Source organism: Siniperca chuatsi, linkage group LG18, assembly GCF_020085105.1.
Source record: "Siniperca chuatsi isolate FFG_IHB_CAS linkage group LG18, ASM2008510v1, whole genome shotgun sequence".
NCBI lineage: Eukaryota > Metazoa > Chordata > Actinopteri > Centrarchiformes > Sinipercidae > Siniperca > Siniperca chuatsi.
In genome coordinates, this window is record NC_058059.1 from 26,473,857 (window position 1) to 26,545,945 (window position 72,089).

General features: G+C 39.7%; 4 protein-coding genes and 1 long non-coding RNA gene across 10 annotated transcripts in view; 4 read left to right on the top strand and 1 right to left on the bottom strand.

The window, feature by feature from the left end:
- naif1 (nuclear apoptosis inducing factor 1) overlaps nt 1-2,146 on the top strand; it is a 9,038-nt gene extending 6,892 nt beyond the window's left edge. For both annotated transcript variants that reach the window (XM_044173804.1, XM_044173803.1), the window contains one exon: nt 1,162-2,146. In XM_044173804.1, the coding sequence (XP_044029739.1) occupies nt 1,162-1,712 (551 nt within the window). In that variant the 3' untranslated portion in view covers nt 1,713-2,146. The remainder of the gene's footprint in view (nt 1-1,161) is intronic.
- A 7,541-nt stretch (nt 2,147-9,687) lies between these two features.
- On the top strand, nt 9,688-48,097 carry LOC122865417 (protein FAM102A-like). 3 transcript variants are annotated; one of them, XM_044173816.1, is made up of 12 exons: nt 9,688-9,919; nt 10,387-10,573; nt 29,181-29,301; nt 29,592-29,621; nt 35,307-35,423; nt 35,579-35,625; nt 36,639-36,799; nt 37,412-37,513; nt 39,187-39,388; nt 42,348-42,469; nt 42,552-42,621; nt 42,718-48,097. In XM_044173816.1, exons 2-12 carry the CDS (start codon nt 10,401-10,403, stop codon nt 42,761-42,763), a joined length of 1,191 nt encoding a protein of 396 aa, XP_044029751.1. In that variant the 5' UTR covers nt 9,688-9,919; nt 10,387-10,400; the 3' UTR covers nt 42,764-48,097. The 3 variants fall into 3 exon arrangements, with proteins under 3 accessions (XP_044029751.1, XP_044029753.1, XP_044029752.1); XM_044173818.1 differs by having other exon boundaries at nt 10,419-10,573; XM_044173817.1 differs by having other exon boundaries at nt 9,689-9,919; nt 10,416-10,573.
- Nucleotides 30,003-48,675, bottom strand: LOC122865419. Of its 2 annotated transcripts, none has more exons than XR_006375474.1 (3): nt 48,544-48,675; nt 48,300-48,357; nt 30,003-30,511 (listed from the first exon to the last, which is right to left on the bottom strand). It is a non-coding gene; the product is annotated as an uncharacterized LOC122865419 (long non-coding RNA). The 2 variants fall into 2 exon arrangements; XR_006375475.1 differs by lacking the exon at nt 30,003-30,511 and adding an exon at nt 39,396-39,735.
- dpm2 (dolichyl-phosphate mannosyltransferase subunit 2, regulatory) lies at nt 48,606-56,250 on the top strand. Its single transcript, XM_044173819.1, has 4 exons — nt 48,606-48,702; nt 50,236-50,325; nt 50,787-50,889; nt 54,938-56,250. Exons 1-4 carry the CDS (start codon nt 48,700-48,702, stop codon nt 54,991-54,993), a joined length of 252 nt encoding a protein of 83 aa, XP_044029754.1. The 5' UTR covers nt 48,606-48,699; the 3' UTR covers nt 54,994-56,250.
- Nucleotides 56,251-64,813: 8,563 nt separating this feature from the next.
- pip5kl1 (phosphatidylinositol-4-phosphate 5-kinase-like 1) overlaps nt 64,814-72,089 on the top strand; it is a 42,009-nt gene continuing 34,733 nt past the window's right edge. For both annotated transcript variants that reach the window (XM_044174701.1, XM_044174702.1), the window contains exons 1-2: nt 64,814-64,960; nt 69,085-69,300. In XM_044174701.1, coding sequence (XP_044030636.1) covers nt 69,085-69,300 — 216 coding nt within the window. In that variant the 5' untranslated portion in view covers nt 64,814-64,960. The remainder of the gene's footprint in view (nt 64,961-69,084; nt 69,301-72,089) is intronic.

Below are 72,089 nucleotides of genomic sequence, written 5' to 3' on the forward strand. Positions count from 1 at the left end.
TGAACTACATTCTGATTGAGGTGAAAGTCAAGGATGGCAGTTTGCCATAATATTCCCCATTAAACTTAAATTAAAACTTTTTGCAAGCTGCTTTGTGTTCCAAGAAGTACAGAAAATAACCGTATAATTACTATGAACAGCTTGTGCAACATATCTGAGTATTGTGAAGCCATATTTGCACTAGTATTCACATCCATGAGTACAATTTTTACTTCATTATTTACTAGATTGTCCTCTTTTATGTTGCACTACCAGTCACTACTGTGTCTTGTCATTCTTGACTAAAAATATTTGAATATGTGATTGGATGTGTCTATTGTGAGACGCTGAAAAGATGTTTGGAATGCAGCTGTTCGGCTTTATAATATTCAGTCATACTGTACTATGCAGGATTTATTGCAGGGGCATGTCCAGACCAGTTTCTGCTCATTTTCTGTGCTTTTTTGGAACTCTAAAGAACAGTCACCAGACATTTTGGTCCTTTAGCATTGGCTTACAGGTAATGTTTGAATCCTACAGCATCAGTTTAGCAGCCGGCAGTGACCCACCATCCTCCTCAGTCACAGCACCTGCTGCCAGCTGCTTTTGTGTTTTTTAGAGGGCCAAAAAAGTCACTTATTTTTGTGTTTTCCTGATCCATCCATGAGAGATGAATGAGCCTGAGCGAATCCCCACTTGCTCTTGCTGTCATTCACAACGACAATAAATAATTTTGATTGGCTGTCTTACATCTTAAGAACCAGTTGGTAGGGCAAATTAAAACACGTTTAGACAATAATGTGATTAAAATGTGGGTAGAAAGTCAGTGTGTCCAACAAAGAGGAGGGTTGGAATGTAATATCATGATAAATTAACTTGCATATTTATGACCATCCAATTCAAACCATTCACACCTGAAATCCGTCCCCCTGGCTTCACCTTTGACCACGTCCTGACTCCAGCACCGTACTTAATGCACACACAGGAGAGTGGTATTGATCTTCTCATTTCAACCTTGGCAAGAAAGCAAATTTGCAGATTTCCCAAAATGTTGAACTACTCCTTTAACTCGTGCTTTGAGTGACATGAGGATTAGTAGATAACGACTATATATTTAGTTTTGGGGTCTGAATGGAAACAGTATCTCATAACTAAAAAACTGTTTTTCTGTCCTGTTTTCAGCTGAAACAACTTACCACACCCTGGAGGACGGAGGCGTGGTGGAGTACTGCACCACCACTGTAAGCGACTCCACTCCCACTGTGGTGGCGGCCGTTGAGGCTCCAGTGGAAATGCTGGCCTCATCCTCAGCTTCCCCGCCTCCGCCTCAGGGTCAGGCCAAACCTCAGGAGCTGAAGAGCCGCATCGCCCTCAACTCAGCCCGCCTGCTGCAGGAGCAGAGAGTCACCAACGTCCACATCCGACAGATTGCCCAGCACCTGGAGGGCCAGAATGAGCTGTTGCAGATGATGCGGCGCTCCCAGGAGGCTCAGGCATTCGCCCAGGAAAGACAGGCCTTGGCGCTGGAAGGTACCCAGGCTGCCCTGCTAGCATTAGTGCAGATGCTCAGGCCTGCTCTCAAAGACCTGCGCAAATTCTTGCAGAGTGGGACTGAGGTTGTAAACCCCAGCAGCTCAGCAGCAGGAGCGACAGCTGATGGGGCAGGAATAGAGGAGCAGAGCAGGCCCAAAACCCCTCCACCTACTCCACAGCAAGCCGAGGAGACGCAGTAGACGCTGTGTGTGTGGCACTGCCTCCTGTCTGCACAGAGAACAATGAAAAGCTTGTCAAAAGTTGCCTTAGGAAGAGCATGTACAGAATTTTACTTATGTTTTATGAATTTGGAAAACCAGTCACAGAAGCATTGAAAAAGTTATGTTGAGAACATTATTTTACCGTCTGCCATTAATTAGCAGTGAGTTTATGTTATTTAATACATTGGATTTGATGTTGAAATGATGTTTTTAATGCAAAGATGCAGGAGGTCATGATGTGGGCCGAACATTTAATTCTTAGTTTCTTCAAGTCATCCTGCAGTTGACCCTAAATGAAGAATAAGTCTTGTTTTTAAGACCAGTCAGCTGGGGTCCTCAGTTAGTGTGCACCATGTATTCAGAACTGAATAAAATTTGGAGAAAATGCCTGTTTTTTCCTACAGGGTGCATCACTATTTGGAATTGGAATAATCTTTGTGTTGTGAATTCTTTTCCAATAACCACACGGCTCACACTGTGTGTGTGCGTGTGTGTGTTAGCCAGCACATTCAGTATGTCGATACTACGTATCAAGTGACTGCAAATTCCTATTGGAATTGATAAAGTTCTTTATCAATATGTATGATTCGGGCCTAGTGAAAAAAATGGATTCTTAGAAAAAGCTCTTTTTGAGATTTCTGAGAAAACTCAGAATTTGTTTTATTTTGTCAAATGACGATCACCAACTTGAGGTCATTGTTTTTATCTTAGGGCTCTTCTCACTAAACAGACTTCTGAAAATCTAAATTCTTCAACTTCAGTCTGTGGTTTGAGCACTAACTCATTCTGATATAAACCCTGCATTAATACATTTTTGGAGGCACTTGGAGGACACTGACACATTATCCCCTTATAAAGTTGTTATGGTGAAAGTGTTGCCTATTTACACATCCAGCAGACACAGAGCAACGTTAGCATTTATTTGGAGTCGTGTTTCAGGTGACCTCATGAATATGCCCAATATTCACTCACCTTTTAGCTTTAGTTTTTGATCTCCACCAACTCCTGAGAAGGCTCTTTAGCTGCTAAATGCACCACTATGTTCAGCAGCTAGTTTCTACCTTTGTCTGTCTGCTGTGTGGTGCTGGGCAGGTGGTGTACAGTGAGTTTTTAGAGCTTTTTAACTATTGGAGCTATTTAGCACTTTCAGGAGCAGGACTGCACCTCAATCACATAACTTCCGGCATTCCCATAAATACCCGCCTAACCCATCTCCTCCTCTTTCGCTCTTGTATTCTGCGCCAGAACCGAGATCATGCAACATCGCCTCAGGCACACTCAGAAAAGTTAGCTAAAGTTACTACTACACCCTACGAGCAACTTCATCCATCCACTCACCTCATCTTGAATATGGACTTCGTCTCACTATCCCCATCGGACGATGAATTATTCGGACGAAATCAGGATGACCATTTTCCATCAACCCTCGCCAGCAGACCCAGCAACAGAAGCCGAAAATTTTTCAGCCGCCTCCGTGCCTGAGACCCTGCTTTTCGTAATCCAAAAGTCGTCCGGGAAGCGAATGAGTCCAGCAAGCCTCTACGCAGTCTGACACAGTCTCACAGAGACCCTCAGCAGAAAAGAGAGGAAAAGGCAATTCAAGGACAGTCCATCACCGCCGCTGCAGTTCTCCGACTCCATCGTCTCCAAGGACAACTCCAGTCCCCACCATTTTCTCGACCACTACGGGCTCACAACACGTAGTCGGTCACAGCGTCACCATGCTCCAGTGAGGTCCCCTGACGACCAGCCGTCGTTAATAAAATTCTGACCGGACTGTTGCCACTCTACCAAATGATAAAAGATAAAGGAATTGTTTTTCACAGAACAGACAACAAAGCAAAACTAATCAGATCAACAAACCATAACATAGACGAACTCTCACCGAAGCCAGATGGGGGAAGAGCGAAAACATCTTTCACGACCAGTGCAACATAACCACCCGTCCTTTGATCTCGTAACCATGACCTGTTTTGTTACCTACGCCCATTTCATGATAGCCATCAAAACACATACCATCAAAAGTTTACCCTAGTGGCTTTAGCTTCTCTAAACTCCTAACCGGCAGCCGGGTCTGGCCTCCAGCCATCCCCAGATAACTTCACTTCTCAGAGGACTTTTTCATCAAGAGCCAGCTCAAGTCCTCACCGCCTTCCTCTTACTGCAGACTTGCTGTCAGTCTGCATCCACATCATCCGCTCCGGATACAGTATCCCCCATGTTGCACAAACTGTAGAAGCCATGTTCTCGCTTGCTTTTTTGGTTTCCTCAGATGCTCCAGATTCACCGCCTCTACCCTTCGCTTCGACCCACGACATCACGCTTGCATTTCCGACTCATCTAATTTCTCAGACAACACCATGGTATATACTTAAAGCAAACCAAAACCAATCAATCCAGTCAGCTTACACCTGACTTTTACTTCAAAGTCCAATCACAGCTGAATCCTTTTGAGACCCTTGCGAACTTCTTGCAATTCTGGAAATCCCAGCATAACCATGACAGATCCTCTAATCATCTGAGTCGGGAAAAGCGGTTACTCGATTCTGGCTCCACCAGCACTTCCACCACGTACTCTCCTTTCTCCCATCCAGTACTCTGGTCTCTCCTTCAGAATGGTAGCTGCCACCTCGGCTCCCACAACAGTATGCCCGAGCACTTAATACAAATGATGGACCATTGTTCCTAGCATATCGCTGCAACATTCGTTCAAATCTCAGATCTCAATCTTGTCTCAAGTAATTCGAAGCTTTCCCACAACAACCCGGCAACAGATTGAAGAAGTACAAGCTTCACTCATAATCTTTTGTTTTGTTAATAAATCATTTAAATGATTCTAGCTAGTGAATTGGAGCTATTTAGCAGAGTTTCAGGAGCAGGACCGCACCTCAATCATGCCACTTTCAGCATTCCCATAAATACCCACCTAACCCATCTCCTCCTCTTTTGCTCTCGTAGTCTGCACCCCTCCCCCTACCCCTTTCTTTCTCCTATTTTTCCCCATCTTCCTACTGTCCGTTATTATTCTCTGTGGGTTTGTCACTACAAATGACCCCTTTCACATTACACCATTGTTAATATAAAGAAATTGATTAGCAGCTTTAAAGTAATTTTTTTTTGTTTCAGCATTCTGAATTTTGACTTTTTCCTATTATTATTATTATAAATAATAATAGTAGTGTTTCATATTTATTTTTTATTTTGACATGCCCCTGCCCATAGTGAGATATGTCACACATAAATATCACATGAATAAAAGTACCATATCATAAATATTGTATTTATATTTTTTAAATGTGCTTCCCCTATATGTCCACGTAATGGTGATAGACACACATGACTATGTAGCATATACATATACATATAACATGTACATATCATAAATATATACATACATTATTTATACATAGTTGTATCATATATGAAATATATACCATATATGTGGCATTTTATGTAGGTTGGTATATGTGTATATAATACATGTTCATATGTGGTTGTAACTCATAAATGCAAAACCATGAGGTGCCTTTTTATGCTAGTTCATATATGAGTCATAAATGCTGCACACATGACAAATTCATATATTTTATTGGTTACACATTACTTGGATAGTCTGCCTACAGATAGTTTATAGTTTTCAACTATAAACAACAGCTTATTAGTTGAAATTCAACAATTTCACAAATAAAGGTTTGGTTAGGTTTAGGCACAAAAAACATCTCAGTTAGGGTATGTTCATGAATTGTCACATATACTTTATTGATAATCTGTTAAACATCTACAGACAACAGCAAAACAGTTGAAATGTTACAAATACTCTATAACCCATCTGTAGGCGGACTGTCCAAGTAAAGTGTTCCCATTTTATTTTTTACAGGCTGATGTGTTTTCCATACGTGCTAATTTATATAAATAACTTTCCTTTATCAGGACAACACAAGAAGCCACTGACAGTTACTGCAATATAATAAAAATAAATAAAATGAGAGTGCTGTATTTTGTCCATGAAGAAATGGGTAGGTCAGCTGATCAAAAATAAGTTAGGGTGAATTTGTCTCATTTCAGTTTTAGCTCTAGCTAGCCCTTATGGATTGGTGGCTCTATATTTATCTGTTTACTTGTTTTTATTGTTTCTTTGTTTTTTTCCCTTTTCTTTTTGAAGTAACTACTGTAAGGGATCACAACTTAACAAATAAAGAGTATAAAAAATAGATATGAACATGATAAAATAATTTACATAATTACAATAAATCCCATCAGTTAGGAAAAAGCTATACGATAAAAGTGAGTCTTAAGAAGAAGAGGTTACTGAGTTTGTCTGCCTGAAATGTCCAGGCAGGGAGTTCCACAGCTGAGGGGCCCGGACCTTCAGTGACAAGTTGAGATTATGGAACCATTAGTAGGACCCTGCCAGAAGATCTCAAGCAGCGATCAGGCTCATAGGGAGTTAGCAGATCACAGATATAGGCAGGATCCAGACCATTCAAGGCTTTAAAATCAAATCAAATCACGTTTATTTATAAAGCACATTTTGACCAAAGTGCTGTACAATGTTACAATGTTAGGTGCCAAGGGCCCAAGGTGACTAGCTAAACCCCTGATGGAGTTGAAGGGGCCAAATATGACCAAGTCTACACATTTACAGATCTATGTACGTATTAACAGATTTGTCTACACATTTACAGACTTCTCTACACATTAACAAATCTCAATACACTTACAAATCTGAATATAGATTTGGAGGTTTTTATTTTTTACACATTTACTAATCTGATTACGCACACACAGATTCTGAATATACATTTGCAGATTCCTGTATACATTCACAAATCTCAGTACACATTTAGAGATTCTTTTTCACATTTACAAATCTAATTACACACACACGGCTTCAGATACACTTACACAACTCACTCACATTTGTAAATAGTTCTGCTACAATAATGGCCCCATAGTTTTGGCAAACCGTCGACTCAGGAAGGGAAAACAGGGCTTGGTTCATTCTGTGTTCAGCAGGGGAAGAGAACTGCTGACCCTGACTGGGAATATTGTCGAGTGGTGGAAAGAGCACTTTGAGAAACTCCTGAACCTAACCAACACCATCACCTCTGTGGATTCAGTTCAATTCATTTTTTTTTATATAGAACAGGTCTAGACCGTACTTTTTTTTTTTACAGAGACAGAGCATACAGTAGCCCAATGCAAATTCAACATAGAGATTTAAAATATAATAGTAATGGTAATGGTAGCAGTAATAATATTAATAAAAATAATAAAAGTAATAATAATAATAATAAGACTAATAATAATTGTTTTAGTGGTTGTCGAACAGGAACATGGGGGCAGTAGGTGACTTGCAATCATAGATCCAGACTCTGCAGCTCTGGAGGCAGAAATACCTGCTGAAAGCGACAGAAGGAAAGAGGAGAGAAACGAGAAAGCACAAAACTACGGGAGAGAGAAGATGTCGAGTTAGTAACATGCATTAATGGTTCAGGACTCACCCAAGCCAGCCCTAATTATAAGCTTTATCAAAGAGGAAAGTCTTAAGCCTACTCTTAAATGTGGAGATGGTGTCTGCCTCCCGAACCCAAACTGGGATCTAATTCCACAGGAGAGGAGCTTTATAGTTGAAGGCTCTGGCTCCCATTCTACTTTTGGAGACACTAGGAACCACAAGTAACCCTGCATTCTGAGGGCGCAGTGTTCTAATGGGGTAATAAGATACTATGAGCTCTTTAAGATACAATGGTGCCTGACCACTAAGGGCTTTGGAGATGAGGAGAAGGATTTTAAATTCTATTGTGGATTTTACAGGGAACCAGTGCAGAGAAGCTAATATGGAGAAATATGATCTCTCCTAGTTCTTGTCAGTACACGTGCCGCAGCATTTTAGATCAACTGGAGAGTCTTAAGAGATTTATTTTGGCAGCCGGATAATAAGGAATTGCATTAATCCAGCCTAGAAATAACAAATGCATGGACTAGTTTCTCGGCATCATTTTGAGACAGGATATACCTGATTTTTGCAATGTTATGTAATGTTATGAAAAAAGACAGTCCTTGAAGTTTGTTTTATGTGGGAGTTAACCCTCTGAGACCTGTTTTTTGCATATATTTGTGATTTGCCTTATAAAGTTGTAATTCTTTTTACAGACGGTGTAGTCCCTCATTCGTCCAGGAGTGTTCTATTGTAGAAAAGGTTTCAGTCGTAGTCATCTGGACACTGTTTTCAGAATCAAGACATTTCGGCTCCCATCCGGAAGTCATTCTCAATTGTGAAAAAAAAAAAAAAAGATTTATATTCTTAGAAAATTTCTAGTTCCCGTCCCATTTTTTCACAATTGAGAATGACTTCCGGATGGGAGCCGAAATGTCTTGATTCTGAAAACAGTGTCCAGATGACTACGACTGAAACCTTTTCTACAATTCTTTTTACAGTATCATCAAGTTTCAACATTCAGCAGTCAGCACAACCTCAGATAATGATATACTGTGGTGTGAAAAAGTTTTTGCCCCCTTCCTGATTTCTTATTTTTTTGCATGTTTGTCACACTTAAATGTTTCAGATCATCAAACAAATTTAAATATTAGTCAAAGATAACACAAGTAAACACAAAATGCAGTTTATAAATGAAGGTTGATATTATTAAGGGAAAACAAAATCCAAACCTACATGGCCCTGTGTGAAATAGTGATTGCCCCCTAAACCTAATAACTGGTTGGGCCACCCTTAGCAGCAACAACTGCAATCAAGTGTTTGCGATAACTTGCAATGAGTCTTCTACAGCGCTGTGGAGGAATTTTGGCCCACTCATCTTTGCAGAATTGTTGTAATTCAGCCACATTGGAGGGTTTTCGAGCATGAACTGCCTTTTTAAGGTCATGCCACAGCATCTCAATAGGATTCAGGTCAGGACTTTGACTAGGGTTATATGAGGCCATTTCTTCATGTCATCATCCCACTCATTAATAGTTTGAGGGTGTGGTATTGATTTTTGGAAATGCTCCCATGACATTGTTAAATAAGCTAGTTATGCCAACATTAGCTCAGGGAAACAATCAAACGAAGCACGGCACAAAAAACGGAAGTTCGACCAATTGTTTACTTCTGCATTTGAAAATAATAATAATTATTCTAATAAATAATTGCATGGCCCATCAGTAAACAAAGCTATTATTGTTCTCTTAGATATATGAAAGATAGACCTTGTGGGTCCATTTGAATGAATTTGAACAAATGACATGTTAGTTCTTGTACTCTTGAACTTTTTTGAAAAAGTCAGAGCCCTAATTCATATGCAGACCCCAATAATTTTACTCTGGTTGAGTAAAAGGGAAGCATATCTTTTCTAGATGGACGTGCCCATAAAAAATCTGTTTGTTGTATCAACTGTTAAAAATATGCAGGGAAATTGAGACTTATTTAATGGAGGTTTTGGGTTTGTGTTAAAGCATTTTAAATGTGTTTTATTTCAGATCATTGTTTTTTCTGGTCACAGTTAGGCATGCATGAAAATACGACACACTGACACAACACACTTTCATACATGTACACAAACACGTACAATACTCCTACTAATACTAACAAAAACTTTTTTTATTTTGTTACACCTACAGTATGTCTGTCTAATTTGTCACCTGTTTGTACTATGTCAAACTGAGAAAAAAAGAATGCATATATGAAAGCGAAGTTGATTAAAATCTATGCCAAATATATAAAACTGACAAATGTGAATTTATACTTTTTAAATTTACTGTAGGCTATGTGATAGATACATATTGGTATAACATATGATGTCCATATATGAAATTGTTCCAATTTTGAATATGGACACTGGCATTCTGTTATATATGTCATATATGTGATTCCAGCACATGAACATACATTACATACATGACATTTTCAGAAATGCACATATTCGATTTCCGTATGTATGATCCTCTTTCTTACACACCTCTCTACTCAGACTTTGTGGACGGTCCCTAGTTGGCCCCGTGAGATCTGAGACGTTCACGGAGCCGCTGTGACTGACTGACTGCTGTTCAACTCTACTGGAGAGGGGAAAGTTGGTGAAGATGCGCTGAAGCTGAGAAAACTGCCAAGAACCCAAACACCAGTACTCTGCAGCGGTACACAGCTGTACTGTTTTATCAAGTATGAGGAGCATCAGACCGACGGAACGGTGAGGTTTTGTGGAAGTTTAAACGACAGATAAGAGTTACAGTGAGTCGCCGAGAGGCTTCGGTGTTTGCGTGGCAGCTGTCTGCACCGGGAGAGTCTGTCAATGTTAGAGAAAAGACGAACAAGATTTTTAGAGATCGTGTCTAAAACAGAAACACCAAATTCTTCAGCCACAACTGTAATGGTGTGTCGGAGGTGTTGTCTTATATCTGCAATGTGCGGTAGAGAAAATATACGGACCACATGATTTCCACAGCTGTCACTGCTGCAGGAACCTTAACACGCAGTTGCAAATGAAACCGAGTTTATCTTGTTGTAGGCTATAACTTCAACAAGTGTGTGTTTTTTTTTCAATTCCAGGTCTAAACAATTCTTCAGAAATTATGAACCTTGAAGCTAATGATTTTCACTTTAAAGTCAAATGCAGTATATTTTATTTTAATTAATTTTTTCTGTTTTCATTTATTGGCGTTCATCATACCATGAGCACACTCCAGCAGCTGGGAACAATGTCTTTTATGATGAAAAAGAAGAAGTTCAAGTTTCAAGTGCATTTCACATTGGAGGAGCTTACAGCAGTGCCTTTCGTCAATGGAGTGCTTTTCTGCAAGATCCGGCTGATAGATGGTGGGGACTTTGCCATCTTGTCATCCAGGTATTTAGAACAACTTGTCACTTCCTTGTTGTAACTCACTAAAAGCTCTACTGCATGCAATCTGCTTCCAGTCAAAAACTCACTGGGCTTGCCTCCACATATGTTAAATGTAATTCTTTTCCATTACAATAGTTGACCCTTGATGTTTTCTACAAATAGAGCAGGACGAGATAATGTAGACGCACTCTGCTACAAAGGAGTGGATAATTGATCTCTGTTTGTTGTTAGTTTCCCACCACAGATCAGGGAGAGAGTGCACTGGATGGCTGTAAAACTGGTATGAAACTGCATGTCTAGCAGTTCAACTTTTAGTACACTATGTGTTGTTTCCTTAAGTCTCCTGGGAAATTTCCCTTTAGTGCTGTTTCTCAGCTCCACCCTGGCATAGCCTACATTCACACGGGGAGCTGCCCAGCATTACCACAGCCTTCTGCTGCTCTCTTGGAGCCTCTCGGTGGGAGTATGCTGACGGTCAGTGGTTTGCTCAAGGGCTCCTGGGCAAAGTTGTTGAGGGAGCAAAAATCATTCACTCTCCTGCTGGGATTCTGGCTAGCTTCTCTTAATGTCTAGACCTCTGCAGGGTCAGTTAACTAAAACTACAAAAACACAGGAACTATTTCTTTGGTCGAAAGTACTTACAATAAAAACTGTTCACCACGACGTCTGTGGATTATTTAGAGTAACCAGGACAATGCATCTAAAAAAGCAAGTTGCTGTTGTATTTGTAATGTCATTTTTTAAATATGGAATTTTGTTCAACTCCACAGTATTGGGCTGTGGGCAGAAATCTCAGCGACAGATATCACAACACCTGGCCTAGCTTAGCATAAAGACTGGAAGCAGGGGGAAACAGCTAGCCTGGCTCTGTCCAAAGCTAAAAAATACACCTACCAACACCTCTAAAGCTGACTAATTAACTAGGGAGTCACAGTCATGAAATTTTAGTTCAATTAATTGCCATACAAATCATTGCGATTAAGGATTTAATTGCCTTTTTCTGTTCATTTTCTGCCACACAGCGGTGCTGTTGTGTTTGGCTTTGCAACTAGGCCTATCCATGCTGTTAATGACAGATCAGCTGTTTGGTCTGATTACATTGCACAACATTTCTAAACTGGGTTTAAACATACTGAAATTAAGCAGCAAAGGACTGTCTGTAAATGATCTCCAGCATAACTTTCCCCAGAGCCGTCCAACGCACTGCTGCAGCAGGGGGGGTGGGGGGTGTGGGGTGTGGGGGCTCCACTATCAATAAGACCCGTTATCGGCGCCTCTCTGTCATCAAGAAATACGGTCTCTTATGAGCTGAAACTAAAGAGCCTACCCAATAGCAGTAAGGAACATTGTGCTCAGGCAGACAGTTTATTTGCCTCAACCCAGCTGATGGAAACGCACCTGTTGGATGCAGAACTTGGTACAGAGTGTAAACCTTAGGTCAACACGTGTTTCTTATGCTATATCTACAAAGCTCACACCGACACCTCCCCTAGATTAAAGCAAAAGGGTTTTGATTAATCCACCTTCCTTTGTACAAAAATAAACTTGGTGAAAATAAAAAGAAAAGGCAGCCGTTTATCTCGACCCAAGGTCGGAAAGCAATCCAATAGCCAGAATAATATGTAGCAAACCACGGATACTTTGAATCTCTACGTTTCAAACGCTGTGGTTAAGGTCTGGTTATATTTAGGCACAAAAACCACTTGGTTAGGCTTAGAAAAAATCATGATTTGGGTTAAAATACCGGTTTTGTCACCACAAAAACTGGCTACAAATGTCCAGTGTTGTCGGTTGAACCGGGAAGCTAACAGTAGTCTCGAACACAGGTCTCTGTCCCAGCCATCTGACTGCTGATCACTACACCGACGTCCCCTCCACCGCCACATATGAACTGTGTCACTTTCCCTATGACAGGTATTGAAGAAATGCTGATATGATATGTATTATACGTATTAAAACATAGACATTCAACGTATCTGTGGTTTGCAGAAACGTAAAATGGCTACATTTTATTTTGGCGACTGGGCTGTGGAAAGCTGTGCAGCTCCACTCTGCACTGCAGCAACTCGTGTCGTCAGTCGGCCCTGAAGGAACATGCGTGTTTTTCTTTATTTTGCATTGTAGGTAACAAACAAATAACATAAAATTGTAATTATTCAGAGTAGACCTGGACTAAACACAATATATTAAGAATAGAAGCAAATCTGAGTAAATATCAGCATGTAAATAATAATAAATAATATTCAACTGTAAAACTTCCCTTGATTGTGGAATCTAATGATTATACAAAATGATCGCAGTCAGCTCAAATGATCACGGTCAGGCGATCATGTAATAATTGTGACAGGCCTATAATTAACACATTATATCTAGTTTATTTTATTTTGTATAAAACAGAAATGTAAAAATGACATGTTTGTGGCTTTAGGGAGAGTTAAGTGTTGCAACTATTTCTTGACAAACAACAACAAAAAAGTTAAAAAAGTTTATTAATCTGCCCAGTACTCCCGTGCAGGGTCTCCAGCAATAGTGGTTGCCGGGTATGGTCAGTGAGCCCAGGTTCTGGTATAGGTCAGCCTCACTGTGATGACATGACTTCAGGAAGCCTGGCTGTTGTTCGCCTAGAAATAGATCCAGAACGTAACGCCTCCCCAAAACACAAATTGTCTCTTTTACTATTCTGTTTGTATTGATTAAATAAAAAAGATAAAGTGTTAATTGTCAAAAAGATAAACTGTTTCCCCTGCTTCCAGTCTTTATGCTAAGCTAGGCTAATTGCCACACGGCTCCACCTCTGCACAGAAATGAAATTGATATTGATCTCACCCTCGAAAATAACGTGAGAAAACATATTTACCAAAATGTTGAACTATTCCGTTAAGACAGCTTTGAACAAGGCAATTTTCACGCCAGTGAAAGTTGATTTTCATATTATAGTGAAATGAATGAAAACCTGTGGCTGTCTGGGAAATATGGTTAGCAGTAATGTAAAGTCTATGCGAATTGTAGTAAATTGGCCAAAACATCCCATCACGATCTTTATTTATAGCTGCTTACAGCACTTTGCAAAGCAAGGAAAGAAATAAGCAGTTGAAAGATAGAACGATGAATTGAAATGGTAAAAATACACCCAGTAGAGGGGGAGACAAACTGATTCAATAATAGATAAGGCAACAAGGATGAAATGGAAAAAGATTTTAGAAAGGACTTAGAATAAAACTGTCTCTGACTCTCTCCAGGCAAGCTGCAGAGTAGAAGCCTTGTCACCTTTAGCCTTTAACTTGGACACAGGATCAGTCAGGAGGTTCCTGCATGAGGATCAACAGTTCAGACAGAGAACCGGGCCAAGCAGAAGAAAACCTTAATAATAAGTAATCACTAAAATCTGTAGGTCAGTGCTAAAATGAACAGGCAACGAGCAGATCTGGCTCTGCGTCAGCACATTTGCCTGCATGCAAATAACTCAGCTACAGTCAACACCAGGTATTTATGGCAGTATGACAGTTACCTAACTCCCATGAAATGTGTCCAGTTAATAGCAGTGACTTAGTGTGTTATTATGGATTGTATGGATCATAATCCACTAATCATAATGGAAAGTGGCCAAGAATGGGACACTTTATTACATTATCTGTATATGTTTGGGGCTTGTTGGGATTTTTACATTATATAAAGGCCATTGCTTACCAAATAAAGGCTAGTTGCAGGTGCTAGAGCTAGTATACAGTGAGGAAAAGCATCATTCCACTTTATTCTGTGCAGTTTTCCTTTAATAAGGCAACTTTTTGGTCACCAGCAGTCTTCCTGTCACCAAACCTTTGTGGTTTCAATGCTTCGTGGGTTTTGATGTCTCTAAATTCATGCTCTCCTTGGCCTAACATTTATTGAGGATTATACACCAGTGTTGATTTTTCAGACTCCTTAACAATAATAGGGGCTTTTTGTATTGGACGGCCTTGAGGGATGTGTTTATTGTGCCAATAATTGCTCAAGGTGTAACCATGGAATTGAAGACATATTTCAGGCATATCAGTTTAATTCTTGTCCACTGCTAATGGATCATTTTTTAATGAATTTGTGGTTGGAAATAATCTCTGATACATACAGCTCTAATCTGCGCAATATTCATCTTTGACACAAGTTTTCTGCCAGACACCCAGCATCTAGCATTGTATTTTTAGAATGCAATGACAATGTAGCATTTAGCAGAATGCAATGAACATGGAGCCATTAGAAGAATGTAATGACAATGTTACAGTTAGCAGAGTACAAATGGTACCTATATGGACTGCAATAATAATAATAACTTTATTTATACAGCACCTATCAAAACAGAGTTACAAAGTGCTTTACAAACAGGGTATACAATAAATACAGTAAAAGAAGGTAGGGTTACACAGTGCATTTGTATAGCAATAGAGGAATAAAGAACTGTTAAAAGCAAAAAGTAGTGAAAAGGAATAGTGCAATAAGATAGAATAAAATAGAAATAGCACAAAATAACGTGTGTTCACTGTAAGAAGACTTTTACACATTACAATAGGTTGCTAGCCTGAGATCCTCAGGTAGGGAGTTCCACAGACAAGGGGCCCTTACTGCAAAAGCCCAGCCACCTTTTGTGACAAGGCGGGACTTCGGAACTGACAGGAGGGTCGCAGCTGAGGATCTCAGGTTACGTACTGGCTCATAGGGGACAAACAAGTCATTTTTGAAAAATCTTTTGGAGTTGACTAAAAGCCTAGCAGCTGCATTTTGAACAAGTTGGAGGCGAGAGATGGCTTTCTGACTCAGACCAGAGTAAAGGGTGTTGCAGTAATCTAAGCGTGATGAAATAAAATTTTGTACATTTTAAAGTTAAAATGCATCAATTTGGTGCACTTTAAGAGCAAAATGAAGAGGCTAGATCTATGAAGAACTTTGTGCTCTTGTAAACAATTTTCCCTAGGTTTAGAGAGGGCTTAGGTGCTGAGGTTGCTGTGGGGAGGATGTGTGGGTGTGGGGTTTGGGGGTCCTTCCCCAAGAAAATGTTATATTATTTGACTCAAAACTACATTTTCACATAATTTTAGACTATTATCATTACAATATTTATTTAAAAAAACACACAGGTTGTAGTTTTTCACCTTACACTCAGAAATTAGCAAGAAAAAAAAGTGAAACAAAAAGCTCACTGATGAAGTAGGCCAAAGCACGATGTCCTGAAGTAATCCTTCAAATTTTTGTGAGTGATTGCAATGTGTGCCATCTCAGCCAGTAGCTAGTAGTAACTTTACAAGAATTTGGTAAATTTTAAGATTTGTGGCAAACTAAGATAAACATTTAGGCTACATACAGACAACTTTTGTTTTATCTTGTTCATAACAATTCGCTGTGGTTGAGTAAGGTGCAAGCAGGTTGAAGCAGGTGGAAATGAAATGAAAAAACGTTACCTTCACTTCACCTGGTTCACTGTTTCCACTGCGGCCTCTCTGCTCTGCTGCCCACTCTGTCTGTGTGTGTCTGTGTGTGTGTCTGTGTGTGTGTCTGTGTGTGTGTCTGTGTGTGTCTGTGTGTGTCTGTGTGTGTGTGTAGGAGCTGCGCCCCGCCCTCAATCAAACATGCAGAGGAGAGGACAGAGAAGCTAGCGCGAACATAAGTGACAGGAAAACATGGTAGAGAACTCTGAAGGCACTCTGAAAAAACACTTAGAGGGTTAGAAGGTCCACTTGAAATAGAATGACTTAATTTTTGAAATAGTCCTTAACTGAAGAAAGCCGACTTACACAACTTTTGTAATTTGGATCTCAAATGATAAGTTAGAATAAAAAATCACACCTAAGTTACGATCAGAGGGCTTTACGTTTGAAGTTAGGTCAGCAAGATTGGACTGGATAGCAGGGCTACGGCTGGGGCAAGCAACAGGATTTCCGACTTGGATTCATTGAAGTCAATCAAGTTTTGTGACATCCAGCACTTAATGTCCGAGAGATAGGATAAAACATTCTCCAAGTTGTTTGAATCACTGCGTCTGAGGGGGACATAAAGCTGAGTATCATCTGCATAGCAGTGAAAATTAACGTTACGGTTGCAGATAATATGACCCAAGGGAAGCATGTAAATTAAGAACAGTAAGGGGCCCAGAATTGACCCACGGGGGATCCTTGATTTGCTCATCAATCCATGGCAGTGCATTTGGACTAATCATTCTGATTCTAAAAGGAGCAATAGAGTTAAGAATATTTGTGTATATAATATTAAAAGATTATAGTAAAGAGAATTGCAATGAGATAACTTCTGTTATGAATTGGCGCTCTATATAAATATAATTTTATTGAATTGAATACAGCATATAGGTTGAGAGCCCATAAAGGAACACTTCATCCTTCAGATTATCACAAACTTTGACAGTCAGAATCACCACATCTGGAGATACATGCTTTTCACTGGACAGGAAGGATATGAAAAATTGTAATCTGAAAAGTAACTAAAGCTGTCAGACAAATGTAGTGGAGTAAAAAGTACAATATTTCCCTCTGAGATAGAAGTATAAAGTTGCATAAAATGGAAATACTCAAGTAAAGCACAAGTGCCTTGAATTTGTTACAGTACTTGAGTAAATGTACTTAGTTACATTCCATGACAATGATAACCCTTACTGTATGTACATACATATACATACATATATGTGTATACAGTATATATGTGTGTATATGTATGTATGTATGTATAAGAAAACTCGACAGGGAATCTTTTAAATCTAGCTTTCGCATTCTGAACACATTGTATATTATTATATATTATTATATTAAAGTCACAGTGAAATCGCAGTTTGAGTGTCTGTCTTCTGTAATGTGACGTATTTCCGCTTTTGATATAAAAATGGCCATTTGCCATATAACCAGAGATAACTCTACACAAAGATAAAGGGTTAGAACTTGGAAAATATGTTTTTTTCACTTTGTCTTTAATGTTCAAATGCACTCATGCATCTTTACCAAAAAAAATGTAATGATCAGTTAACATGGTTTGATCATTGGTGTCTGATCGAATGTAATGGTCGAACTGAACTAGATGGCATCTGTTGTTAAAAAATAATCATTCACAATTCGTATTTATATCTAAATATTGTTGGTTTATGTATTTGGTGAGGACTTTCAGTGTGGTCTTGCTCCTATATTGTTTGACATTGAGCATTCCAACATTTTGTCAAGAAAAAAAATGTTGTCGTTGCTGTTGTTCACTTTTCCACTTTCTGTGTAATTAATATATTTTCTTTCAATCAACCCACAATGTCTACTGAAATTAAAAAGCATGTATTGGTCACTAAGCCAGACAGTGACCCTTATGAACAGTTCCTTGGAGGCTGTGACCAACTAGCCATATATGTGTAGGTTAATTGATAACTCTAAATTGCCCGTATTGCATAGCTTCATTTTTGAGAGGCTCCAGTCACCCGCGACCCCCCTACGGGGACCAAGCGGTAGAAAATGGATGTTGGTCACTAAGCTTGTGACCCTTATGAACAGTTCCTTGGAGGCTGTACTTGCCGTACTTGCCGTACAATGGTGTGATTGTGAAGGCAGGTAGGTTGGGCTGTAAGAAAAGAAGTGGCAGAACCTGTCTGGCCAATTTCTGCCAGCCGGGGAGCCTCCAGGCTTGTTGTTTTAAGAGCTGTAAACTTCAGGTCACCGTTCAGATAAGTGGAGTAGGAAAAGTTCCTCTGATAAAGTTAATGTTAAAGCTAAAGTTGGAAAAGAATACCTAAAGATACTGACTTTAGCTCTTACGATTGATTGTGCAAACAAATATGAGAAATAAAAGCGAAAGGTCTGTTACCTGTCATGATTGTCTCTTTCAATCTATTATAGCAATAATGATTGCTACTCAAAATTATGGAGAAGAATGAGATATCAAATGAGATTGGAAAAGACATGAAGAGCATGAAAAGGGTAAAAGGCCTTGAATCAGCAATGACATCCCCCGGCATGCAGCAAATCTGCCTCATGATCGCTGAGATATTAGTCTTTACATATGAGCAGTTACTCAGCTCAGCTCCATCAAAGCAACCTTTCAACAACTCTAAAACCTCTACACCTGTCACATATTCTGTATTTAACATGTGTAAAAATAGAAAACGAGACATTATGGTTTAAGCAGTCAGCCTTACAGTTTAGAGGGCTTCCACTGTCTACAGACCATTTACAGCTAGCTTCACGTTAGCCCTGGTGACTGCACTCAGCGGCCCTCACAATGAAGCTGCGGGTTTCACACCCTCCAACTCTGAACAAAACCAGCCGATGTCTGAATGCAGGCTTATCAGTAAATAACATTAGCAAGCCAGCTAAGAACACACACCATGTGAAAAGACAATTTTGGAGTTACCAGGAGTCACATTTCTCCTCTTTTGGTGGAGGTCACCCACCTCACCACACCTTTAGCTCCTGCGCCAAGCGAACATGTCCCAGACCAGTCTGTCCATTGAGAGCAAACTGATATCAGCCCTCTATCAAACTCCTGATAAGACAGCGAACATGCCGACCCCCAAATGCCAAAGTAACAGCGCGTTACTGGGATATGTAACTGTAATGTAATTACTGATTTTCAAATTGTAATTCTTTAACTATTTGTTATTGAAGAAAGTAATCACATTACTGTAATAAGTTACTAAGTAAAGCGTTCCTACTCAACACTGTATAGTGCCACTATAGAAATAAAATGTCAGTTAATGTCAGCTGACATAAAATATACTCAAATATACTCCCAGTCACTCCTATTAGGAGTCAAGATAACATTCATCAGTTAAAGAAGGTGTCAAAGAAGCCATTTTTGTGAAAAAAGAAAACCCCTCTTTGAACAGAAATGGTGGTCTGAGATTCAATCTGCCCAATGTTTACCACAGTGTATTAACACCTTGGTCACGCCAATCATATGCTAATCAGGTACTTAACAGTGATGAGGGAGGTGCAGCCAGAAAACAATAGGCCTGATTACTGATTACTGGGCCATCATGGAAACAATTAGATCAGTTTCAAGTGAAACTAGGCAGAGTAATCAGCAGATACTCAGGAAGACTCCTTCTTGAGGGCAGGGCTTAAGTAACACAGAGTAGCTTAAATTTCTGAGTTTCCAGTCCATTTTTCACAATTGAGAATGACTTCCGGGTGGGAGCCGAAACGTCTTGATTCTGAAAACAGTGTCCAGATGACTACGACTGAAACCTTTTCTACGATAGAACACTCCTGGACGAATGAGGGACTACACCGTCTTATTCATCAGTTAATGCTGTTTTATACCTTCAAGAAAACCTGCTGCTCTGCTAACGTGCTGATCATGCTACATCTCCTATGTAGATATGGTATAGGACTGCTCTAAGATTGTAGCAATTACTTTAAGCCCAATGTTATGTTAACATGTTAAGTGATGGCAAGGAAAATGGAATAGGTAAATAAAACCCAGTAACTGCAATTTTCCTTTAAAGCTGCACACATTTTTACACTAACAATGGACCAAATGACTGAGAATTAACACCTGATTCTGCAATTCCCCTCAGCTCCACTGAATGTTTCAGCTTCCATTGGCTCATTCTTTCGGTTTTCTGGCCTACAAACTCATCAACCCTGTTTGCTGACAGAGCAGATTGCTGTTTTCAGTGAAAATGCTCTGATAAACCCACAGTACACTAACTTCCCAGCACCAAACAGCAGACAGACACAGAGACTAGCTGGTGAACATAGTGGAGCATTTAGCAGCTGAAGAGCCAGATATTTCTGTCAGAAATTGGTGGAGACCACCTGAAAAAGGAGGAGAGTATTGAGAGAGGGACACTGTCCTCCTGTGCTGAGGCATTGCTGTGGAGTAAAGTTTGTCAGCCCTCGGGGGCCCCTTGATGGCCTGGGGCCCCAAGCAGTTGCCTGCCTTGCCTGTTCACAAGCCGTGCGTCCGTGTATATCTGTGAAACAAAAAGTATTTCAAATTCCACAAATGAAGAGATGAAGAGCACACTCTCTTTTTTGTTATTATTTCCTGGCTCCAACCTGCTTCACATTCATGGAACACTTTGAGGTTCAGTGCCTTGCACAAGGAAATCTCAGTAGTTGTGCTGATTGAGGAGAGAATGGTACTTTCTCTACCTAGATAACCTGTAGGCCACTGTTGGGATTTACAATGGTTAAAGGGGCACCAAATTGTGTAGGTACAATCAATTAAATTTGGTTATCAAAGGTATCGAAGATAATCATAAATAAAAACTTTAATGAATTAAATCCTCGCGGAGGCACCACCCTTAAACAAGGGGAAAGGATAGCTAATTCAGAATCAGAATCAGAAATACTTAATTGTTAATTAATTGATTCAGTCTCATAAAATACACTAAACTAACAATTTTAAACTCAGATTAATAATTAAATTAATAACTATAAACAAATTACCATTGATAGCTAGTAGGTTGAAGGACCTGGAATTCAACATAGAAGAGGTTGGCAAATTATTCACTCTTGTGCAACATTAAAGAAACCAGCATAATTATACACAAGCATTTATTAAAAGATAAACAAAGACTTCATATTGTGTGTTTTGGCTAACTCTAAATGCACTAAACTACAGAACAAAGGATGTGTGTGTGTGTGTGTGTGAGATCCAAAATGGCTGCTTGGATCCAAAATGGCGTTTAACTAAAGAAATCTAATTAAATGACGACTGAGGCCATGTATGTTAGAGTGTGGCTCTGTTAAAGGTCAAATTGAAGTGTACGTGTGAACTGTGTAGGATAAACGGTGCCAGGTTAGACAAGAGGCTAGTTAATTGCATGCAAGACCCTGTGTCTGCATCACTAAGCATATGGCTACCTAACAATGAAAAAACATTACAACAATAAAACTCAATGAACCAAATCAATACATTCACAAAAGTAACACAGTCCTGTGTTTAGCCGTGTACTCTGCTAAGCCATTCGCTCTGTTCTTTGTTCTCCTTATGGTTAGCTCGGCGCTAACTTCCTTAGTTGCTTCTTAAAGTTAGCTGGTAGACTTTGTGTAGTAGCTGTTGGTGCTAAGCTATGTTGCAGAAATCCTACGGCAGGCCACACTAAGAGGGAGACAGCAGCAGCTGTCTGCTGCTTTAGAAGAGTTCCTGGAGAAGAGAGAGAACAATGGCAGAGCTGGGGTTTTGTTGACCTGGTGACATCACAGGTTACAGGTCAGACTGACCAATGGTAGCAGGAGCCTGGGTGACCTAACACCTAGGTGTGAAGTCCTGGAGGATTGTGGGAGACTGAATTCAATGGCTCTCCTTTGTTTACAGAACAAACAAGCATGTGGTCTCATAGTAAGAAGTTCAGTTAAAGTCCCACAAAAGAATGAGTTTATCTGTGGAGTGCCAGTGGACCCAACACCACCATCACCTCTACACCCCTTCATTGCCGATATAAATAGCTGTCATCTGAGATAATATGCTAGTTACACATATTAATCACCATTCACTATTGGCTGTGATACTCCTATTGCAAGTGACAGACATTGCCTTGATATATACAGAATCTATGGTCGCTTGCACAAAACATTTCATTTAAAGATATATGTAGTTTTGTAAGTTTAGCTAATTGCTGAAGAGTTACAGGAAGCATCTATGTATCCTTCAGTATCCTTCCTCATTCAGACATGCACCTCGTAAAATACGTAAATGTAATCCCAAGTTAACATGTCAGTCTCGTGTCTGAATAAGTGCCTGAGTCACTTTTATGTAAATGTCACGATGGCAGTCTTACTAGGTCGTACCTAGTAGCAAAGGATGGGGTTTGATAGCATTTTATTTCATTCAGATCCAGTATGGATCCACTTATCAATTTACCTTTTTGAATTCTTTATTGAATCTTATTAGTTATCTTTCAACATGTGTAAGTAACTAAAGGCAAAAAATCTCCAACTCAAAGATGTCTAATCAGCTTTTGTTGGCTGAGAAGAAACACGACAGGTTTTAGTGTTCACAACCTGTAGTTCCAACCTGAAAATGAGTTGAACTGGATAGCAGAATATATGAAATGTTCATTAAATGCATCTGACACATTCAATGAACAGCTGTAGCCTCCTCTACTTCGCCAGCTACTGACTCCAAATACTGAAGCTCCTGATTCACAGCTATGAAGTTGATCTGAATCAAAGTTTAACTGAGAGATTGATCATTTCTCTGGAGGAGAGTCACCACTCTTTTAGACCCTGCTACAAAAACACAGTCCACTGGCAGTCATACAGTGGTGTTACAGAGTGATGTGTCTTCACTCACAAACAATCTTTGTCTGAATACAGACATCAGCTGCAGAGAGCACATTAACTAGAGAATAGTCAAACATTTCATTTTAGTTGTTACTGAATTACACTAATTAGCTACAGTCTGTTAAAAATAAGAAGCTACTACCTATGTTTTTTGTTGCTCTTTGCTAATAAAAACGAGTTAGGAGAGGTTTGATAAGACATTCATTAGCGTCAGAGCTCAACAAATCCACGTATTTCGCCAATTGACAAACAAAACCAAAATAGAACCCATCCCCACTTAACTCTTAACTGTAAATGCACTAAACTACAGAACAAAGGGTGTGCGTGTGTGTGTCCCCAAAATGGCTGCTTGGGTCCAAGATGATCAAACCAAAGAACTCTAACTCAAAATGGTCTGAGCAGAGCAGCAGCCGCAAAAAATATAATACACTTTAATACAGGTGTATTAAAATAAATTAAGTACTAAGTGGGTATAAGTATAAAATAAAATAAGTGTGACGTACAAAGTGGGTTTACCGGTTGATGATAATAATATGGTATAAAGTACTAGTGCATGAACTGCCAAGTTAAGTTCATGGCTGTCCTCCTCCCTCTGCTGCTGCGATTCACTGCCTGCAGGTACAGCCGGTAGAGAGAGGGGGGGCTGGTTTGTCTCAGCCAGCAGTAAGTTTTTGCCAAATTTTAAGATTCATGGCAAATTAAGATAAACAGTTAGACTACATCCAGACAGCTTTCGTTTTAGCTTGTTTGTAACGATTCGCTATTAGCCAAGCTAGCGCACTGTGCTTGTGTAAAACATAGAGGCGGTGGATGAGAGACTGCAGACAGCAGATTAAAATATCGCTTTCTACATGTTTATGCTTGTGAAACAGGTGTATTGATAAAGTTTTGACCTTTTACTCGTGACGGTTTTATTGTACTTACTTACAGTAACAAGCATAGTTGTCATCAACTTGAGTAATTGCAAGTTATCTATACTTCACCTGCTTCATTTCACTGTCTCCACCGCAGCATCTCTGCTGTGCTGTCCCCTGACAGCAGAAAAAATAGGGTGCGTCCCGTGGACGCATCAATAGAGAGGTTACTGCGTCCTTTTGAATTTGAATGCGTCAGAGAAGCAGGACGCGTACCTAGCAACATCACTGCCACATACTGAAAGCAAACTACGAATTTACACACTATTAACAGTAATACAGTTGTCTCAGCAGGATTTGGAAAAACTTGTCCATGCATTTATCTTCAGTCGACTCGACTACTGTAACAGTGTCTTTACAGGTCTCTCTAAAAAACTGATTCTCACTAAGACCAAGAAAGTGGATCACATCATTCCAATTCTGAGGTCATTTACATTGGCTTCCTGTCTGTCAAAGAATTTATTTCAAAATATTACTGTTGGTTTATAAAGCACTGAATGGTTTAGGGCCAAAATACATTTCTGATCTTCTGCTACATTATGAACCATCCAGACCTCTCAGGTCATCTGGGACAGGTCTGCTTTCTGTCCCCAGAGTTAAAACTAAACATAGAGAAGCAGTGTTCAGTTTTTATGCTCCACATATAAAGCGTAAAAGACTATGCAGTGCTTCTCGTTATGTTCCACCATGTGGTGGTGAATGTACCAACTGACTAGAGAGTCTTCTGCATCATGCTTCAGTTTGATGACGTAGCCAACTTGTTCCAGCCTCTGTATCTCCGTGATGTAGGCTGTGGCCAGCTATGGGGCTTTGGAGAGCCTCCAAAGCCCCAGAGGGTTACTGGGTGATGGCTAGCAGGCTCAGAAGCTGGGACTGGCAAGTTGCTGGCAAACTCCAAGCTAAGCCTAACATCAGAGTTACTGAGAGAATCCATGCTGGGCTGCAAGCCTTGCTTGAGTTTGGCAAGCACTGTTAACTCTTCTTCCATAGCTGGAAGTTTCAGCAGTCTGGGCCTTGACAAAATAGTTCCTTCCATCAAAGAATATACAAAAATCCTGCACCTAATGTCCATGGAGCCTTCTGTCCATTAATCTCTCATTAATGGAGGTCATCTCCTTAAATTCCTCCACGAGAGATTCGATGTCTGCTGGGTTCATGTTTGGTCAGTTCTTGCTGTCGTGTTGCCAAGCAGGGAACTCAGGGGAAACGAGGGGTTGGACCCAAACGCAGACAGAGGAAGCAGAATGATGACTTGAGTGGTTTATTTAGGAGCTTACTGGCAGACACAGGAAGGTAGACAGGGAGACAGGCAGACTGGCAGGTGGCAGGTACAGGTAGACAGGCAGGCACGTACACAGGTTGGCAGGCAGGCAGGTAGACAAGCAGCAAACAGGTAACAGGCAGGGAGACTGATAGCAAGCCGGTAACAAGTAGGCAGATAATCCAAAAGTCCAAGGTACACAGTAAATATTCAAGGAAACACTGGCGAAGAGCTGGAACACTTGACACACAACTGACGAAGACGAACTGACACCGAACAAAGGAAAAACCCCGGAATAAATACACTTAGGTAGGGGAGACAATGAGACACAGGTGCAACCACTCAAGGAGGAGCCAACAATCCAAACTGGCGGGAAAGCAAACAAAGACAGGAAGTAAAACCACAAGACACAGGAGGAGAGGAGAACACTACAAAATAAAACAGGAAACAGGACAAAACCCCAAACTATGACAGTTCCGGTCTCTCTAATAGGATGTGATGGTCAGTGGTGTCGAATGCAGCACTAAGACCTAACAAGACAAGTACAGAAACAAATCCATTGTCTGATCCAATTAAAAGGTCATTTGTAATTTTAACCAGTGCTGTCTCTGTGCTATGATGCACTCTAAATCCTGACTGAAAATCCTCAAATAAATAAATTGTTATTTAGAAAGTCACACTGATTGACGACTGCTTTCTCAAGGATATTAGAGAGAAAGGGAAGGTTAGATATAGGTCTATAGTTGGCTAAAACCCCTAGATCAAGAGTGGGCTTTTTAAGAAGCAGTTTAATTACAGCTACTTTAAAGGACTGTGGTACATAGCCTGTTAATAAAGATAGATTGATCATATCCAGTAACGAAGTGCTAACTAAGGGTAAAACGTCTTTAAGCAGCCTAGTTGGAATGGGGTCTAAGAGACAGGTTGATGGCTTAGATGAATTAATCGTCAAAGTTAGTTGAAGAAGGTCGATAGGAGCAAAGCAGTCAAAATATAAACTGTATCAGGTTTTACAGTTGTTTCTAAGATTCCTATGTTTGAAGATAAATCGGTACCAGTTGAAGGCAGGACGTGGTGAATTTTTTCTCTAATAATAGTTACAATTTTATTATTAAAGAAGCTGGCTACAGTGCTGAAAAGAAACCTGGGGTTGTTTTTATTTTCCTCTATTAATGATGAGTAAGCTGCTCTGGCATTACGGAGGGCTTTCCTGTATGTTTTAAGACTATCTTGCCAGATTAAACGAGATTCTTCCAAGTTGTTAGAACGCCATTTCCTTTCAAGTTTTCGCAATGTTTGCTTTGTGGGTTTAGGGGTTATACCATGGAGCTAACCTTCTTTGTTTTATTATCTTTTTTTTTAGAGGAGCGATAGAATTGAGTGTCATTCGCAGTGAGCCTGCAGCACTATCAACTAGATGGTCAATTTGGGAGGGGCTGAGATTTGCATAGGAGTCCTTTGTAATATTGAGACATAACATAAGATTAAATGCAGATTGGATCGCTTCCTTTAATTTAGCTACAGCACCAGATCAGATTTTTGCCTAATGGCATTTAGTGCAGTAATAGGAGCTCAAAAGTTATTAAATAATGGTCCGATAAAGAAGGATTCTGTGGAAAGACTATTAAATGTTCAATTTCAATGCCATATACCAGAACAAGGTTGAGGGTGAGGTTAAAACAGTGAGTGGGTTTATGTACACTCTGAGAAAAGCCAAACGAATCTAATAATGAGATAAAGTTAAAGCAGTACTAAGGCATCATTTTCAACGTCCACATGAATATTGAAATCACCTACAATGATTACTGTCTTTTATCTGTTTTAAGGACTAAACTTGGTTTAAAAACTCAGATAAAATTTCAGAAGTGCGGTACACTATAACAAATAGAATTGGCTGTCGTGTTTCATGTGAAAGACTAAGAACAAGGCTTTCGAATGATTTAGTTTAGGTTTAGGGTTGATTAATAGGCTTGAGTTGGAAATGGCTGCAACTCCACCTCCTCAGCCGGTGTCTTGAGGAATGTGAGTATTAATATGACTGGGCAGAGTGGATTAATTTAGGCTAACATATTCTTCATGACCCAGCCAGGTTTCAGTAAGACAAAATAAGTCAATATGATACTCTGATATTAACTCGTTCACCAGTACAGCTTTAGATAACAGAGATCTGATGTTTAAGAGTCCACATTTAATTCTCCTATTTTGTTGTGCTATTTCAGCGTTTTTGTTTAGGTTTTTATGTATAACTCCCCTTCTTTTACCTTTTGGTTTTATTAATTTAAGTGGTCGGGGGGCAGACACCGTCACTAAGGAGTTTTGGGTGGGTAACTGCTCTGGAAGCGTAGAGAAGCGTGTAGGACTGCAACTCTGCCTCCTGGTCTGAACTCTGAGTTGTCATGGTTTTGGTCCACTAATAAACTTTCTAGATATGAGAGCCGCTCCATCCAAAGTGGGATGAATGCCGTCTCTCCTAATCAGACCAGGTCTTCCCCAAAAAGTCAGCCAATTAACTACAAAGCCCACATTGTTTGCTGGACACCACCTCGACAGCCATCAACGGTGCAATGAAGACATGCGGCTAAACATGTCATCACTGGTCAGGTTTGCAGGGGCCCAGAGAGATCAGAAACTCCCAAACTTTGTTGAAAGAAAATAATGCCTTGTATGCAGTGATTATCAATCAATATATGTATTTTGATGCAGATCTGGATAAAAATTTCAAAACGTTCTCTCTTATGAAAATAAGAAACAATTAAGGATTGTACAGCGTTGGCTTCTTTGGTTTTTATGTGTGAAACCGTATGACTGCCAATTATTATTCAAGTTTACTAAAGCAACCCAAACTGAACTTTTCATGATCAATTTGATAAATCTAGCACGTTTTAAACTACACCTGATCCTTAAATTCAACCAGGTTTTTGTTATTAAGGATGTTTGTGCAGTGGTTGATTGAGTATAAGCAATTCACTGGGATAAAATGAAAAGTCATGAGTATTTCAAAATGTATAAGAATGAGAATTACTCAAGTAATTTTGTGCAAATCAGGTTTCTTCCATTTTTAAGGTAAATCTTAACTTACTGTGCTTCATGCAGCATCCACTGCTTCTCGACACAGTGGATGCTATGCGTCACTCTGTTACATCAGAGCCAAAGAGTTCATTGAGGGATGCATTCCAAATATATCCTCGTCATGTTTGCACTGTTGAACCTGTCACCAAATAAAGAATCTCAAACTGCTGATACAATTTGTCTGGCTCTGTTTAAATTACTCTGCCTTGGAACAATATTTTTAAATGATTGGATCTACACTGCTAAAATCATTTGATCATAGAGTGTGAGTGTTAGACACAGAGACTGATAGGAAGAGGAAGAAATGTCCTACACCAAACTACATGCAGATAAACAGGGAATGTTATCTGGCCCTAAAAAGAGATTATGAATTGGCAGAATATCTCTCTACTGTCAGAGACAGAAAGCAGAGACAGATCCTGACCAAGGACAGGCTCAGTGACCACAAACAATCCTGGCCACCAAGAGAAAACAGAATATGTGGTCAGTGTTCGACAGGCGAGGCTGAAACAGAGCTGCACTTCCTCCTACAGTGTACAACATTCAGTGAAATAAGGAACGTTTACTTTAACAAGTTCAACTCTGTGATCTCAGATTTCAAAGAGCTAAATGAGCTCTCAAAATTAAAAATACTCCGAGGAGAAGGAGACAGGCCATATCTTGCCACCCATTATATATCAACATGCCACAACCAGAGGGACAGTGAATCACCTACACACACACACACACACACACACACACACACACACACACAAACAAATGTTGCAGTGTTTATATAGATTTCACTTATTTGTATTTTTTATCTGCACGTCTACTTTTTTATTATTATCGTATCTTACCTAGGTCTTTCGGTATATATTTTAATAGCACATTTCTTCTGTTTATGTATATGTTTTTGTTTCACACAGGCAATGTTAACGTCTGTTTCCCATGCCAATAAAGCCCCACTGAATTTATTATAGTGTTTTATTGTGTCAGAGGTGTTGTTGAGCTATCTGTTTACACCTATATACAGTACATGTAGTTTTACTTTAAACTGTATGCTTGTCAAATATTTGTCTCCCAGACAGTCTAACCTCATCTGTGTGTGTGTGTGTGTGTGTGTGTGTGTGTGTGTGCAGGGAGGAGGTGCAGCAGAACTGTGTATGCTGGAGGAAGAAGTTCTCTTTCGTGTGTAAAATGAGTGTTAATCCAATCACTGGAGTGTTGGACCCGTGCATCTGCAGGGTCTCTGTACGCAAGGTAAACTACAATTCCCAGCATCCACCTCTCCTTGCTTCTCAGGGTAATATGCATTTAAAGGCAATGCCATTTTCCCCCACGCTACGCTATAATGCAGGAATGATCACGCTGCATGATGAAAGTAATGTACAGTATACCTGATTTGTCCCAGGGTTGAACTCCAGGTTACATATTGAATCCATATGATATGATGTAATATGTTTATGGATATGACTGTAGAGATGGTGTTAGCAGTAGACATAGAGAGTCAGCAGTGTTTGGTCCTTAACTGTTTTGTTCTATCTTTGCAGGAGCTCAAAGGAGGAAAGTCCTTCTCAAAGGTAAGTTTATTTTCTGATTATGTGATTAGCAACTAGTAAAATACAAAGATATGAAAACATCTTTGATCCAGCTCAGCTCAGTTTAGCTAACCTGTTTGACCTGTGAACTCATAAAGTTGAGAGTGCCCTGCTTCCTTTATAACTTTTACAGTGAACCAGGATTCCCTGTGCATCTTCCAGTAATATGCAACTGAATCAGGTGCTTTTCAGTTTGAGGACAGCAAACTTCCAAGGGAAAAAAGGGGACTGGTGCACACTGATTGATTTGTGCAAACAGACTAATGTTTCAACACTACTGTGTCTTCATCAGAGTCAGACGTAAGGGCAAACATATACGGTATAGGGTCAACCTAGAATAGGTGTACAATTGTCATTGGATAATTGGTTGAACAGGATTTCAAATCTATTGTATAATGGATCCAAGGGTGGGAGTTGCCATTGTCAATGTCCGCACAAGTGCCACACCCCATGCACCGTCATCACAAAGCCATATTAAGCCATATCTTAAAGCTACAAAGATACAAGTACAGAAAGTACAAATACTGCATCCATCAAATGTAATCAATTAGAGGGAACATGACAAATTCAGTTCTTCATTTTAGACCAAAAGGCTCCACTGTGTTAAGAGTGTGAATGTCAGACACCATGGAGACGACTCAGAAGCAGACAACACGGATGTTTAGAGAGTTTTAATGACAAAAAAGTCAAGCAAACAATGGACAAGGCAGTAGCAGAAACAGTGGGCAGGCCAAGATCAAAAATCCTCAGGCAGAGAGCAGCTCCTGAAAGACACACCCACACACAGCAAAACCACTAGAGAGCAGGAGTACCAGGTCAGGCTGTGACAGTGAATCCAATATGCCTCTCACAGTGGCCACAGCGGAAAAAACCTGTAGGTTGATTAGAAAGCCAATGACAGTGTTAGGTGGTTTTCTAGTGTCAGAACGCACCAATCTGTCTCTGATTGCGAGAACATTTAAACGGGATCAAGGGAGGCACAGAGCTGATAGTATTTCGAGATGGATCATTTTTGAGGACATTCCAATGTTTAAGGATAATGTTTTTGGAAGAATAGCTCTAGTATTCTACACCCCTGTGCTGGAAACGCTCTTTCATTTCAACAGCTTTAGACTGGAACTCTGTAACACTACTGCAGTTTCTGTGCAGTCTCAAGAATTGGCCAACTAGAATATTGTGGATGAGCTGTTTTGGGTGATTACTCTCAGCTTTTAGAAGTTTTTTTTTTTTTTTAAATTACAACACTTGAAATAATGAAGGCACTTGCAAATGACGAAGTAATACAAAATGTAAACCATGCTTTGGTGTTTCATTTTTACCTCATTACTTAAGATTTTATTAAACTATTTTTTTCTTTTTACAAACACAGTGTGCTCCAGCCCCCCTTTTTTCCTTTGACATACTTTTAAACTGTTAGTGATGGTAAAAGCTGTGTTAAATACCAACCATGTCAACATCACATAGCTTTTTTACAGGGGCATGTGACAGGGCACAGTCAGAGGGTAATGACATGTGAAGTGGCCAGTTACAGATAACACTGTGTTTACAACTGTGTGTGTGTGGGTATGACTTAAGTTACCTTCGAGGACACATTTCAAACTCAAGACCAGTTTATTGGGGGTGGCTTGTCCAATTGGGGACAAAAGCCGTGTCCCCAATTTGGAAAAAGCTGATTTTTAGGTCAGTGGTTAAAGTTAGGGCTAGGTTAAGGTTAGGGGTAGGGGTAGGACCAAGTAGTGGTTACGTCTCCAGGAAATGAAAGTAAGTAAGTCTATGTAATGTCCCCAAGAATGAAATAGGTAAACGTGTGTGTGTGTGTGTAGTAACAGCCGAACTTGAAGCACTAGTATCAGCTGTTTGAGCTACATTAGGGTACATACGGTTTGGAATATTGTCATATCACAACCTGATTATAGAGATCATTTTATCTTACTAGGGTGCCTCCATGCTGAGCAATGTGTCTACAATGTGTTTGTCACAGGAGGGCTTTGATATTGTCTGCACTGTCTTCTGTTAAAACATCGTGAAAAGGGGGGCTGGGCGCTCTCCCTTACCTTGTTAAGTTAAGCTAGGTAAGCCTTCTTATACAGACTTTCAGATTCGTAGGATTTTTCCCCTTGAGAAATGTTTCACATATTTTATCACCTTCCACTACTACAAGGCACTTACTTTTATCTGTGACACAGTTGTATTCAAAGTAATCTCAAATGGGACTCTGGTGCTTTCTCCTGACTTTCACCGCCAAGGTACGGACAGCTGGTGTAAAACTGGCACAGCTAAAAAAGTGGAAAATAGATTTCATATCCACCTGAAATACTAGGCTTGTATGATAACAATTGACAAAGATGAAAACTAAGGACATTTCCTCTATAATTTTAATTTGTTTTAGTTAGTTTTGTAAACACACAATACAGTTTCAGTTAGTTATCGTTTTTTGGTAAAGCCTCGTTTTTATTTTTATTTCAGTTAACGAAAATGTTTTTTCACATTTAGTTTTCATTATTTTGTTAACGATAATAACCTTGGAACAAACAACATACTGATGATTTTGCTTTTCTCCCCACATCTCTTTTCATTAACTGAAATAGATCTGGTGTTGTGCTCAATGGCAGCTGTTTCCCTGGTTGGAAAAATGGCCGAGCCAATCAGAGCTTTGTAGGTGGGATTGAAAATGGGGGCGTCAACATCCTGTGCCAGAGCGAGAAAAAATTTGTTTGTTATTTTGTTTATTGACTTAAATATCACAAAACAAATAATAATAATAATAATCATAATAATAACAAAATATATAATAATTTTACATGATCAAATAAAAACATCAGGTCCAAAAATATAACATATACAATACAAAACACTCTCCAACATTTTCAGGCAAGTCTGCAACATAACTCTCTTGTCTGTGTCTATAAATAATGAGCTAAGATCATTTGAATTATGGCTTAATTTTGCTCGGATCTCATGAGTTTGTTGCCATAACTGTTCATGTTTGTCATTCTGTATCTCAGTGCCACATGAGCACAGGTGTTGTTCAGGTGGTGTACAACTGCATCTTCCTAGTTCAATACACCACCTGTGTGATGAAGATGGAACCTTGTCAATGTATTTCTTCAGTATAAGGACTGTTTATTCAGGGTTTAGCTCACAATATGTCTTGTATTTGTTTCAGTACTGATATAATCTGTCACCTCCATTACTTGGACCAGGTGCCAGTTCATGACATGGTTCTCATATCGAGTCAGTCTGATTTACATAACCTGGTGCCTCTAATAATTGTAAGCACAGCTTTCATCAGTACAGAGACTCTAATGGAGTGAGAGTGTGGAGGGCCTCACTCCAAGCAAAGTCAAAGCCAAAATGATAGTCATCCCTATGCTACATACATGAAAACTAATGACTGGCAACAAAAATGGCAGTTCAGTCTGATAAGCAGGTTAAGCCTAGCCTAATCAGGCTAAAAATACAAAAATTGTCCTGAGGGATGCACTAGAGAAGTTGGATCCCCACAAGTGGTCACAAGCTAAATCTACGGGGTCGCAATATGATTAGCAGGACAGGAAGCAGAAAAAACACTGCTGTCACCACCACACTGACTTTGGAAACAGTAGTTTGACAAAGAAAATCTTAACTCAAGGTCCATGCATTAATTATATTATTTACAATTCAATTTTATTTATATAGCGCCAATTCATAACAGAAGTTATACACATTGCACTTTTCATATATAGCAGGTCTAGACTGTACTCTTTATAATATTATTTACAGAGACCCAACAATTCCCACCGTGAGCAAGCACTTGACGATGGAGGCAAGGGAAAACTTGCTTTTAGTGGCCCTATCTAGAGCCATTGTTTGATTTGTCCGCTCTGGGCTACTGTAGAAACATGGCGGTGCAACATTGTGACTTCTGTGGAAGGGGATGTAGATAAAAATGGCTTATTCTATGGTAATGACACAACAATTCTTATTTTCAGGTGATTATACACTAATTTAAACATGCTAATAAATATTATATATTTCATTTCTGCCAATATCTCCTTCTAAATGTTATACACTGGACCTTTAAAGGACATATCCTGATCAAAGATAATTCTGAGATTCCTTACGGTGGTGCTGGAGGCCAGGGCAATGCCATCTAGAGTAACTATATCTTTAGATAATGTGTCTCAGAGGTGTTTGTGGCCAAGTACAATAACTTCAGTTTTGTCAGAGTTTAACATCAGAAAATTGCAGGTCATCCAGGTTTTTATGTCCTTAAGGCATTCTTGAAGTTTAGCTGATTAGTTTAATCTAGCTTGATCGATAGATATAATTGGGTGTCATCTGCATAACAATGAAAGTCTATGGAGTATGTCCTAAATATATCCTAACGGAGGCATATATAAGCTGAAAATGATTGGTCCAAGCACAAAACCTTGTGGAACTCTGTGACAAACTTTGCCGTGCATGGAGGATTCATCGTTAAAATGTACAAACTGAGATCAATATAAGACTTTAATGCCAATTAAATGTTCCAGTCTCCAGTCAGGATTTGATGGTCAGTGGTGTCGATTGCAGCACTAAGATTTAACAAGACCTTTGTCTGATGCAATTAGAAGGTCATTAAGGGTAAAAAGGTAAAACTAAAGGTAAAACTTCTTAAAGCAGCCTAGTTAGAATGGGGTCCAATAGATAGGTTGATGGCTTAGATGAAGAAATCGATGAAGTTAGTTGGTGAAGGTCGATCGGAAAAAAGCAGTCTAAATATATATTAGGTTTTACAGCTGTTTCTAAGGTTCCTGTGTTTAAGGATAAATCGTTACCGGTTGATGGCAGGACGTGATGAATTTTGCCTCTAATAATTAGAAATTTATCATTAAAGAAGCTCATGAAGTCGTTACTACTGAGGGCTATAGGAATACATGGCTCAAGAGCAATGAACAGAAACCTACAGTTGTTCTTATTTTCCTCTATTAGTGATGAGTAATAGGCTGCTCTGGCATTACGGAGGGCTTTCCTATATGTTTTAAGACTTTCCTGACTAAATGGCATTTTCTTTCGAGTTTACGCAATGTTTCCTTAAATTTGTGGGTTTGGGGGTCATACCATGGAGCTCACCTTCTTTGTTTTATTAACTTCTTTTTTTAGAGGGGCTATAGAGTCGAGTGTCATTCGCAGGGAGCCTGCAGCACTATCAACAAGATGATCAATTTGGGAGGGGCTGAAATTAACATAGGAGTTCTCTGTTATATTGAGACATGGCATTGAATTAAATGCCGATAGAATCACTTCCTTAAATTTAACTACAGCACTATCAGATAGACATCTTCACATTTTGTCCTGAGAATAATGCTGAGGAAAGCTCATGGAATGTCCAGAATCAAAAAGGTTTAGGCTCTGAGGAGCGTGAATGGGCTCAGGAAATGTCATGGAAATCTGTCCGATAACCACGCATGGGTGGTTGACAGAACAAATAAGATCTTAACCAAAAGGATGTTAAAACATCTCTTAGGAAGAAGAACCATTCCTGCTGATTCAGATCTGTGAAGGGAACAAAATAAAAAGAAGTGGACCAGACTTGACTTAGACTTCATTCTAAATCTGTATATGACTTTCCACTTTCCACCTTAAATGGTTTCACTTTCTGTTGTTTTCTCATGTCTGTTTGTCTGTCTCTCTGTCTGTCTCCAGCTAGGTTTTGCTGATCTCAACATTGCAGAGTTTGCTGGTTCAGGCTCCACAGTTCGCTGCTGCATCCTGGAGGGTTACGACACCAAAAACACTCGACAGGACAACTCTATCCTCAAGGCAGAGCAAATACACACACACACACACACACACACACACACACACACACACACACACACACACACACACACACACACACACACACACACACACACACACACACACACTGAACTGATCGGCACTGAGGTTTAGTAACACATCTGTTTTTTTTATAGGTAACAATTGGGATGACTCTTCTGTCTGGGGATCCCTGCTTTAAAACGTGAGTTCCTCTTTGTCAGGGGTTTTTAATGTCTGACAACCCTCAGAAAAAATTGAGACAACTGCACCCTCTCCAAAACCCTCCATCTACCCCCTGTCACCCCCCAGGCGTTGTCTGTGTCCACAGGTTTTCAACACAGCGCAAATATCTGTATATGAATTTATAGAGTGTCAGTGTTTCAGGAATATAAGAACCATGTGGTAGGACTTTCTGAGCCTTAGTAAAATCAACAAAAATATTAATAGTACAGCACGAAAAACGTTAATATAAATTGAGTTTTTACTCCTATTATTGTTCTTTGTCTTACTGTGATTTGGAGGATAATCATGCTCTTTGTTTCAAGTTTTGAAACTAGAGTTCCCATAATTTGGGGAATTTGGGGCTGTAAAGAGGAAATGTAATGTTGCCATGGAGTTAGCTGTGGGCTACAACTTGAGCCCCATTTTGGCGAATTGACACCATTAAAAGTATGCCACATTAGCTTTTAGCAGTTCTTGTTTGCAGTGTACCATGGATGTACAGACAACTATCTCTGGATTACTTTGATACTGAAGAAAACTTAAAAACATGATGATTGTCAGACAAGTGTAAGTTACACTGAATATAAAAATATGTATATCACGCCTATGTGTTTAGATTTGACTGCGTTATGACTCAGAGAAGGAGTGTGATGCAAATTGTGCCAATTGGTTACTGAGGGTTTTACGTACCTTAACTGCCTCCAGCCACTGCTGCTGCAACGTGTTGATGAGCGGCCAATCAGCAGCCAAACTTCAATATCTCACTTTATGTTGTTTTTCAAACACCAGCATGCACTTGTCCCTTTCACCTCACACAGTATCTTTACCTCATGTCTCTCTCTTCGTTGCCCCCAACTCTCCGCGTCCCCTGGGGAGGCACACCTCACAGTTTGAAAACCTCTGCTCTTTGTTTTCTCAGACTGACCCACACACAAAAAAGTGAATGTGGCTTTTTGTAAAACTCATTTTTTGTGCCTGTGTTTTCACCATCAGGCCTGCCAGCACGGCCAAATCTGTATCTATTGGGGACAAGGACCCCACTCTGCAGCTGGACTGTAAGGGTGAGAGTACTGATTCCACCGTTCAGCCACTAGGAGGCATCATGGAGGGTCCTCGTGCCTTTAAACAAAGACAGTCGTCAGTACGTAGCTCAGGTAACTGCTCAGCAAAGTCAGATGGGGCAAGACACACTAGCAGTCAAACCATTAGACAGGTTGTAAACAAGCCAACAGTTTATCAAACTGAAAGTGACTGTACCTGAATTGTTGTTAAAAATCTCACACAACTATGGTAATGACAGTAGGTTCAAAATAACCTTACCTTACCATTACATTTACAACCTGTTCCCAGATTTCAGCAATTAACATTGTGAGGGCAATGTTATTATTACTGGTAAGAATGAAAATAAAGTCTAGTAAAATGGGATTATATTTTAATGTAAGCTTGATAATGGTATTATAGGTAAATAGGTAAATTTAACATACACATATCTGAATGTTATCCAGAAATGATTAAAGGGTAAGGATGTCATTATTCTATGTTTTTCTGATTGACAACAAATCCCATGAAAAGACCAAAACCAACAATGTGTTAGTCTGTCACAGGGACACTGTTTCTGGAAAGGGGAAAGTTCTTGGTTCGTGTCTGGCCGGAGACCTTTGTTGCATGTCGTTCCCCATCTCTCTTTCCTCTCATTTCCTGTCATCTCTACTGTCCCTTATCCTGCAGTCAGGTGTCAGTGTGTGTTTGCTGTGTGTGTTCTGCAGGGCTGCCTGAGGAGGGAGAGAGTGTGTACAGCCCAGACGAGGTCTTTCACACTGGTCATTTTCGCAGCTCCAGCTATGCCAGCCAGCACAGCAAGATATCAGGTCAGAGAGCTTTCCTTCCTCATGCTACAACCATCACCCTTCCACCAGGGTGATGCTCTGATAGAACAACCTCTTCAACCTGAGAGTGTTGTTACCAACACAATTTAGAAAAATATTTGACCTGGGCCCTAGAAATTGAGATTGGGTGGACTAATAGAGGGGGGAAATAATCAGTTTGTTGTACTGTGCACCTGTACGCAAGGCTGGATTACAAACTGGGAAAAGTCGGCAACTGGCCCAGGACACCAGGAGCCCAGAAAGATCTAGTGTTACTGTGTCACCTGGTGTGTGCTTATTAAATTAAAGCATTAAAGCACAAAATCATCTGACATGATAAGTGTGGGTCCTGCTTGAAAACCTGATTGACGCCCTGTCTTAAAGATGGGCCCTGTGTCAAAATCTAGTTTTAAGACCTTTTTAGTTCAGTTTTGTGCTGTAATAATGTGCCAATAAAAAACAGTTTTCACAAGCCGCTGGCCGGCACGAACAATGTCGAATATAAAAAATGATTGACAGGCATGGTATTACCTGTACTATAATTGTTCATTTGTTTTCTAATTTTAAATATTTGTATATATGTTCTGTGTGTGTAGCATGAAGGGGGCTACAAGCTTAATTTGATTGTGCAGCCTTGTGTTGTAGAATGACAAATGAATGAACCTTGAACATGAAATTCATTATAATAACAATTCCACTACTAATTTACTAATTGAGAATTTATGTTATATGTTGCGTATTCCTATATTAATTTGTTCAGTCACATTACCACATGGCAAATCAGGTAGTATTTCAGTATAGAAAAACTGTACACATAGAGTGGGAGGAATGGGGGTTAATTGGGCCCCAGGAGCTAATTTTTGCCTCGTGGCCCACTAGCATGTCAATCTAGCCATGCCTGTACATAGTACTGTAAAATTATGACAAATGTCCATTACTCCATTTTATCCTTTTTTTATTTACAAATTTGGGCCAAAACTATACAACTGCTTCTGCTGCACATTATAAAATATACTAATGTGAAGGTATACTGTATACTCCTTTGCTAACCTTCTTTTCTCCTCTCCTCTCCTCTCCTCTCCTCTTTACTCCTCTCCTCTTTTCTCCTCTCCTCCCCTCTCCTCTCCTCTTTTCTCCTCTCCTCTCCTCATTTCTCCTCTACTCTCCTCTTTTCTCCTCTCCTCTCCTCTCCTCTTTTCTCCTCTCCTCATTTCTCCTCTCCTCTCCTCATTTCTCCTCTCCTCTCCTCTTTTCTCCTCTCCTCTCCTCCCCTCTCCTCTCCTCTTTTCCTCTCCTCTCCTCTCCTCTCTCTCCTCTCCTCTCTCTCTCTCTCTCCTCTCCTCTCCTCTCCTCTCTCTCTCTCCTCTCTCTCTCTCTCTCCCTCTCCTCTCCTCTCTCTCTCCTCCTCCCTCTCCTCATTTCTCCTCTCCTCTCCTCTTTTCTCCTCTCCTCTCCCTCTCCTCTCTCCTCTCCTCTCCTCTCTCCTCTCCTCTCCTCCCTCTCTCTCCTCCTCTCCTCTCCTCTCCTCTCCTCTCCTCTCTCTCTCCTCTTCTCCTCTCCTCTCCTCTTTTCTCCTCTCCTCTCCTCCCCTCTCCTCTCCTCTCCTCTTTTCTCCTCTCCTCTCCTCATTTCTCCTCTCCTCTCCTCTTTTCTCCTCTCCTCTCTTGTTCGCACAGCTCACTCTCGCTGCTCCAGCCTGGGTGACCTCAGTCACCATAGGAACGCCTCCTCCAGCAGCAGCGGCTCCTCTGTGTTTGTCCACCCCTCCCAGCCGCCTCCGTCCACCCCCACCGAGCTGCACCGACAAGCAACTCCCACCAAACCAGAGAGACCTCCTCCACCCTCTGCAGCAGCCCTCATGACCAACAGATCCTCCAGGTAGATACACACACACCTACGCTTTTGACAAAACATTCCTGCTCCTGCATGTTTTCCACAAGACTGTCTCACAGGTGAGAAAGTCAAGGATTGTAATGAGTTGATCTCACTGTGAGGCATGTCTGGACTCCATCGCACTGATACAAGTCCAGGGCTGAATCTCAGGCATGTGTGAACTTACATGCCAGAAATGATCCAGGAATTCATCCCACTCTGAGAGGAGGAGTGTGTGTGATGTGCTCTGTTGGTCACGTGGAAGGACCTCCGACTGAATGTGAACCAGTACAAAAACAGGAATGGAACAACTTCATTCCCTCACCACTTCATCTGCTGTTGTCACGGAGCTCCTATCAAAATAAAAGTGTGTCAGTGTATGTCAACACCTGGACTAAAATACGCTCACAGTAAAGACTTCAAATTGTAGAAAGTTTGTGTTTATTCCTATTTACATTCAAAATAACATTTAAGAATCAATACTGTTTTATTCCTTTAAAGGATAATTCTGTTTTATTAGAACATGGGTTTTATTTTTTATTGGATGTGTTAACAATCAATGGTCATGTTCCCGAGAGGATGAATCTTACTGACTTTGGTGACTTTTCATCTTGTGCCACCATCAGGTTGACATGTGTGGTTCAATATCAAATGTCTTGAAAAGTATCGGATGGATTGCCATGAAATACAGGCTACAAATATTCATAGCACCTTGAGGATTAGTTCCAATGACTTTAGTGATCCCCTAATTTTTCCACTAGCACCATCAAGGTTGACATTAAAAATAAAAAATCTCAACAATATCAAGGTATCTCAATAATATCTATCTTGATGGTTTGTTGTGAAATTTTGGTTCCCAGAGAAGTGTGTCCAGCACTTTGGTTTATGACAAATACCAGCAAAATTAATGACATTGTTGTTAGCCTCAACTGTAGTTTGTGTTTAGTGCTAATTAGCAAATGTTAGCATGCTAACACGCTAAACTAGTATGGTAAACATTATACCTACTAAACCTCAACATGCTAGTATTGTCCAGGGCTGCCAACTCTCACGCATTGACCGTGAGACTCACGCAATTGACACTTTTCACACGCTCTCGTGTCACACGTCCATTTTCTCACGAAGTGAAAAAGAAATGTATAACGTTGCGGTACAAAAAGACGGCAATATACAGGATCAGTCATAGGCAGATATTGGGGTGTCTCCAGCTTGGACCAGTATAGTCCAGGTCTGCCATTTTTGTTGGGGTGATTGCGGCCCTATGCCGGCAATGCCGGTTCTGTTTCAGCAGCTGGACCTGGTCCAGTGTACTTGGGCCGATTCTGGGGCGTCGTTCAAACTGGGTTTGGCAAGAGTCTGGCAACCGTACTTGTGGTGGGTAATGTCACAGAAGTTCTACTCCTAAAATGCACTGACTTACCCGATACCGAATCGCACTGCAAACTAAATTGAAAAGTTGGCGGCCCTGGTATTGTCAGTGTGAGCATGTTAACATGCTAATGTTAGCATTTAGCTTAAAGCACCACTGTGCCTATAGCCTCTCAGAGGCTAGCAATGGTGGTTGATTTTTAGTTTTGTTGAGCAATACATACATCATATATATTTAAATTATAACAACAAAATAATACATTAACTTAAAAGTGTGGTGCATGCTATTGCAGTAAACAAATGGTCAGATGAATTTGAAATTCATATAGCAAATAACACTGCACAACTTCATTAGAGGACGTAAATTAAATGAGACTGAACATGCCTGGCAGATCAAAGACTTAAAACAAAGTCTAAACCATTTTTCTTGGATCAACAACTGCTTTCGACTTTGTTCACTGTAGCTCTTCCAGCTGTTGAAAACCTGCTCAGGCGGGACAGATATCCTTACACATTTTACTTCCACCAGTAAAACTGGATTTACACCTGAAGAAGAGGGAACGTCGTTTAGACTTTCGATATTGTTTGAAAGTGCTGCTTGTCCGCATTGTTAGCACATGTAGACATCACTAGAAAGAAGTCCAAAGGGGCCAGAAACTTAAGACAGAAGGTTTGAGTTTTGTTACACTGCTCAGAATACAATATGAGCAAAAGCCTACTGAAAGTCTGAATCAAAATGAAGTCATGTCTATTAAAAATGTTATCAAGCCTCACACACGCTGCAGCAAGTAAAATGGAAAAGGTAACTTGAATAATACGGTGTAGTCCCTCATTCGTCCAGGAGTGTTCTATCGTAGAAAAGTTCAGTTCAGTCGTAGTCATCTGGACACTGTTTTCAGAATCAAGATGTTTCGGCTCCCATCCGGAAGTCATTCTCAATTGTGAAAAAATGGGACGGGAACTAGAAATTTAAGCTACTCTGAGTAACATAAGCCCCGCCCTCAGGAAGGAGTCTGCCTGAGTATCTGTTAATAGCTAGTTTCACCTGAAACTGACCTTATAGTTTCCAAGATGGCCCAGTAATCAGTAATCAGGCCTATTGTAATGTATGTAACTCAGAGTAGCTTAAATTTCTAGTTCCCGTCCCATTTTTTCACAATTGAGAATGACTTCCGGATGGGAGCCGAAACGTCTTGATTCTGAAAACAGTGTCCAGATGACTACGACTGAAACCTTTTCTACCATAACTTGAATAATGTTTGTCTCTCAAACCTGTCAGTTCCTACGAAAAACGTAAATTTTTAAAAACACTTCACACATATTTTTTCATTTAAAGAAAAGGCTCAGTAATTTGCTAGAACAGGTGGGCACTGTAGTTTTAAGCAAACTTTACTCAAACAGGAGGAAGTAGTGCATTTGTTGAGGACTATTTTCACCCGTGGATACACAAAATATAAAATGTCAGCAAACTTATCCTTTAATAGGATGATTTGCTGTGTGAAGCAGAGCCTTTATGCACCTTGACTTCTTGCAGAGTGCAGCGTGGGTGTCAGATATGAAGCTTCTCTCTGTCGGTGTTTGTCTTGCCCATCAACAGGAGAAAGAAGGACACTGTTGAGAGGCAGCCCAGCTGTGTGGACGACACCCGCATTGATGCAGATGACATTGTGGAGAAGATTGTCCAGAGTCAGAACTTTTCTGACAGCAGCAACAATGAAGGTAGGACAGAGTCTCAGTTTTTGGGATTTAGTTTTCGGACACTTGTGGTAACTTCTCTTCCGGATTCCTTGTTTTCCTTCAGACAGCAACTTGAGACTGTTTGTCAGCAAAGATGGGACCACTGCCCTTAGTGGCACACAGCTAGCCAACAGGTACACTGTTTAACATCAGGTACACTCATTTACTGTATCTTTTTACCAACCCACTTTCTTTCTTCTAAAAGATCATGTGATTCTGTGTTTCCGCAGAGGAACGCATGGTATTTTTGAGCCGGTGGTCATCGAGACTCACTGAGAGACACATCAGCACGTCTCCAGCCTCATCAGCTGGTTAATGACTCTGGGACATCTGATTGTCTCTGACTGTGTATGTGCAAGTATGTGTATACTTGTCTTGAAATAAGACTACTATGATATTTATAGTATATTTAATGAGGTGGTGGGAGGTGTGTAACACACGATTACCGTATTTTCTCAAATAGTGGACGGGCCTTTTGTTTTTTACCTTTTAATGAATAAACCAGGCTTTTATTTCATGTAATGTTATAAGTAGGGGTGTCACGATTTCAATTCTAAATTGAAAATCAATAGAAATGAGCTTTCGATGTGGACCTTCGAAATCAAAAGCAGGATTAGCGATTCTCCCAGTATTTCTTTTCCTCTCCTCCCCCGCCTACTTGCGCGTCCCAAGAAAACAACCCAGCAACCCTTCGGAGAGCGTCGCCTACCTGCAGCCTCTGCTGGAGTCAGGGATGACGGAGAAGTCACTGGTGTGGCAACATTGTGCCTTCCCCGTGACTCTGTCAACCACAGAAACACTACAGTGGCGATTAGAAAGTCTCATCCCGGTGGCTTTTTGCAGGTGAGGAAACTCAAGCTGTTGTTGTAAAGTACCCTTCTGCCATCTAGTGACTTTTTTTGTTTTTCTATTTAACAGTTTGTTCCCAATTGACTGGTGAAATAAGTTACTGTTATTACATTTTAAATGAAACCATATGGCCTTAGTGAGGTACATTCAAAAAAATATGTATCACACTTACCATGTAGCCTATCTTTTTAAAGATTTGAAAATGGAAATGGAAAGTTGGCTGGGCATAAAACCAATGATCTGTACAAATCAAGACTCGATAGTTGAACAATGGCAGAGCACTCACTGCTGAAATTTTTTTTTAATCGAAGCGTGGATTTGGAGAATCGTGACACCCCTAGTTATAAGTACATTTGAAAATATTCGGATCTGCTTCCGTTTGCCATGTTAATTCGCAGTTCCCGTTGTTTGCTTTTAATGCAGATTCAACATGTCCTCTGCATATCTGTTTTACATTAAAACCCTTCCAGCAGTCATGGGGGAACAAATCCTCCCCTCTCCTGAGAAGCTTTTATTGTAGAATAGTGAGTGACAACTACAGAGCCTGCCAAGTATCAGGAGTACTCATTTTTTTACATTCATGCACAGGAATTAGTCATTTATCCTCTGAATGACTTAATTTATGTCCACAAATTAGCAATTCGTACTTTGGAATTAATGTCAAGTTACTTTGACAGCAGGAACTGAAGTTACGTGTTGTTACTCTGGTCAGTTGGGGGCGACCCAGAGTGTTAGCATCAGGCTAGCTGCTGTGTTTTGGTGTTGAAGTGACTAAAAATACTGAATTAATTCCTTCGTATTGATTAGAAACACTAATAAGTTGTCAGACCACAGATAGACTTCAGATTTTGCTTGTTAAACAGTATTGTCATCTATAAAACATTTGAAATGTTACCTATTGCTTAACGTTATGTTCTGTTGATTCATGTGCATACATTTTTAGTTTGAGAGAATTACTTTTTTTTAAGTCTGTTAATTCCCTCCTGAGACTTAGACATAGAGATGAATTTTTCTGTTAAGACAGACATGACTGTTTTTATGCTTGTACTATCTGTATAGTACAGATACCAGTCATTTCATTTCCCCCCTCTTTTTTCTTGGCTGTAATTTACGTGCCGGGTTCTATTTGAGAATTTACAGTAATACAATAATAATTTCCTTTACGTTGGGTGTGTGTCAAACCAGTCTCTGGTTCAGTAGGTTCGTGGAGTAAGTAATCTCCTACAGTGGCCCCTGGAAAATTTGCGGAATGATTTGTAAAAAGTAGTGAGCATCTCTGCTCACTGTCCTCACTGACTTACTACACCTGCAGCAGACCCCTTAAACAGTGTCATCAAGCATAATAGGTCTTTTTCACAGAGGACATTTTGACATGTGCCAGTGAGAACATCACAGGTGTGAATACTAAAATAAATGATGGCTGAATTCCATGCAGCTGCTTCAGTTTCAGGGTCCTGGTGTTGTTCATGCTGGCCCACTGTCACACTGTTTAACTTTATTTATAACAGGTGTACAGTGTATTATTTTTAAACTTTTTAAGGAGATATGTTGCTGGTGTGACATTATCCTGCCTTGCCTTGGAACTGTGACAGGTCACTGACTCATCAGTGTCCTAAATTTCAATAAATTACTGATTTATTCAGTAATCCTATTCACTGTACAGGGATTTACTATGTCCATTACTGAACAAGGGACCAGTCTGAAACACACACAGTGAAACTTTGACCAGTGCTAAGTGCACAAATTACTTGAACAATACCCTGTACTATGTTGTGGGAATTGTAGTGCAACACTGAAATAATGGTTCGTTCGGGAGGGCCCTTGCAACTCGTAAAATTGAACATTTCTGAGTTTACCACCAGGAGGTAGTACCTGATCAGCTAACAAAATACAGTGGTACAATCAGACGATGAAACCCAGTGTTTCACTTAAACACATGATGGACTGGAAACAGAGTATTATGTTAATATTCATATAACTTGGATTTCTCTATCATACATATAACAGCCTACATCATGTCCAGGCCACTAACAGGAACAAACAGAAGAGTTTATGTCTGGTGTCCATTAGTTACATCCCACAGAGGCTTTTTCACTGGTCCAGTTCATGTGATGGATTTACCACTGACTGATAACCACAAGTCAAATATGATTTTATCATCCATAATTTTCTGACTTTACGAGTTGACGTGGACTCACCGAATGGAGCACAAGAGCCATCAAAGGCTCTTACTGAGGGCAGGCGTCCTCTAGAAAGACTGAGTCAAAATCAGCCTGGAACTGGAACTAAAGCTTTTATCCTTTTTATTAGATTTTGATGCTATTTGATCACTGTGTATACATACTTATTATACTATTTTGCACACATGTACTCTCTGAGGAGGATTGTTAGAAACCACTAAAACGACATTGTCTAAAATGACAAATGACATGTTCTGTTTTTAAATTTCTTTATTCTTTTTTATTACATTTTATTTCAATGCTATTGTTATAGGACACAATGTCCTACAAATTTGGTGAATCTGTCAAAGGCTGCTCTTATGAGACAGCACAAAGCCTGCATTCATATGGCTGGCCATATGTAACCGCCCATTGTCTGCACTTACCAAGTACTTATTCACTCTTTGAATTTGAATGCTCTTGTAAACTAATCATGAATGTAAGATTTTGTGTTGATGTACTTGCTTGCTCACCTAGGAGTTTTTTCAAACTTTGGCCAGATTGACTCATATCTTTGTCGCAACCAAAGCTACACATTATGTACACTAAGCTGAAACCCATAATGCAAGTATTTTATGAGCAGGAGAGGCTTAAAAACATGTTACATTGCAACAGGCTGCATAGAAAAGTTACTTAGATCTGCATTCATTGATTTCAGCAGCGTAACAAGCTGTAAACACAGCGTCGACATATCACATTATGAGGTTGCCATGTTAGCAAACAGTTGCATATTTACGCAGAGAGCAACATTAGCATTCAGACTGCAGGTGCTGGAGATGGTGTTGAGGAGAGCAGGGTCTGTGTTGGTGATAATTCTGTGTGTGTTTGTCACTACAAGTGACCAGTTAACATTACACATAGTCGTTTGAGCCATTGTTAATATTTAAAAATAGATGAGTGCAGCTTTAAGGTACAATGTTTTACTGTTGATTCACCTCAGAACCACAGCTTGTGCCATTTTGGAGGATCTGATGTGCAGATGATTGTCTGTTGACTACTGCTAGACCAAATAGTTAAAAGATATTTTTTTAAGTCAGTCAGCCAATTTAATTTAGCCAACTATCATTGAGAGAAGAGGAATACTGGCCTCCTACTTGCTGCTGCCCTGCCTGTATTCAGGCGTCACACTGACTGCACAGTATTTACCAAAAAAGACTACAGCCAGAGCTCACTGCACTTTGTATTTTAGGCAGATTTTCTTTTGTGAGGGTGCTGCAATACACTGTGGGACTGTAACTCGTAGTAGATTAACAAGAAATTCCTTTTTTCCATACCATTGTTGAATAGCTCCTGTAAACTCTGTCCCTGTCACTTTGTGTATAGAGCCAACAGTACTGATACTGTCGGCCTGGTGCTGGCTGTAGTGAGGTCAGCCCCACAGCTGCAGCAGCATAAAGCCCCTGTTGTACCAGGACTGACAATATACAATAGCCCTCACCCCTAAGCACTCACTTGTGTTTGAGTTTCTGCAGTACGTGTATGTTAGCATCTTTGTTGATTCTGTACTGTATGTGCGAATGTGCCACTATATGCATGCAGGCCATGCATGTTTGACTAAAAAGCTTCCTTTTTATCTTTGCTGTGGTCCATCAAGCCCTGGTTAATACTGGGTAAATACTGCATAAATACGAGGATCAACTGTAGGCAAACCCAGGGGATACTGAGGCTAACTTTTCAACTGCTGTTTAATGTGTCACATGGGGTCCCATCCACGCCAGTCTTCCATTGCCGTCCACACTACAGCACAAAAACTAGGAATGTATATATAGTACAGTGCCTATAAAAAGTATTCATCTCCCAATCCCCCACTGTCATTTCTTTAAACGTTTTTTAACAAATGTGCTATTCTCTGTCTTTTCCAATGGCAGTCCATATTTATCACTTCAGTTATAAATATAGTTTTCTACAGTATCTATGTACATGGGGTCCATCCCTGTAGATATGGAACATGTGGGGTTCCACTCAGAGAACCATGGTTACACATGTAACCCTCCAATCTATTTTCCTTTTCCTTTCAGACCAGCAGGCTGGTCTACAGATTTGTACAGAATTGTGTGTAAAAAGCTAATATTGTATGGTGAGATGGGACTAAAGGGATAAACAGTCATTATTTACAGTGAAGGGTGTGGTCATTAGAGAATACATACAGTAAAGGGAACCATTGTGTTGGTGAATTGTCTGCTACTGTGATTTGTTTTAGGAATACTTATTCTTTCCTTTGTACTTGACCATGTGTAACCTGTGACCTTATTAATTACATTTATACATTTAAATGCTTTTTTTTGCATGCAGTGAAAGTTTTTTTTCCCATTCCTGATAATTTGAAACTAAACAGAATCGTTGCTTAATTAGATTATTATTATTTTCTCTCCTTGTATTAAAATGCTGGAAAATACATGTAAAGGTCACATGAAGAGTTGAGATTATCTGTCCCATTAATAACTGTGTGTAAACAGTGGCAGTGTTCAGGAGCAGTGAATTATGATTTGCATAAACATGCATACCAAATAAAGGGGTAAAGCCTGGAATCATCATATTTCTATATTTGGTGTCGATTTATTTATTTGTCATATACATATGCCTGGTGCCGATGCACCACACATTAACGTGTGTTATTGAAATATTAAGCCTAAACATAATCATATAAACAGCGATAACTTATGATATTGGGTTTATTAAAGAAGACATGACAGTAAAAGTGAACTTAATCTAGTTTGACAAAAAAAAACTTAAGGCCCACTTACTAGCTTTTTCTGGAGCTTTCAACGTCATCTCAAAGTCTTCCACAGCAGTCACTGAGGGCTGAGGAAGGCAGGGAGATGCAGTTGAAAAAAATGTCATGGACCCAAACATGACACAGTTTTTAATTACAAATATTATGATAATTGCATATGAAACCCAGTCGCTCAGATTTAGGTGATTAGGTAATTAAATATGCATAGTCTGGATGTCACAGAAAGACAAGATATAAATTACAAGCCTACATACTGTACATGAAGTTGCAGTAGCTTCATAATCCTTACAACGTGTGTTTTGCGGGTAAACCAGTAGGGGGCAGCAGAGACCTACAGATGCATCTTGTAACCGGCTTTATCAACAGGAAGAAGAACTGCAGGCAACGTCAGCAAACAATAGCTGTCAGAAATGGTAAGAAAAACATTAAACTTAAACCGGTCATTTAAAGGCAGCTCTTTGAAGCTATATGTCTGCTATAGCTACTTAGCTAAAACTCTAAAATGGCAGACTGGGACTTTGGACAGTTTCACCCGATAATGATGCTACGCCGGCTAACGCACTAACACGGTTACTGTAGCTAATCGTCACTGTTATGAGAAACGTGTTAGAGACATTGCTAGCTTATAGCTTGGTAGTTGGCGTAAAATCGATTATTATCAGCTTTTCGTCTACGTTTTAGTGTATAGCCAATTTAATAAAGTTACTGACTTGAAAATATGAAACACCCGTAAATAACAACTAACATTAAAGACCTTCATGATACTCTCAACTTTAATATAGGTTATCCCCAAAATGTTCCTGTGCCAACCATTCATGCAAACTAAAGTTTTATTGAAATAGTTTGAAGACTACTAGATACATTTTAAACGCCGAATTTACAAGGGGACATTGTTAATTCTTAAAGAGTTGTGCTGCCACTGCAGTTCGGTCGCCTGTCAAACCAGCTTTCTCAAACCTCCCAGTCCTTTCAGTGAACTGCATTGAACTGGAATTATGCATAGACAAAGCAGAGACCATTACATTTTTTTAACTTATTTTAATGGCACTTATTTTGGTAGATATATTAAATTTCCAGAATAATCGATGTCCTATGCTCTACATGCAGTGGTTAATTGGTGCCAGCTCTTTGGCTTCCAGGCGCATCCAAATATAGTTTTACCAAAGTGCAGATATGAAAAAGACAGCCTTATATATTTCATAAGCATAGATTCCTTCTCAATTGTTGACATGATTTTAATGGACTGGCTGTTTACCTACATTAAAGGGCATGTTTGCTGTGAACTGTTTCTCTTCTGTTTTGTCTGATCTGGCACCAGTTTAGGACATCATGGTGAAGGTAGATAAAGACGTTTCAGTCCGTCAGCCAAAAATTTTACCCTGAAATTACTAAGCAAGGTTTGTTTATTTAATGGGGGACTCCACCAATTTAACACATAAAGGTCAGTTTAGGAGGAGTACTACTCAGCCTGTGAAAAAGGTCTTCTGTGGCTGTGGAGGAGCTGTCTAAAGTCTGAAAAAACAGACTATCTCAGACTTTGAATTATGCTAAAACAGAAAACCTGCATTATAAACTGGGGACAGGGATGGATGGTTTGAACATACCAGCATTTGACAGGCATGGAAGGTCAAATAAAGGATGCTTTTGAGCATTATGGGAAATGTAGGATCCAGCATTTTTGGAGCTTGACTCATACTAGAAGCTAAAAGTCAGGCTATCTCATCCTCTGCTGCTTTGATTTTTAACCTCTTACAATATATCACTGCAGTATTCCTTTTAGGTCAAAAACCATATATGCTGCTAATAGCACCTGCGCTGTTATCCCCAATTCATTCAAGTTTGTCAGGAGAAAATTTCAAATTATTTCGTTTTTCATTTTGGTCATGCATGCAACATGAAACACCCCCCACGTGCCTGCTGCTCATTAGGTGTTTCTTTGTTTTCAGGCTACAGGAGTGGATCAAGCAGTTGGCATGAGTCTTGTTGTCTTCAGCCTGCTGCTGTTTACATACTACTCTGTCTGGGTCATAGTTCTGGTAGGTTCTGTTTGTCTCCCTAAAACCCAAATTAGAGACCCTAATTTCAACACAAGGCTTGTGTAAGCCAAAGGAGATTAACTTCATGTCAATCACATGCAGGTATTTCAGACCTTAACAGCCTTTGTGCTGTATCCACACAGTAGTTTATAAAACAACCAAAAGGAGAAGGCTGTTGCTTAGCGTTTGCATCACTCCTATCTGTCCCCTTGCATACTGTATATTGTTCTGTCAAAATAAATGTTAAACTCACCTAAGTAAACAAATCTTTACCCCTGCAGTGATATCTCATTTTCTAAAATGTATAATTTGAACCTGAATGCCTCTACTGTCTTGCAAAATGTCATTATTACATGCAACGTTACATGTTTTTACATAATTATATGGTAATGTCTTTTAAAAACATGTTTAAGAAAACGTTTAAAATTAAATATATGATGTGGTATTTTGTCCTTTTCCAGCCTTTCGTGGACAGTGATCATATACTGCACAAGTATTTTCTTCCTCGGGAGTACTCAGTCATTCTGCCTGGCATTGCAGCAGTAATACTGCTCCTTTGTATAGGTGAGTAGAGTATATCTGCATTCTGAAACATAGCAAACACTTAAGTATTCTCATTGAAATATGAACTCCGCAGACAACCCCTCTAAATTCTCTACATAAAAGGTTAAATGAGGTGTGAGAATGTGTGTCATGTTCAGTGTTTCCTCTAGGTTTTTTTTTTCAGCAGCCGGGGAAAGGGTTTTGTTAGTGTTACAACGAACCCCGTAAAGACAACTAAACCCATCAGATGAGGTGAGGCAGGGAAAGACAGTAGGTCTGTCGCCAAAGAATACTCTTATCTGCCATGTGACATTGAGCAGATACTGCAAGAAATTACAAAACCTTTACAAAAAGTACAACTTTACAGCAGTGGTGAGGAAATAGCAGCCTGTGGGCCAAATCTGGCGGAAGCTGACGTTTTCCCTTGCATTGTTCAAAACATTTACATGATTTTCCATGAATCTATTATCGATAAGAATATAAATAAAAGGCTTGTATAAATCCCGATAAATATGACCTCATACAGTAACATCTAATACTGCCCCAATGTGCAGAGAGGCAGCAGGCTTTCTGAAGAGTGCATGGTGCTGAAATTAAGTACAGTATTGTTCAAAATAATAGCAGTACAATGTGACTAACCAGAATAATCAAGGTTTTTAGTATATTTTTTATTGCTACGTGGCAAACAAGTTACCAGTAGGTTCAGTAGATTCTCAGAAAACAAATGAGACCCAGCATTCATGATATGCACGCTCTTAAGGCTGTGCAATTGGGGTATTAGTTGAATTAGTTGAAAGGGGTGTGTTCAAAAAAATAGCAGTGTGGCATTCAATCACTGAGGTCATCAATTTTGTGAAGAAACAGGTGTGAATCAGGTGGCCCCTATTTAAGGATGAAGCCAACACTTGTTGAACATGCATTTGAAAGCTGAGGAAAATGGGTCGTTCAAGACATTGTTCAGAAGAACAGCGTACTTTGATTAAAAAGTTGATTGGAGAGGGGAAAACCTATAAAGAGGTGCAAAAAATGATAGGCTGTTCAGCTAAAATGATCTCCAATGCCTTAAAATGGAGAGCAAAACCAGAGAGACGTGGAAGAAAAACGGAAGACAACCATCAAAATGGATAGAAGAATAACCAGAATGGCAAAGGCTCAGCCAATGATCACCTCCAGGATGATCAAAGACAGTCTGGAGTTACCTGTAAGTACTGTGACAGTTAGAAGACGTCTGTGTGAAGCTAATCTATTTTCAAGAATCCCCATAAAGTCCCTCTGTTAAAAAAAGGCATGTGCAGAAGAGGTTACAATTTGCCAAAGAACACATCAACTGGCCTAAAGAGAAATGGAGGAACATTTTGTGGACTGATGAGAGGTCCAATAGTTCTTTTTGGGTCCAAGGGCCACAGGCAGTTTGTGAGACGACCCCCAAACTCTGAATTCAAGCCACAGTACACAGTGAAGACAGTGAAGCATGGAGGTGCAAGCATCATGATATGGGCATGTTTCTCCTACTATGGTGTTGGGCCTATTTATCGCATACCAGGGATCATGGATCAGTTTGCATATGTTAAAATACTTGAAGAGGTCATGTTGCCCTATGCTGAAGAGGACATGCCCTTGAAATGGTTGTTTCAACAAGACAATGACCCAAAACACACTAGTAAACGGGCAAAGTCTTGGTTCCAAACCAACAAAATTAATGTTATGGAGTGGCCAGCCCAATCTCCAGACCTTAATCCAATTGAGAACTTGTGGGGTGATATCAAAAATGCTGTTTCTGAAGCAAAACCAAGAAATGTGAATGAATTGTGGAATGTTGTTAAAGAATCATGGAGTGGAATAACAGCTGAGAGGTGCCACAAGTTGGTTGACTCCATGCCACACAGATGTCAAGCAGTTTTAAAAAACTGTGGTCATACAACTAAATATTAGTTTAGTGATTCACAGGATTGCTAAATCCCAGAAAAAAATTTTTTTTGTACAAAATAGTTTTGAGTTTGTACAGTCAAAGGTAGACACTGCTATTTTTTTGAACACACCCCTTTCAACTAATACCCCAATTGCACAGCCTTAAGAGCGTGCATATCATGAATGCTGGGTCTTGTTTGTTTTCTGAGAATCTACTGAACCTACTGGTAACTTGTTTGCCACGTAGCAATAAAAAATATACTAAAAACCTTGATTATTCTGGTTAGTCACATTGTACTGCTATTATTTTGAACAATACTGTATAAGTTAAGTATTAAGTCGCCCCTATTTTAGAACTAGAAGACATTTCTTTCCCTTCAGAACTTCGGGGCATAGCCCCTCCCTAGCTAAAGTAACGTTACTTGACTATCTTCCTCATCGATATCAGACATCTTTCTCTTCTTGGAGAAATATTTTAATAAACTCATCTGAAAATGCAATCAGGAATATTTTAATACATAGCTTATATAAACATCATTGGCAGTTATTTTACCGTCGTTTATTGAAGTAATGTTACCGGTATTATGATTCACTCAGTTCGCTAACATTAACGTTACCTAGCTAATGTTAGCTGGAACATTATTTCACGATATAGTATTAATATTAATAATAATCTTGGTGTGACAGGTTATTTAGATCAACTTTAGGCTATTGTGAATTATTAAACGAAAATTATATTAAATAATAATTTCAATAATAATAATGTCCTGAGTTGGACATGAACCGTGGTGTTGCTCACTCGGTGGGTGTGTGTATATCAGTGCGAGGGAGAGCGAGGAAAAGAGGGAGAGATGCATGACAAATCTTACTGAGTGAAGCCACGATCAATAACGACACTGAATGACCAGTCCGATCAGTCAAACAAAATCCAGGTTCACAAAATGAAACTCTCAGAGCATTTAGCATCAAAAAAATATGGAATACAGTATCAAAGCAATCAGCAATTCAGAATCAAAATAGCACATGATTTAGGTTTTACAAAAACACTGTTTTTTAACTAAATCTGCCCAGATATCAAGCCTTACTTGGGGAATCACTCCCGTGTGATTCAGAGTAGGTGTGTCCAGCAGAATTCCTACGCCGTTGAGCAGTCAGGAAAAGCGGTGTGGGCTGGTCCCCTGTCTTACGCTCATCAGCCAAAAGACACGTTTCTGCTTTACTCCTCGGGCGTAGCGATGGAGATGAAAGCAGGGGTCTGTCAACGTTGAAGAAGCAAAAGAGAAAAAGAGATCCGGTCGCCTCATTTCCGTTCTTCAAAATAAAAGTCCACTGTTGTCTTCAGTGAAAAATCAACTGGTTATTCTAGTGTCTGCTAGAGTGCTGGAAACAAAGCTAAGTTAATCTTACTCTACCGTGGCCAAATGGTGAGATCAGAAAAACGGCGTCTCTTTGTTCTTTGTCTAGAAAAAAGGAGGGAAAACTCCTTCAGTATATGAGCAATAACGGAGATCTCTTAACAGCAATCCGGGGGATCGCACAGAGGGACCGACTTGAATCAGTCTGCTGTCTTTATTGACAAGATGACGTCATCGGTCGTAGGCCTCACTTGACCAGTAATAGTTGAAACTGGGTCCATAGGTGGGCTTCACACACATGTGTGAAAACGTGAAGGATCCTGGGAAACTGAGTTCAGTGGCTCTCCTTTTGTTTACAGAACAAAAGAGCATGTGGTTTCATTTGAGTGGCTGAGGCCAGTTAGCCATTAGTAGGCCATGAACATTAATAGAGAATACATTGCGAGAAATTATTTAAACTGTAAAATCTACTAAGTTAATGTTAGATAGTTAAATCTACCTTTTTTCTCATTAATCCTCTCCTCTGCCCTGTTTGGCACTCTGCCTGAGGAGAAAATGCTGTGCTCGTGATGTTGTTAATTTGGTTGTCATGACTTCGCGAGGGATTGACGTCCTGTCACTGTTCCTCAAAGTGAAGAGAGAGCGGACCGCCGTTCGTTTGAGTTCAGTGGTGTGGACAGCTCCGGCGAGTCGTGCAATTGCTATTTCATGACATTTCATAAAATTCTGAAGCAGCGGTGACAATGATTTTGCAGCGGTATATAACAGAAACACTAATGTTAATACCATTCTTATCTTCTCCACAGGGGCTTTCACTGCAGTTGTCATGTGGAAGAATCGCAAGCCAAAGAAAGTGGACTAAGGATGTTAGAGTGACTGCTGTGGATTGAAATATGTGGAAATAGCCTTGATGCTAAACCCTCTCTGGTGGCCCTACAAACAACATCATACTTCCATTCTCTAATAATGGCTCCTGAACATCAGACGTTCACAATTGCAAAGTTATATTTGTTAAAAAGAACGTTTCCTGAGATTTACCTGAGATTTTGGTTTCATTTTAAGTTCAGTTAGAGTTGATAAATAGAAATTAGCTACTGTGTTTCTAAGCCACTATGTGTCGAATTGGAAAACCTTCAACTTCAGTGCCCTCGAGTGGCAGTATAAAAAAAGATAATGAGAATGTATGTGCTGAAATCAAAACATAGACTTCACCAATTTTCATCAGGATTGTCTAATTTTTCTACAAAATAAAACTTATGTCATAAGAACTAAATAAATTGACACGTAGTGGCTTTAAATTTGTCCAAAGGTTTTGAGATTGCTCAGTGAATTGCTGTTACCATGACTGTTGTGTAGTGTTGAGATCAGTCGCTGTGCTCTCTCCTCTTATAGGCAGTAGACAGTGTTAAAAGGAATTAATTTAGCTGAAGGGTTTATAGCATGTCAATGTCATATTTAACAGACCAACATACTTCAAATTACCCTCCACTCTATATGAATTCATTGGGATCCAGTAAATAATCCCTCAGACCAACTACTGCAAAGGTTAAACTTCTGTCAGTATCTTGAATTTCACAGGCATCTCAATGGACTGATGTCACTTTTATGTGTTCAGATACCTTGGCCCAAATTTAAGAGGACCCTGATTATAAGACACACTATAAACTGACTTGAGGAAACTTGCTAGCCTAGCAATATTAAGGCTACAAACAACCTATAATGCATCACTCTCTGTAGGAGCTGGTGTTACACCAGCGCTCCCTCCATTCTAAAAGAATATCTGATGTGAATATGTAAATGTCTTGTCCTAAAAATAATACGACCTACACTATTTCAAACATAATTTACAGGGGGACAAAGTCTTACATTTGTTTCAATACAGTAATTGGCAGTAATATGGCAGGATGGAAGGACGTGAATTCCAACTTTATTGAAAGCAGCATTAAATTATGTAAATACTGTGACAATGTGTACATTTTTGTAGTGTGTGAAAGTGATGTTAATTGTAAATTGTTTTGGATGCAAACTAGCATTTTGTCTGGTGCAAACCTACAGTAAGGCTGGAAATGGGGCCAACAGTCCTTTTTCTCTGTTCAATAAAATGTTGATGACAGGAAAAGTGTTGTTTTTTGAATGACAAAAGTTATGTTTATCTTCACATTTGCAGCTCTACAGTAGAACCTTTGCCATGTGTTTGCCAAGTAAGAGGTGACTTTGGAAGATCGTCAAACCAGTTGGTACACCTCCACCTTCTCACCGATACTCCTTATCTGCTACTACAAAAAGGTCACCTCTTCATCCTGTTTCCTTGTTTGTTCTCTTCTCCCAACAAGGAGATGAGATGAAGAGTAAACAAGTTCAGGAGTGTATGACAGAAAGGTCTCTTCAACAGGTTGATGTGAAGTGACAAGGCGTTTTGTCACCAACACTGTTTTGTGTTTCTGTTGATGATCTAGCTTCTAATGAAATCCTCTAAGTTGGGGGTTAAATGGTTTGATTGTTGGCATACTTTTTTATGCAGATGATATGATCTTACTAGCTGAACATGAAATAGATCTGCAGTAGATGCTCAGTGTTGTGGCTGGGTGGTGCTGGGAGTGGAGACTAGTGTTAAACCAGGACAAAACACAAACGGTACATTACAGAAAGCAATTATTTGCAAGAAGTACATTTAGTTTTGGTTTAACAGTGCTATACGGACCAATGTTAATAGGCTTTATTTTGGATGCATATCTGACTTTTTGAGAAGGGAGAATAATATGGTTAAATTCTATTTCAAACCACCCAAAATATATCATTCAGACTCTTCTATATGTTAACAGCAAATACAATAGTTGGGAATTATGAGAATTTAATTTGACATCAATTTCACCTGGGTAAGAATAGCATAAAGGGTTACAAGAGAAGCAAGGGGAAAATTTACACATTATAAAAACTCCATCAATATTAATTTACACATGTCAGACTTCACAAAATGGGTTTACAATAGAATGGTATTTGCAGGAAATGTAGAAGAGATGAAGATACCCTTATTCATGTAATTTGAGCCTGTTGCTTTGGCCATTCTAGAAGGAGGTAATTAAAACAACTCTCGTTTCAGAGTATGTTTACCTAAGTTGACAGCATTTGCCTTAGCACTAATGGGTTTTATGTCAGCTACCTGGGATCATATTTCACAAATGGAAAAATCAGGTTGGACCTGAATATACAGAATGAATTATTTCAATGTCAGAGAATGCAATAAATACTTTTGAATAATTTTTTTGGGCTCTATTTTCATGAACCCTGCAGCGCAGTGCTGATTGCAGGTGTGCCCTGCCCAGTGCATCGGGGGCGTGCCAAGTGCACACTTGGATATGGGGTGGGAGCAGAAAGAATACATTAGCATAAATAAATTATAGATGGCCATCTTAGAGGTTGTCACCATCATGAAGAATCACATTCACTACTTTCATCCCCTTTAAACACAGTCCTCTCCCCGTCATGACCAGGCGGCAACCTCCGGGGCTGAAAAATTAAGCCAATGTGGAAGTGCCAAAAACTGCAGTTCATCAAATGACCACTCTAGATCATTTGTGTGATTAATGTAGATCCGATGAGTTTGAAGACAGAGTCACGGGGAACCATGCCTTCTGAATTGTCAAAAAAAAGTATAAAAGAATAAGCTCCTGGCTTCTGTTCTTGGCACACCTGAGAAGAGTGAAAACTGAAGTTTTTGACTGCCTGCATGCCTTAAGAAGCTCTTAGAGTAGCGTTATGATAATCTGAATTGGCTTATATGACGATATGTCAAGCTTGGGACTGTTAATTAGCCTGACACGGTTGAGTTGTTTTGATTTAGCTAGCCATCACAATTTGGATGTAACGGTAAGTGTTAACGTTATTTGGAGTCTAACGTTAGCTAGCATACTTGTTTTTCCAAATTCCACTTGTATAACATTACTGACGTTAAGGCTCTGGGACTACTTGTTTAATGTTACTAATGTTACCATTTTGCAGACGATTACATCATAAGTTGAGCTCCTCAGCCAAAGTGCCATTAATGTTAGCATTAATGTTAGCCCCTGATGGTTCCATTTTCTTTATGCTACGATAATATTAGCAAAGCTTATACTGTCATAACCACAATGTAATTGAACAATTTGCTTTTGGATTGGTTCTGGAACATGAGACTAATTCATGAGACAACGGTGTAGACATCTAACCTAGCAAAACAGAACGCTTGTTACAGTAGCCTAATTATGTTGCTTGACAAAGGGGCAAATGCTAAATTCACTTAAAAACGACATAAGCTGAATTGAAATTACCTTGTGACAGTTTTTCTTTTAGTTGTAGTGGTTGTGAAATCAATTTCTAAAGGTCATATCTAAGCCCTGTCTTGACCAAACAGCGGTTGCTCAGCGGTGAGTTTTTCCCTATATCGTCATGCTAAAAACCCTACTTGGACCCCATTAGGGTATTCGCATCTTTGTCACCTTTTTCACCCCGTATGAGTTTGGATACCTGCTTTTGAGTTTATGTCTCATCTGTTGTGCTTCTGTTGTTGTGTTCTTCTTTCTCTTTAAAAGAAAAGAATTAATAAAAAGGGAAGAGGGAAAAAAGGCTGTCAGTGCTTTAACCGACTCAGCAGATAGAGAGGTGGGATCAGAACTGAACAAAGTCCCATTATTATTATTTGGGATTCCATACTTGCACAACCGCATGTGTCCTGTTTCAGATGAGACTCCTGGTATTTGGAGTTTCCCTGAACGTGTAAATTGTATCATTGTTACAGAGCTGTTTGATTGTTACTGGGAATTCAAGTTTAAATCACTTTTCGTCATTGGTGACGGGAAACTCCTAACGTCGGACATAAATGTGAGATGATTTGACTTTGAAACAGATTTGTATGAACATGTGTCTGAACGGCAGCTTACGATTAAGATCTGTAAGTGGGACATTTTGCATGGACATCCACGTGTGAGGTGAAATCTTTATTTTGTATGATTTATTTACTTTTAGTTTTCAAAACAGGTTCAGTGTAATATCAATGATATACACTGCATATTCTTCCTTCTATATAATGAAAGATGGTCTGTTAATGTTTGGTACAAACCTAAATTACAAAGATATTGTCTCATAAAAAAATTTCAGTGACGGAAGAAGTAGGCAACTATTTTAGCGCTTGCATGGTGCATTTTACTAAACAAAATTTTGCTCACTCCAGTTACCACAAGCTAATTATTAACTAAAATAGACAATGCACAGAGAGTGGGATGAAATAAACAGTAGCTTATTTACACATGCAGGCAGCAGACACAGAGCAGCGTTAGCATTCATTTGGAGTTGTCTGTCTGACCACCCAAAAACAGCTGCCTGTGTAAAAGTACTTTTGCATCTTTATTATGCAGTCAAACAGAATAGGTTTGAGAGCAAAACTTTCCACACTGCAATCAAAAATTTTTATTGCATGTAAAATTGATTTGTGATTAAAAATGTATTACTGTGAATCCAAACGTTTTGTTTTCGAATCTAAACGTTTTGCTTGCTGTTGAACTGACTCTTGTGGGCGGGACCTACACCGAAAGATGTAAGACAAGTCACTATTGGCCAGCCTTGATCAGAGTGACAGCTTGACAACATCCACTGTTAGCAGACAGGAGAGTCCATGGAGAAGACGGAGCGGGAGTGGAGGAGACAGAAAATCAGTGCAGTTATGTTTACACATAACTTCCGTCTTAGTGATAGCAAGAATGTTGTTTGAACTGGTGCATGCAGATTTAACGATCTGTGATATTGTAATGGGCTCAAAATACATATTTTTTCAGCCTGTAGCTGCTAGCTTAGCTCATTGAGATAGTCACTACTGTTACGTGTCCAGGCTGCCTATTAGCCTACGTTGTGCATGCAGCTAACGTTACTAGTTAACAGAACTATTTGTGTTCACTTATCTAACGTTATATTTGTGATGTGCTGTTTTATTTTATCAACCTGTAGCCAGTGTAGTTAACGTCACTTTCTCGTCTTAGGTGTCACGCTAGCTGAGCTGTCGGAGTTTGCATCCACCTATAGACCATCCAGGTCTATTTTGGTATATTGGTGCATAAATAAGCATAGTAGAGAAAAATTAAAATTCTATAAAATCAAAGCAAATAAAAAGCAAGTACTGTAACCACAACTGTGCACTAAAAATGGAATGTCTATTTATAATAAAAAAGCCACGACAGTCCCCTTTCATACTGCTTCTGTTGTTTATTTCTTTTTTTTTCAAAGTGCTTTTGAAGTTTCATGAGCCAAGACATTTCTGTACATCACGAGCCAACGGCGGGAAAACCCCCAGTAAGGCAATTTGCAGTTCACATTTCATTTAAAGAAGAATAAAGAATTAAGGTAGGCTAAAAGAACTATTACAATCAAAGATGGACCGGGCAATGCTAGCAGCTACCGTCGGTAACTTATACTTTGCAAAGAAGCAGAAGAGGAGGCTGCTGAGCTGAGGAGGCGACTTCAAGTGAGAAGAGCCAGGATGAGGATGGAACGGCTTTCTGCCATCTTAGCGTTCATCTCTGGTCATGTACGTTATCTTATAAAGTTTATCTAAAGCAGCGCTTAACTTTAATAATAATGCAAAATAAACAGAATACATACGATACAGTAGATAGAAATGTTAAAGGTATAAAACATTCATAACAGGGTTCTTCCCCAACAGTGAAACAGTGACTCTGTACGCCTACCCCCTTGTTAATATCCAGCATATTTCCAACCACTCAGTCTTACAATTGATCACATCAGTCAAAACTACCATTTGATGCTGTTCATGGTGCCTCAGCACCACCGTGTCACACATGAATAGGATAAATTACTATAGATTTCTTGTGGAATCAATGGAGAGCAAGTAAATAGAATAGCATAGAATTGATTTATTTGAGTAAATTAAATTCCTAAACACTCTGCACACTCACCTTATATTAAAAGAGGTTCACACTCATATTTGCAGATAAAACAAGTCTGATAAGCCTTGTAAAATTAATCAAGTAAAGTTTATCTGTATAGCCCCATTATTCGTCTTAATGGGCTTTCCAGGCCCACATTACAACATCCCCTGACCTTAACCTTCACGGAGATAAGGAACAACTTTGGTAGGGAAAAAAAGTGCCAGTGAACACTGTGAAATTAGATAAAGTCAGAGAGGCCAGATCGAGGTGGTTTGGACATGTTCAGAGGAGAGACTGTGAATATATTGGTAGAAGGATGCTGAGGTTGGAGCTGCCAGGCAGGAGGTCTAGAGGAAGACCAAAGAGGAGATTTATGGATGTAGTGAGAGAGGACATGAAGTTAATTGGTGTGAGTGAAGAGGACGCAGAGGACAGGGTTAGATGGAGGCACATGATTCGCTGTGGCGACCCCTGAAAGGGAACAGCCGAAAGGAAAAGAAGAAGAACACTGTGAAATTAAAATGTTATTGCAATCGTTATTATTTTCATTATTATTTTCATTATATTTGTTCGATGTAAATTTGTTATCAATATTGCTTTGTTGATTAATAATTAAAAATGATTGTGTATATGGTTATTAACTGTTTTGTTTTTTTAAATACTCACCTCATAGAAAGGCAGGAAAAACTCCTCTTTCGAATCGCCAACTATTTTAGTTAGAAACAAGCATACACAATTTGTTGGCTGTCTTCAAGTAAAGTTAAAGAAAATGTTCCAACTATGTAGCAGATGTCATTTTGAGAAGAAAGTATTGTTCTGACCACCATTATCAGCTTTGGTGGCTCACCTTAAGTCTAAATTACATATGCTTTACCTGCATGTTACCACTTTATGTACAACTGTTTATTTATCTACCATACAGACTGAAACTCAATTTCTGAAATATTTATTTATGTAAGAAAAGCAACAACAATCAATAATTATGATCTAAAATATTGAATGAATTTATATGCATGTTATAATTTATCTACAAGTCTGCCTGCCCCTTCATAAAATCCAGGAGCGCCTCACTGACCCTGGCCCTCTTCTTTGGTGGCGGGTCGGCCCGTTCTTTAGGAGGTGCAGAGGACGGGGAGGTGACTACACTACCTGCAGTGGCACTTAGATTTTCTGCAACCACCAGAGGCAGACCGATTGAGTGCTGCCCCTGGAGTGCAGCATCCATTAGGCTGTAAAACTGCCAGGTGGCAGCAGTCACCCCACCCAGCTCCACCCCTTTCCCTGTCGGAGGATCCCTATGTTCCTATCAAATAATGTATTAATGAATGAACACAGTGAAAACTGTTGAACATGGCCTATTTGCAGTCCCAAAAGGTTTCCACAGTCTGAATGGCTTAACAAATGTTGTCTAATATGTGTTTGTTGCTACGCTATCCTGCTTCAATTCACTTCATGTCAAGTTATTATACAACAGTTATTTTTAGATGTCTTGCAATAATGAGGGAAGCTGAAATACTAGCTAAAGTTAGGATATGTAGTTTAGTTTACAATTTTAGCACACCTAGTGTTTAATACGTTATTAGTCCTTGCCCATTGCATCTGTATAATAACTTCTTGCCACTAGTCAAAATAGTTGCATATCAATTTGGCTTAATTTAGTCTCAGGCATGCCCTACCACTTCATTCCTGAAAAGTAGATACAATGGTAGGTTACCTTGTGTTTTTCTTTCAGGTTATTCCATTTCTTCATGGCCTGTTTGGCTGTGATAGCCAGAAAAAGAGGACAACTTAAACACCATTGCTAATACTACAACTAACAATAACAATAACTTAGTTATAGAACTGTAACTGTAACAGTTTTGGAGGAATTCATAACATAAGCACTGCACACCCCCACGTTTACAGTTATATCTGTCTATTTTTTGTCATATAAACAGATTCTGTTTACTCATATGCCACAACGCAATGTTACATTGAATGCACATTTAATATACCTCTGATAGGGTAGTTTCATTTCTTTGACACGTGCTACGTTCGAAATCGCACTGCCTACTGCATACTATCAGTATGTACTGCATACTGCCTACTAAATGAACGAAAAAGTATGCTATCGATCACAACATTACCGGTCCCAGCTACCTTTTGAATGAAAATGCTTTATCACAAATGTAAATCAACGTTACCTCTTCCACTCAATGTAATATTTTCCAGTATTATTTTAAGGCAAATTAAATGAAAAAGGGGGGTGAGCGGTAAAGGGCAAGGCAATTGTTTGTGGTTCACATTTGATTTAAAGAAGAATAAAGAATTAAGGTAAAATAACTAACGTAACCATAAAACCTCAATTAAAAGCCGGGCCCTAGTTAAACGCTGGGTCCCTGTTGTGGCTACAGGTTTTGACAAATAACGCAGGTCTGCATTAGACGCTGGGTCTGGTTTTTATAGAAGTCCTTTCGTTGTTTAAAACCTCTTAAAGCTCACTGGGTCACCCGCTTGAGCTAGTTCAATCACACATACAAAAATAAATGTTTAAACTTTTGTCAATGCTACATGCTACACATCGTTAGATTCCCCACAATTCAGTCATTCAGTTCATTTTACGGAAACCATGAGAACCAAAGTTTAATTATATACTTTTTAATTATAAAGCTAAGTAACCATAAAGCCATATTCCCAAAGGTAATTTCAATTGGTGGCCCAAAATTCGGCAAAAGAAAATGCGAATGAATGCTTGTATCCATCCAATATGAAATTAAGACATGTTAGTTTCATGTATTAATATGAGGTTACAGTCTCCTCATCGCTCCACACAGATCTGACAGGTCACAGGTCTGCCGCTATTAACGTTATTAAAATTGAAAATGCACATAAAAACAGGTGGATGGAACCCAGACAGCTCAGCTAGCGTGACACTTAAGACGAGGAAGTGACTAACGTTAACTAAGCTGGCCACAGGCTGCTAAAATAATACAGCACATCACAAATATAACATAAACTAACGTTAGATCGTTGAACACAAATAGTCCTGTTAACTAGCTACATGCACAACGTCATGCAGGCCAATAGGCAGCCTGGGCACGTAATGGTAGTGACTCGCTTATTGAGCTAAGCTAGCAGCTACAGGTTGACAAAATATTATGTATTTTTAATCCATTACAATATCACAGATCGTTAAAACAAACATAACATTCTTCCACTTACTAAGACGGACGTTATGTGTAAACATAACTGTGCATTGATTTTCTGTCTTCTCCATGGACTCTCTCATGTTGCCAAGCTGTCACTCCGATCGAGGCTGGCCAATAGAGACGTGTCTTACATCTTTCAGCGTAGGTCCCGCCCACGAGAGTCAGCTCAACAGCAAATAAAAGAATGTTCAGTTACCATTAGATCCTTGAGTGTCAGAAGATGACTAGAAATAACTTTATATTGGGAGAATCCAGCCCTGCTCATTATATGATCCTGTTTTAGTAACATGTCTTCTGGTCATCAGATGACCCCATGAGCGAGCAGGGGTTACTCTGTGCCTGCAATGCCATCCAAACCCATATGATGACATGAATCTTTTACATTTTTGTTATTTAACCTTTTGTTTATGCATTTATTTAGTTATTGATGCATTCATATTTATTTTATTATTCATTTTAGTTTTTTCGTATTCCCATAATTCCCAGCTAATTACTGTATTTGTGAGATGCGAGCCTGTCAGAGTGAATGATGTGCAGGGTGCAGTGCGCAGCTGCTCAGTCAGTGACAGTGTATGGGTGTGACCGCAGGGTAAGCGAGGCTCCGCGCGATGTCAGTCAGTAGGCTGACATGTGACACACACACACACACACACACACGACACGGCCAGACCGAGCCCGGCGGCTGCGCACCGACCTGCTCTGCACTGCGTCCACGAGCCACGCTGAGGCAAGTAAAACGCTTTAATCTGAAGCTGGCAGCTTTCACATGCATTAGCTCATTTGGAAATTGATTAATGCTTATTTTCTTATTGACATTGGCGTATCTTTAATTTGCTCCCATCACTGCTACTGATTAGAGTTCAGCATTGAACTGCATAGTGATGCATACTTTTATAAATCCTGCTTCTTTAGCTCAGAGGATTCTCTTAATTTGCTGATATTCAATGGTCCACATGGAGCTTACTGTGTCACAGTGTGGGATGCTTTGTTATCCATATTGACTAAGCATGTTTATTACCGTCAGCTCGGAGGCAGTTCACCAGGCTCCCATTTAAAGCTGGAAATATCCCTCTATCTTTTGACTAATACATACAAGCACTGAATCATGCCACATTGTGAAATTGCTCCTACAGCACATAAATCTATAATTAAATCATGATATCCAGTCAGTCATCATAAGGCAGGAAACTCCCTCTGAAATGAACAAGTTGAATTTGTTGTGGTGGATATCTATAATAAAGATGTAGAAACTATTTCCCCACGGTATAATGGTGGGTGAAATGAGGTTAGGGGCTTGACCCTACATTACACCTGTGATCTAGGACTTGAAAAGACAGCCTCTGTGCTTGTTGTTAACGAGCTGCATACTCAGCATCACTGGTTTGACGTGCTTGCCATGTGAATGGGATGGTGTTGACAGGGCATGTTATTGGACCTAATAGCCACGGTTCCACCCAAAGTACCCGGAGCTTTTATAAATGACATGAGGGGTTAACTCAGAGAGTGCAAACAAGGGCCGGATTAACCTGTTAGCCTCCTAAGGGCAACGATTTGTTGGTGAGCCTGTAACCCCCCAACATACATCACAAATGTATTTAGGAATACCCATCTAGTGAGAACAATATCAGTTAGCTGGTTGTTGTTAATTAGCATGCTGTTTGCTGACTGTGTTAGATGGTGATGTAATAGACAGAAATGAAGATAAAGCCTCATTTCGACTGCATGGTACCAGGTACTTTTCTTGATTTCGTTTTCCACCATAGTACTGCACTCTTATACTCACACACAAATTCAAGGGACATGATTCATGCGAGGAACAGTTTCTCATACCAGAGGGCTACTGGCAGTGGAACCAGATAAACAGTGATGGTGGTTGGGCAATTGAGCGGGCCATAGCATTCACATGAAACTGCCTGTTCAAGACAGTGGGACCAGCCACGGCACTTTAGCCTAAGCAGATACAATGTAGATATAAGGCCGAGTCAATCTGCCGAATATCTGCTCTTTTCTTGGGTGAGTGTGGGATTTAAAGACAGCTTAAAGGTATGTTAGGTCAGGGCTAGAGAATGGGGTCCCCTGTCAGAGGGCTCAGTAGATTTATAATGGCACAGTCTGATACACAGTGCAGGGTCTACTGATAGGTCAAAACAGCATTCAACATGCATACTGGGCTTCCATAGGTGGACGCTTTATTGTGTCCGTCTGTTAACCAGAACTTCACATATAACATTGAGAAATAATTGCAAGTTAACGTAGAAACTGTGCATCGACCTTAGAGAGTCCAGGCTTATTTTTTAGCCTTTTCAACCTTTATAGTTCAATTCAGTTCAATTTAATTTTTTTATATAGCGCCCATTCATAACAGAAGTTATCTCATTGCACTTTTCCTACAGAGCAGGTCTTGACTGTACTCTTTATATTATTATTTACAGAGACCCAACAAATCGTAGCGCAGTTTTTCTGTCCATTTTACTTAGCTTTACTTTTCAAGGTGCATACTGTGAGCTGGTGGTTTCTCCTGTTTGCAGTACATTTACATAGTACATTTTAATATGGAATAAGTAAAGTCAGCTTATCTTAATTCTCCTTTAATAACACAAGGCAGCGTCCACAACGCAATGATTCTAATATTCTATTTTTCTCCAACATCAGACATTTCCTCTTGAAATCATGCTTTTGTTTGTTACAGAACAGTAATGAGACACCCTCTGCCTGTCTGAACTGCTCTCTTAAAGATGTGATGGGTTCAAACCTCAGCAGCCTGAACACTTAAGCGGACCATCAAACAGAATTACACAAGGTTTTGATCAGACAGGACGCTTTTGTTTCATGGTCAAATGCAAAATGAAGCTGTGAGCGTCGCTAGTAACAGAGAGAAGAGCTTAAAAGGTGCATGCTTGTTGCTATGGAACTACCCAATAGTATAGCTGGCTAACTTACAAAAAGGGTTAATGTTGTGATGTGATTGCAGTGGCAGCTGAAGAAGTGGGACAGGCTAGTACTGGAGGTTGAGTTTTAAGTCAGACTTGACCTCTGCTTGTTGAAAAGTTATACTAGAAATGATTACCAGAAATTATGATTAAATGGAAGTTATCATTAGTTTAAGAGGAACTAAATTAAAGTTGACATATTAAAGGTCTAGTGTGGAACATTTAGGAGGAGCTGTTGGCAGAAATGGAACATAATATTCATAAGTATGTTTTCATTAGTGTATAACCACCTGAAAATAAGAATCGTTGTGTTTTCGTTACCTTACAATAAGCCGTTCATATCTACAGAGGGAGCGGGTCCCCTTCCACGGAGGCCGCCATGTTGCACCGCCATGTTTCTACAGTAGCCCAGAACGGACAAACCAAACACTGGCTCTAGATTGGGCCTTATCCATTTTTCGCGGGTTTCGCGGCCACCGTAGTTTCTCCTACACACTTGGAAGGGGAGGGTGAGGCGAGCGATATTCAAATGGTTGCAAACTGCAATTTCACCGCTAGATGCCCCTAAATCCTACACACTGGACCTTTAACTTGGACCTGCTTATTTTTTTCAAATCATTTACTGAAGCAGTTGCAGTCTGTGGTAGCAAAGTTTGCAGAAAACATACAAGATTTATAAACTTTGCATAAAATTAAGACTTAAAATGCAGACTTTTTTCACCTCTTACTAAAACAGAGACTGCTCTTAATAATGTACACAGGGAAGAATTGGTTCAATATCCCCATTTATTAGTATTCCAAAATGTGCCACAGATCTTGTATTTACTTGATGACCAGAAGGTTAAAGGATCAGTTCACTCAGATTAGAAAAAACATGTTCCAACTGAAAATATAAACCTTAAAAAATGGGTCACAAATATGTAGTTTTGTCTTTAAAAAACGCTCAGTACAACCTGTTCCTACAACAGCTGGCCACCGTAGTTTTTAGCAACGTTACTCAAACAGGAGAGAACCGTGCATTTATTATGGACTATTTTCAGCGGCGGATTAATCCCCATTTGGTGCTTTAGTGAGCAATACGGTGTGTGTGGGATTGAGTCAGAATAAACTACAGTGTGTGTATTCATGTTAATGAAGGAACATCTCACCCAGGGCAACAGTGTGGCTCATTGATGTGTGTTTAAAAGGTTTTGGGCAACAATGGAGCTCTATGGCTCAGAGGAAGAAGATATATCAGACTTTGATACACACATGGGATTTATTAACAATAAGAACAATATAGAATATCACCAGACTTAACCTTTGAAAATGACCCATATTCTGTATACTTTATGCCTTGTGCCTTATGTAGATTTCTGTGCAAAATGTTGGTCATATACCTGCACCATCTTTTACCTACTGGTCAAATTCAGCAGCTTCCAAAGCAAGAAATCTTTAGAGCAAGTATGTTTAGTGTTTTTAAATTTGGTTATTAGCTTTTTTATGCATTTTTACATTGTTGTCCACTAGTGTACTGTCTGTTTGTCTTTGGCTTCATGTTCATTTACTGTCATATGCTCCTGCAGGTGCACTAATTAATGTGACATTATTGTACTTTTGTCGTTTCTTTCTCCATTTACTGTAACAAATGTAGATATAGTTCATTTAAGATTTGTTTTTTGGAGGACCAGCATTATGCCATTAACCACAGCACAGCCCATGAAGCTATGATCCCTTTGTGTTGGTCTCCATAGTTACCCTGTTAAAGACTCAACTAACAGTCAGCTGTCTTTTGTGTTTCTCTCTGGCCTCTCTGGCCTCTACTTACTCTTTGATTTCTTTTTGCTGAAGCTTTGAAAACCTCGTCTGCGTTTGCAAAACAGGGTCAGGTGGACATACAGCAATCATATATGTTGGATTTGTGTGTTTTTCTGTATCCCAGATGGAGATGTCAGTGGCTGCTGGTGGCCTAGGGATGTCTGGTCACCGTCCGCACTCCGGCACGGTGAAGAGGAGGAGGTGGGGAGGTTTGAGGCAGCAGTGGAAGCTCTTGGGGTTGTTTGAGATCGATCAGCAGCACGAGTTCTACAGCCTGACCTGCATGATGAAGGAGGGATTGGCAGCAGCCACCCAAAACACCATACACAATACACCTACAGTGAGTACTGGTCAGCAGAGGCAAAATTTCAATCACCTACCCATACTGTATGCACATATATAACATTTAAAATGTACCCACTTAATATTTTAATGGAAGACGGTGTAGTCCCTCATTCGTCCAGGAGTGTTCCATCGTAGAAAAGGTTTCACTCGTAGTCATCTGGACAATGTTTTCAAAATCAAGACGTTTCGGCTCCTATCCGGAAGTCATTCTCAATTGTGAAAATGGTTTGAGAACTCAGAAATTTAAGCTACTCTGTGTTGCTTAAGCCCCGCCCTCAGGGAGGAGTCTACCTGAGAAAAGAACAAAGTAAGATAAAAAATATCATAGACACACCAAAACAAACAACAGGTTAACATTATGATATTGATCAGTTCATCTTAGCCTTTATACGAGCATAGACGTCATTTGAACATTTGGTTTTCATTGATATAAGACAGTGTAGTCCCTCATTCATTTCATTGATATGACGGATGCTCTCTAAAGCTGTCGTTACAACAGTTTGTGCACCAAAACTGTTGCCAACATGAGTCAAACCTTTATCTATAATTGTTTTTAGTCATTGATGCTTTTCCAAATATACATTAGATTAACTTTATTTGGATTGCACTTTTCAAAACAAAGTTACAAAGTGCTGTACAACATCAACCAGACACCCAGAGACCAACCTGAGTGAATGTTGCGTCATTGAATCTGAATGTAAAGAAACTGCTGATTTTCCAAAGAGCTGATGTGATGGCGTGTGTCAAGATGCAACTGATGTGTGATCTCATATAGAAAACAATACATGCAGGTGTTTTGACTGGGGGACCTGGGGGTCTGGGGCCTCAGGGCAGTTGCCTGGTTTGGTTGGTAACACAGACAGTCTATACCAGAGGTTTTCAAACTGTAAGGCGCACATTCCCAGGGCTGTGGGGAGGGAGAGATGTGAGGCAAAGATACTCCGTGAGGTGAAAGGGGCAGGTGCATGTGCATGTTCTCAAAACAACAGGAAGTTAGTTATTGTAGTTTGGCTGCTGATTAGGCCGTTTATCAACATGGTCAGCAGTTGCAGCAGCAGTGGCTGTGACACACAGCTCATGGAAGCAGTTAACTTTAAAAGGTAGGTACTTTAAAACCCTTAGCGCCTGATAGCAGCAATTTGCCTTAAAATTAGTTCTCAGTCAAATCTGAACACACAGCAATGATCCCATCTTTTTAGATTCAGTGTGGCTTACACTTCCCAAAGATGGCATTATCTCTGATATCCATTGCAAATAAACATCCATAAATCTGCTTAGGAATCAGAGAAAGTAGATGTTCCTTATAACTCCTGAACTTGCCTGAGAATCATCATGTTTTTAAATTTTCTCCAGTGACTAATCAAGCAGTAACTCACGTAGTAGAGCAGGCACCCCACGCATGTCATCCCCTCTCTCTCCTCCTTTCCTGTCTGTCTTCGGCTGCACTGTCAAAGAAAGGCAAAAAGAATTTAGAATTATTAATTAAAAAAATTAATATTCAAAGACAGGAGTGTTTATCCATATCAGCAAAGCTTACTCACTTTTATCTTTTCTCTCTGTTGCATTCCAACACTCACCCATACAGTACATACACAATATTACCATTTGTTTGGTTGTCTCTATCTCTGTAAAGGTTGTGAAGAATTACTGGTTTATTGTCTTCAACCTTAAGTAATGTGTTTCAGTGGTTCAATTTGACTCTGCATGTAGTGGGTGATTGACATCATGAAAGATGGCATGGGCTTTCTGGAGGGCTTGTCTCTTGAATAATTTGGGCAGACCAGCCTGTCTATTTCCTATAACCTTGCTGCAGTGCTTCACGATTCGGCTAAGAGCGTTTTTACTTTTCACATTTAGATCTCCGAACCAACAAATCATAGAAAAACACAATACTGACTGAATAAAAGATTTGTAAATGGATTGTACTTGTATAGCTACTTTCTTGTCTTCCAACTACTCAAAGCGCTTCACACTACAAATCACATTCACCCCATTCATACACTGATGCTAAGCTGATGCTAAACTGTAAGAAGACAGCATCACACCAAGCAACAAATCATCAACAACTGGGCTCCAGAGTCATCCAGCCATTGATTATTGGGATACTACATAGGCTTTTACTGGGATTGCTAGCCTCAAATCTTCACTCCACTCCAAATAGCCAAGACTTTTGTGAAATATGTTTCTGAATTCAACTTGTATGTCACAGAAGAATGTTATTTATAAGACTGTAAAGATCTTAAGACAAACTGTTTTTCTATCAATTAATATTCATTAAAAAAATAAGTAACTCTGTGGTGTAACTATAAGTACACTTGACAATAGTCAAAACAACGGCAGGCTGTGTTGCTGAGCTTGCTTGTGTGGAGAGAACAGGACTTCACTGTTTGGCTCTGCTGTAACTGTCAGATATTTGAGTGGCTGAACTCTCACTACAGCCCACTGTGTTGAGAGGGGTGGGAAGCAGCATCTTAAACAGCTCAAGTTTTCTATCTTCTGCCTGTTAAAACCAGATCAGGGGTAATGATGTGCCCACCTCCAAACTCTGGAATGATTTTTCAACTCTTAAATGTCCCACTCAGTATGTATCTTGGTCACAACTTTTTAATAACCAAATTTAAGGGATCCTTATCAAAATGTTTGCCAGCGTTTATGTGTTTTAAAAAACTATCCATCCATCCATCCATCCATCCATCCATCCATCCATGCATCCATCCATTTTCTTCCGCTTATCTGGGGCTAGGTTGCAGTGGCACCAGGCTAAGCAAAGTAGTCTAGATGTCC

Bases quoted from the DNA above. Each gene is read 5' to 3' on its own strand.
- LOC122865417 (XM_044173816.1), top strand. From the start codon at position 10,401: ATGAGCACACTCCAGCAGCTGGGAACAATGTCTTTTATGATGAAAAAG. The intron at 35,626-36,638 runs GTGAGTTCCTCT...TTTCACCATCAG, and splicing joins GGGGATCCCTGCTTTAAAAC to GCCTGCCAGCACGGCCAAAT. The intron at 42,470-42,551 runs GTAGGACAGAGT...GTTTTCCTTCAG, and splicing joins TGACAGCAGCAACAATGAAG to ACAGCAACTTGAGACTGTTT.
- dpm2 (XM_044173819.1), top strand. The intron at 50,326-50,786 runs GTAGGTTCTGTT...GTCCTTTTCCAG, and splicing joins CTGTCTGGGTCATAGTTCTG to CCTTTCGTGGACAGTGATCA. The intron at 50,890-54,937 runs GTGAGTAGAGTA...TCTTCTCCACAG, and splicing joins AATACTGCTCCTTTGTATAG to GGGCTTTCACTGCAGTTGTC.